Genomic DNA, 72,089 nt, shown 5'->3' on the forward strand with positions numbered 1-72,089 from the left:
CCTCCCTTCTGGGAGTTGAACCAGAGTCCAGATTCTATTTTATTGAAGAGCATTGAGTTCATCATGGATATTAACAGACCATTTTTCGGACTAAAATGCTTCGTGCACAATCGCTGGAATTATTTCATCATAATTACTGATGATGGTTTTAGGCTTGAATACACCAGCTTTGCTACGTGTGCACATCGGGTGAGTATTAGTTATTGTATTTGATCGCAACAGCATGATTGGTTCAACTAACAACTGTTCAGGCACCTGAGATTCATGGCTTGTTACTTCATTAGAGACAGAAACTATGGGAGTAGGCACAGATGCTTAAGATGGAGAAGTACACTGGTTCTCGGTAGGCGGTTCGTTCGAGCCAGTGAGCATAGGGAAGTTTTGAGGGTGACTAGAGGTCGGTGTACCCATAGAGGGAGCATCCACACATACAAGGGCTCTAGGCATATGCACACATAAGTGTTATGGCTGCACCACTATATCCAATGGAGGCGACTGCTTTCTAGCTGGACCACGCGTACGCTGTAAGTCTGCAAAAAGAAACACTGGTTCATCAAATTTTACATGGCAAGATATGTAGACTCGTCCATTTGATGCAAGGTATTGGTAGCCCTTGTGCTGCGGGATGTAACTTAGGAAGACATATGAGTTTGTGCTTTTGAAATGCTCGTAAGTGGGGATAACACATGCATCCAAACACTTTCATGAAATTGTAGTCAGGTTGCATGTGGAATAATTTTTCAAAAGTTGCAACACCTCGTAACACACGCGTTGGAAGACGATTAATAAGATAAACAGCTGTGATAATAGCATATGACCAGAATTTCAAAGGCAAAGTGGCCTGAGCTAGTAGAACAAGGGCAAACTCGATCAGGTGTCGATGTTTTCGCTCCACAACGCCTTTCTGCTTAGAGGTATGGGAACATGTCACACGATGAATAATTATTTCTTTAGCCAGTACAATATATAGTGGTCTATACTCACCACCCCAGTCACTTTGAATGGCTTTAACAGACAGATTAAATTATGTAGCAACCATGTTTTTAAACATTTAGAATGCAGTTATGAGCTGGGACTTGTCCTTGAGCAAGTACAACCAAGAGTGTCGAGTGCAAGCATCCACAAGGTAACATAGTACCTGAACCCTTTCGAGGGCATAGGTGTAGGACCCCATAAGTCAGAAAAAATAAGTTAAAATGGTTTAGAATACTCAGTCATCGAGTGTTCAAAAGGCAGTTTGTGACTTTTCCCAACACAACAAGCTGTGAAAATTTTATTGGCATTATTTGAAATGTTTACATGCAATTGATTACAAATAGTTTTCAAAGTTTGAAAAGAGGGATGTCCCAAGCGTCTGGGCCAAAGGTCAAATGCTTCTGAGGTTGTAACCAAACTAGCACTGGCCTGACCTTCAAATTGGCTCCTGTCATCAGCCAGCTCAAATGAGTAAAGACCTTCATTCTGCTTCCCTCGAAGAAGAACATTACAAGTAACTTCATCCCCGAACACAGCAATAATTTGCATAAAATTCAAGGAAGACACGGTTGTCCCTAGCAAGCTTGGACACTGAAAGCATGTTTTTAGTTATCTCAGGCATATGTAAGATGTTAGTTAGTAGTAGTGCTTGAGATCAAGAGGATACCAAAGTATTACCAACAGATTTTATAGGAATGGAAGCACCATTGCCAACAAAGAGATTACATGATCCCCTATAATCAGAGGGTTGTGCAATATTGGTAGTATCCGGTGTTACATGGTGCGTAGCACCAGAATCCACTACCCAGTGCTCACGAGAAGAGGAGACAACATTGGCTTGAGGAAGTTCAGTAGCTCTTCCTTCACCATTGTAGTCATATTGTGTGTTTTCTACAAAATTGATGTCACTAGGACTAGTTTTACGCCAATGTGTATCACTGCCATCACCAAGAAAGTCACGATCGAATTGGTACCAGCACTGCTAAAAAAAGTGACCAACCTTACCACATAGCTGACACTGCATTCGAGGATGACCTCGACCATGTCCTCCTGAGCGACCATCAGCATATGATTTTCGATTTAATTCCTGATTGGATCTCGAGTCAGAGGCAGCATGATTCACAGCCTGTGCCATATTAGCACTCATTGGAAGGCTATCTGCTGAAAACACAAAGCCAACAAGCTGATTTTCAGCATCGATCAACATACTTCTCACAATGTCTAGCGTAGGCTTTTCACGCATGGTGGTTATTACCACCATAAAGGACTGATATTCACAAGGCAACTCTTTGAGGACACTTACAATCTGCTCGACTGGGGCAACAGGACTCCCACACGATTCAAGTGCATCACAAACTTATTTAACAAGGGTAAGGTAAACTCGCATATTGTCATCTCCTTTCTTGAGGGATTGCAATTTGTATAGCATGTTCATCGCTGTTGTGGTAGAGCGATTAGAAAAGAACTAAGTCACCTTATTCCATACAGCAGCCGCTGTCTCGACGCCAATGAATTGAGGTAGTAGTTGTGGACTGATTGTGGACAGTATCCAGGACGCGAGAGCACTTTCCTGGACCATGAAGTCCTCAAAGGCTTCATTTGCAATAACCTCAACATTCTGATCAACAACCGTCTCTGGTGGTGCTGGTATCAAACCATTCAGCAATCTTTCTAAGCGATGACTTCGAATTGTAAGCAGCACTTGCTATTTCCACACCAAGAAGTTAATCTCATCCAATACAACGTTCACTTTCTTGTTAGTGAACACTACCGACCGCATCAGCGAGCCCCCTCCAAAAGTGGAGGAGATATTCGGGCTGTCAAGAGCCATCACCACACCCGAAGCTTAGAAGCCAAGATCTTCAGTGAAAGATACCATATTGGAATGCTACTATGAACTGTAAATTGCAGTTTGTTTTATTGAACTCTGTCTTTTTTTTTCAATGTTTACAAGGCTTTGCTTTATATACACTTGCACAGCTTGCATGCATTCAGCATTAACTGTTGTAACAACTTAGCCGTTATAGTAACAACTATACAACAGCTGCAACAACTTCACAACTGCCTGTTAACAACCAGCCAACCTTGGTGCACATAACGCCTACATCTAACACAGCTTGCTCATTAGTAAACTTTTGTATAGACATCAATCATTTGTGGTGTCTGCAGATCAGTAACATCCAACGACAATGACTTGTTTACTGACAGCAAGGGAGTGTAGGGACACTTTTTTCTGGTGAGCCTCGTCTGCATAATGCGATGCGTCCCATTTTCTGTTGTTTCATTTTTTTTTTTTGGGCGATCGATTCATTGGTGGGGTGACGAAGAAGAAGAAGGCACACAACACATGATTTTTTTTAATTTTAATTATCACGTAACATTTTTGTTAAGGGGTTTATGATAGTTAACGATTGAGAGACATAAACTGAACGGACCAATAACGTAAGAGATTAAACATACTTAATTTTGAACTGATGAGCAAAATCAATCAGACTAAAAACAAAAAGGAAATATTCGTATAGTTTATCATTATTTTATTTAAAAATCACATAAAAGTATGAAATAAGAAACATAATTATAATAATATCTCTATTAATATTTTTAAAAAAAGAATTTTTTCAATATTCCTTAACTAAGTTAGCATCAGGTTAACACCAACTAATTAAATTTAAAAAATAAACATTAATAGAGATAAATGTTGATAATAATAGCCATAAGTGTTAAATATAATTATAGAATATATTGTATTTTTTTATTGAAAAATTAATGCAAATATTAAAAAATAGTAAAAATCTCGAACATAATCTGTAAAATTTACATAAAAGAAAAAATAATTAAATTTTAACATACTTAACCATATAAAGTGATAAGCTTTAGATATTGAAGTAGCCAACGAAAACAAATTATCAAAATATAAAAGGGAATTTGAGTAGGAGCCAATCCGGAAAAGTAGAAGAAATTAAAGGGACATTCGTGTAAAATGGAAAGAAGAAAAAGACTAACAGCACTTCATTTCATCCCATCTATAAACCCTGCAAACAAAAAATGGAGAAAAAAATAGAAAAGGGAAAAGGTCCAACTCGAAAGTCAATCGCCGGAAACGCCGTCGTTTGTAACGTCAACGTTTTCGCCAATCGGTCTGAACATTTGCTAGCAAATGCATAAAAAACCATGGTGCGAGGCTTCAGCTTTTCTGTAATAGTTGTCATCTCGACCATCGTTTTTATTTACCATTCTACGGTCGTTATTTTCATTGATCACTGGCTTGGTCTAATGGCCTCTCCTGGCTTGGTCTAATGGCCTATCCTGGCATCATGAACGCCGTTGCTTTTACCGTTGTTGCTTTCATGTATGTGTTGAATTACGCCTTTGCCATCTTCGCGGATCCGGATCGGGTTCCTTCTTTTTTCATGCCCGACATTGAAGATCCCGAACTTCCTATCCACGAGACCAAACGCAAGGTACGCTAAAAATCAGACAAAATGCTTGATTTTGTCTGCCGAGGATGCTTCTGTTTCCTGTCTAATTACCACAAAGGATTGATTTTGGTATTTTGGTTACATTTTGGATGGAGTTTTACATTTTTAATAAAAAAATACCAATTTCTCCAATGTGGGTTTGTTAGAAATGAAGAGATTCATGTTGGGGGTTTTGGCATTCTCATGATTATTGCATGCAAATTAGCGAATTTTTAGAGGTGGAGCAGATTAGCAAATTTTGCATGAGGTAAAAAAGGAGGATCTTTGGTGGTCTGATCATTTGGTGAAATTTTTGGAATTCTGGAAGAATGTGATGTGTATTTACCAAAATGGCTGGCATGTATTGTGTAAAAAGATGCCAAATAAGGAGAGGAGCTAAATGCATTGTCGAAAGGCATTTGAATCTGTGATGAGTAGTATACAGAAAATTGAGTGGAAACAATTAGTCCAGGTAACGCGTTAGTAGATTTGGGTAAACCTGAATGAGTTTTAAATGGTCTAAGGAAACCATTTATGAGTTTTGGGCTAAGATATAATTGTTTTGATTTAGGCTTGAGCCCAATAAGACTTAAAAGGGTATTTTTAAAGTGTGCATCAAATAAGAAGGACTAGGAGTGCAATTTTCCCCTGAGAGATTTCAAAGGTTGATTTCCCTTAATTGTTTGATAAAGTCATGGCATAGAGCATTCACCAAATTGGGAAGAAATCCTTCCATCTCTTTTTCTTCACTATCCTTTGTCTTCTTCCTCATTTCTTCTTCTTTTCTCTTTGGTTGTGAGAAATTTAAAAGTGGGAACTTTGTTGGGTTACTCTCCTAATCCGAAATTAAGAATATAAGATTGGTAATCATCTCCTCTAGAGCTTCAAAATGAGCTCTTAACCTTGAAGTTTGGCCATGGTGGCCAAGGTTGGGTTTAAGGAGGGTTTTAAGTTCTAGAGCTTAGGAAGAACTATAGAATGTTTCTAAACCTTAAAAACCTTACTTCTAATGTTCTAAGCCTTTGAGAGAGTTAATAACTCCCTTACATTTGCTTATTCTAGTGAGAGAAGTGGGTGAAAGTTATATGGCCAAGGCAAAGGAAATGAGACTCTTGGTTGAGCTTGAGGTCATTTTTGTAGCTCTTAGGTAAAAGGTAACATATTTCTAACTTCTCTTTATTGCTTGTAGTTCAAAATATAGAGTTTTGATGCATGTTGTGTGCTTGAGCCTTTGTATGCATTTGGGTGGGGGATTTAAGCATGAAAATGGGATTTTTTGTTGTTAAAGCTTAAAGTGATGACCTTTCATGTTCCTTGCATACTAAATAGGCCTTAAACACTAAATGGGGATGTTTGGGGTACCTTAGGAGTGATTTGGAAGTGTTTTCATGAGTGGAAACAGAGGTTCTGGGTCGAGAGTATCGGTACTGTTCTTCGTGGGAGTCTGAAAAATTTTAATAAGAGTGAGAGGGTATCGATACTTACTAGGGAGTATCAATATTGTTCGTGCGATATCTTTACCACGGGGATTAGTATGGATGCTCAGGGTTTTAAATCGATTTTAGTATGCAATTTTGGTACTGATACTCAAGGGAGTATCGATACCAATGGGGGTAGTATCGATACTCCTAATAAGGAGTATACAGAAAATTGAGTGGAAACAATTAGTCCATGTAATGCCCCGATACTCGGGTTAGTAGATTTGGGTAAACCCGAATAAGTTTTAAATGGTATAAGGAAACCATTTATGAGTTTTGGGCTAAGGTATAATTGTTTTGATTTGGGCTTTAGCCCAATAAGACTTAAAAGGGTATTTTTAAAGTGTGCATCAAATAAGGAGGATTAGGAGTACAATTTTCCCCTGAGATATTTCAAAGGTTGATTTCCCTTAATTGTTTGATAAAGTCGAGGCCGAGAGCATTCTACAAATTGGGAAAAATCCTTCCATCTCTTTTTCTTCGCCATCATTTGTCTTCTTCTTCCTTTCTTCTTCTTTTCTCTTTGATTGTGAGAAATTTAAAGGTGGGAACTTTGTTGGGTTACACTCCTAGTCCAAAATTGTAATGCCCCAAAAATTGTATAAGGGATTTTATTGAAAAGATTTTAAATTTGGGGATTTAATTGAATAAATGCTAAAATATGAGAAAATGATTGGGAATAGTGTTTTGAACTAAATTGTATAAAAAGATGAATAAAGAGGGCACTTTGGTCTTTTAGGAGGAAAATTAAAATATATCTTTATTAGGGATTTAAAAAGGGGAAAAAGAGGAAAGTTGATATATCTCTCTTTTCTCTTCTTCCCCGTGGACAAGCTCTTCGTATAGGAAAGGTGAGATTTCAATTTGATAGTTTATCCTTTTATTTTTTGTTAGTTATTGAAGCTTTGAGCATGATAGAAGATTAAGGAAGGATTAGATGGGATTAAAACTATGAGATAAGGGAAATATTAGAGATTTCAGAAAATGTTTTTTAAATGATATGTTGATATATATGAGTGATTATTGTTGTTTATTGGTAGAATTGACTTGTCAAAGAGGTAAATGAGAGATTAGAAGCATTGGATAGGATTAAGAACACATTAGGAAAAGTGTTGTGATTCTTAGAATTTAATGTTCTTGGATGATGTTAGATGTTTTGAGAAACAAAATGAAGGAAAATTAGTTTGGATAATTAAAGAAGAGTTCAATAGGATTGTAGGGTGTAAGCATGACGAAATTTGACCCCATTAGAGTGATATTTGAACTAAAAACTGGAAATTCTGGGTACGAGTATCAGTACTGATAGAATAGTACCGATACTATAGGCAAAAATTTGATAGTATCGATATTGATTCAATCGGTATTGATACTGAAAGGGAACTATCGATACTGAAGGGAAGGTATCGATACCATTTCAAAACAGAATACAAAAATGGTATCGATACCATAGCATAGTATCGGTACCATAGTATAGTAGTATCGATATCATGGTAGGGGTATCAATACTATGGAGTTATAAATGTTAAAAATAGGTTGATATTGTTATAGAAAGTTAATGATATGTCCTTTTGAGTATTGTTTAAGTATAATGGTTAGGAAATATACTAATATTGGGTATGATACATGTTTTAATGGATACTCTCAATAAAAATAAGGAATAATGACTAAAGATAAAAATGGAGAAAGAAAAGTATAAAGAAAGATAGGTACGCTAAGCGTACTAAAAATAAATAAGATAATTGTGAATGGAATAAGGTTTAACAGAGGAGGATTATAGGATCCTTTAAGAATATACGTTTTAGTATGAACTAAATAAATATGATATACATATCTATACATAAAGATTTCTTTACAGTATTATATCTCACTAAGTAAATACTTAATGTGTGTTGCTTACACGTGTAGGTAAAAGAAGAGACAAATCAAATAAGGAGTGCAGTAGTAGCAATGGATATCATCAATTAAGGTTGACCCTCATCAGTAACGGTTGGACAATCATGTTTATTTTGAACAGTTGTTGGCATGTAATCGAATTAAAAGAAAAATGCTCTGGAATATATGTAATGTGGAATTTTGGTATTATAGTTCAATGACTGTTTTATAATTGTACTTAAATGTTTTAATTTAAAAAAATTGAAACAAATTTTTAAGGGTTTTTAAAAGACAAAATGTTTTATAAGTGATGTGACATATGTATTTCGTGAACGGAAAGGTATACGGGATATGGGTGTTACAGAAATTAAGAATATAAGATTGGTAATCATCTCCTCTAGAGCTTCAAAATGAGCTCTTAACCTTGAAGTTTAGCCATGGTGGCCAAGAATTGGTTTAAGGAGGGTTCTAAGTTCTAGAGCATAGGAAGAACTCTAGAACGTTTCTAAACCTTAAAAACCTTACTTCTAATGTTCTAAGCCTTTGAGAGTGTTAATAACTCCCTTACATTTGCTTATTCTAGTGACAAAAGTGGGTGAAAGTTCTAAGGCCAAGGCAAAGGAAATGAGAATCTTGGTTGAGCTTGAGGTCATTTTTGTAGCTCTTAGGTGAAAGGTAACATATTTATAACTTCTCTCTATTGCTTGTAGTTCAAAATATAATTTTTTTTATGCATGTTGTGTTCTTGAGCCTTTGTATGCACTTGGCTGGGAGATTTAAGCATGAAAAATGGGATTTGTTGTTGTTAAAGCTTAAGGTGACGACCTTTCATGTTCCTTGCATACTAAATAGCATTAAACACTAAATGGGGATGTTTTAGGTACCTTAGGAGTGATTTGGGAGTGTTTTAACGAGTGGAAACAGAGGTTTTGGGTCGAGAGTATCGGTAATGTTCTTCGTGAGAATCTGAAAATTTGAATAAGAATGAGAGGGTATCGATACTTACCAGGGAGTATCGATGTTATTCATACGATATCGATACCACGAGGATTAGTATCGATACTCGGGGTTCTAAATCGATTTCAGTATGCAATTTTGGTACTGATAATCAAGGGAGTATCGATACCAATAGGGGTAGTATTGATACTCCTAATAAGGGTATCGATATTGGGACATTTTCCAAAACATCGAATGCAATTTTGGTATCGATACCTGAGAGAGTATTCATACCTAAGGGAGTGAATATCGATACTCTCAGGTGAGTATCGATCCTCCTAGGTGAAACCTTAGACAAATTTGGTGGGTGATTCGAGAGAGATGATTTGGGGTTCTTTAAAAGGGTTTACTCTTCCATAAGAATAAAAGTGAAACCTGAATAATTGTGTGATAACATAAGGTTTTAATGAGTTAAGATTTTATAAGACTTGTGCATTTGTTTGATGCTCTAGAACCGACGAGGACACCCGAGTTACATAATGAAGCTAGATGAATGAGTAAATATTATCTAGATATATCCAATCTAGTTCTTAGGCACTTAAAATACTAGTTGGATGTTGTGCCGATTCTATGTGACCCAGACACGTCCCGAGTACTCTAGAGGAGTAGAATATTCAGGCAAGTGTTGATGCTTCGTGGCCCGGACTTGACCCAAGTGTTAAGGAGACACTGATGCTATGTGACCTAGGTCTTCCTTAAGAGTTGTCATAAGTAAGGAGGGGTGTGAGTTCCGTCATGCTAAGTGACCCCGAACTACACCATGATACTTACTGTTTGTTTGAGTGTTGCATTTGCTCTTGATTATACTATATTATGCTTATATGTTGGATGCATGTAGTATAGTCTGGTTATTTATGTGGTACTGAGCTTGTGAGCTCAGCGTATGGAATTTGTTTCCATGCGCAGGTCCTTAGGTGCTAGATCGAGGAGCATGTTACCGATTCAGAGCTTTCCAAACTCGACCTTTTCAGAGTACGTCTCAAGTATTTAGTGGGCATGTACTATCATAGACCCTTATTTGTAATTGAATCGTAAACTCTGTATTTTGATTACTAATATATTTTGGAGACTTATGTATGGAGTTCCCCGTATTTCAAATGCTTATGTTTTGTATTTACATGGTATTCGGATTTTCTAGATAATATTTGATGAAACGTTTTCAAAAAACTGGTTAGCCACTTATATAGTTTCGTGTGACATCATAATTCAATGATCTTCGGATTGAATTGGATTAGAGTGTTACAGTCCATTAGTGTGCGAAAGAAAGCATTTTGAAACTAGGCCCTTTTGCTGCCCTGTATTCAGGAATCAGGAGTTTGATTGATACTCTGCACGGTAGAATGCCCTTATCATTGCAGCAACATTCAGAGAATGTCGCTTCGGCATGTTTGTACGTTCAGCCTTAGTCATGTTGAATTCTGTTGTGTTATTTCATTATTAATTATACCATAGACTGTTATTTTGGCGCTACACGATTTGTGTTATGGTAAGGCTCCAGCTGTCATTGATTTCTATCCTAGCTACCAGTACTTTTATTGCTACCATCCAGAGAATGTTTGTTTTCCGTAGGTTATAATTGTCAAATGGATAACTGAAATGCATACGTTGACGTAATTGTGCGTCATGTTTGATCTCACATAATAATATTGACTTTACTTGGAACCAGAACAATTGAAAAAAATTTGGTTTCCCTGTTTGCTTGAGTCTTGTTTTTTTTTCAAAGATCGATTGCCATTTTTATGCTTGTTAAGGATTTGTTCGAAACTTATAAGTCAAAATAATCTCAATGGGACAAAATTCACATGTAAGTGGCGTTAAATCCTCTTAAGTTGGGTTGACTCCTCTAGAAAGTATGCTTCAACCATTGAAATATTGAGAATAAACGTGGTCAATGAAATTTCATTGCATTTGGGAGGTTAATAGACCTATGTTTTAATTGCATGGCTTTATTTTGTTCATCTATTTCTAGATTGTGACCTTTGTTCAGAATGTTTTGTAGGGAAGGGATTTGAGATTTTGTCAAAAGTATTCTTGTTTTAAGCCTCCTCGTGCACATCACTGTCGTGTTTGCAAAAGATGCATTTTGAGAATGGTATGTTCAATCTATTTTAATATTCGTTCATTTCTCAAATGCCCTCAATAATAATGCTCTTAAAGTGCTCCTCTTGATTACAAGGATCACCATTGCATTTGGATAAATAATTTTGTCGGCCATGCCAACTACGATGTTTTCTTCGTCTTCGTTGTATGTGCCGTGATTGCTTGCATCTATTCTCTGGTATGTCATATCAAAATAACATTTATTTCTCCTTTGATCTTGAAATTGTCTTTTCTGATTTATGAAAGCTCTTTCTTATGCTTCTAATACGTACTTATCGCCTTGTACTAAGTACCTCTTCTTCCTTTGGATTGATATGTGTCATGGTCCTTTTCTCATTTATCTCTTCTCTTCTCTTCTCTTAAATATCAGGTTTTACTCGTGGCGAGCTTAACTAATGATTCCCATAATGATAAGCAGCAAAGTGCGGATTCCTTCAGAATCACATACGTAATGTGAATGATTACCTACCCTTTAGTGCTAGAGTTTACGATATCTATGATAAGCTTATAACTTACCATTTTCAGGCTATTTCTGAACTGTTGCTAGTCCCCTTAAGTATAGCTTTAAGCGTTCTCCTGGGTAGGCATATCTACCTTATTTTGCAAAATAAGACCACAATTGATGTAATTAGGATTATTTTTCATTGTATTATGCTTATCTACTTTACTTTTGCATTGAGAACAATCCTTTTACTTATTTCCTTGAATTTTATTTTTAAATTTGGTGGTGCCTTTGAAAATCTAACCACGGTAATAACCAGTAATGAATCTTCTCCTCTCCCTTTTACATGCTGATGGACGTAAGATGTTGCATTGATGGATTTTAGAAGACTTGGATATTAGGATTTTTGCCTTGATATAGAGACTTCTTTGCTGTTAGCTTTAGATTATAGCTTCTGGGTGTTTGAAATACACTCCGTCTTATTTTCTTGTAAGTGTAGACACTAAGTTTTGTCCCGTTATTATTATTCTTATTCTTATTATTATTAAATAATAATAATTACAAATAAACATTACAGGCCCAATAGCAGACCCAAAAGCCCATTTACAAAACAAAACCCAGATCAGCCCAACATACCAACCCGATCCAGAACCCGAGTTGACCCGAGACCTGATCCGGCCCAGACGACTCAGAAGGCCCAAATGGCTAGGGTTTCTAAACCCTATCTCCAATATCACCAACTCTATCAGTAGTTGGATCTGGAGAGATCCAACGATCAAAGATGATCCAGCAGAAACCGTAGGGTTTCACCAACCCTAGGGTTATTTCGCCCGCCGCCTCTAGATGTTCCAACCAGTCGCTGCCACGACGCCGCTACCTCAACCGAAGCCTCCAGAAGATTCAAGGAAGGCGCACACATCGCAACCCCTTGGTGAGTCACCACCATAGCTTCGGTGACTCACTGAGGCTTCCCCTATTACTCGGTCCAAGGCGAGCATTGTGGTGGCCTATAAAAGGCCATCGATCTTGCAAGAAGAAAAAAAACAACAGCCATTTCGAACAAGAAAAAAAACCAAACCAACGGCAATCAAAAGATATACGAGCAACCAACACAGCAATCAACAACAAAGAACATACGCAAAAAGAAAGGAAGAAACTCACCGTATTGTAGTCAGAACATCGTCGAAGAGTAAAAAACCAAAGGTAAACTTGTAGATCTATACCGATTTACTGATATTTAGGCTAAAAAAGGCTCAGATTTTGGTTTAGAAAAATAAGGGCTTCGATTTGGGGTAATTTGTAAATTTCGGCCATCATGAACAAATTTAAGCATCATACTCGAAAGACTTACTTCAATCTCGAGTGAGATAAAATTTATGTTTCAAGTGAAACTGTCTCAAGCGAGACAAATCTTTGCTTTGAGAATAATTATCTCGAGTGAGATAATTTTTCTATTTCAAGTGAAACCTATCTCAAGCGAGACAAATCTTTTCTTTGAGAATTATTATCTCGAGTGAGATAATTTTTCTGTTTCAAGTGAAACCTGTCTTAAGCGAAACAAATCTTTTCTTTGAGAAAAAATTATCTCGAGTAAGATAATTTTTCTATTTCAAGTGAAACCTATCTCAAGTGAGACAAATCTTTCTTCGAAAATGTTTAATCTGAATATGACTGCTCCTTCTCATTGAGGAAGTCTTTTTTGACTTTTAATCTCATTATTTCCTGAAATATCTAAAATTGTATCTAAATGCAACTATCCTAAACGTCCTCATGAGAATATAAAATATCCTTTAGAAAGACAAGATTTCAAGAGAAATTTTAAGGGTACCCTCATGAGAGGAAAAATTCAAATTTTTATTGCATAAGATTATGGATGTTTGATGCAATGATGCAAAATCATGTATGTATATGTGTATGTGTATGTGTATGCTGATGCATGTTTTCTCGACTAACGACAGTGAAGAGGTGCTCAAGCAATCTTGGTTCTCTTCCTGATCTGTTCGCCTTCATTCTTCTTCCACACCAAGGTGTACCATTGCATTTCTTTGCAAAAATCTACTTTTTTTTTTTTTTTGCTCCCTAACATTCAAGTTCTTTTCTCCAATTTTGTTCTTGATAAAACTGGCTTTCTTTGCCTAGACTTGTGTAGAAATCCAATAAAACTTTTATTTTTGAAAAGATAATTTATTATCTTTGAAGAATGTAGATGTAAATATTCCAAATTCAGCAGAGATTAATTAGAAAAACAGCATCTGTTCTAATTTGACTCTTAAACCACATCACAATGAGGATTTATCCTAATTCCTTTCATGTCTCCACATCTAATTAGATCTTGAACAAAGTCATTCAAACCATATCATGGCAAGATGTTTAAAAACAACCTATCGTTTAACGTTAGTTGGCTCCACTAGTTTCTTGTTGTTAAAATTTCAGCGCCTCTTTGTGGAAAGAAATTTTCATTGTTTCTTACTTCAAACCTTAGGGTCGAAGAAAACAAACTTCATCTTGGTTTAATAAATAGAAACCATATGATTGCAACATTGGTTCAGCACCATAACCACTGGTTCATAAAACATTTGACAACACATTCATTCTTTCTTGTGGCTTTTTCCTAGATTTCTCAATGATTGAACTCTTTGCATAGTGTTCGGAGCTTTTGTAGGATGTTATAAGGACACTTAAGAACAAAGCTCAGTGGGAATACAAGTGGGACGCTTTGGCTTGCCAGCATTAAATCACCATAATAATGCAATTTTTTGTCTCATAGGAAATATTTGCTCAAATCAATGATCTTTCTATAAGATGATATAGGCCTTCAACATGCCCCAATATTTGTTGATACGAACGTTCAAAATGTGTTCAACATTACTTCTTGCTAATGTGAGCCTTTAAAATGCCTCAACATGAGCTTTCAAAATGCCCTACATGGATCATTTCTGTCTGAAATGAGCCTTCAAAATGCCCCAAACTTTCATATTAATGTGATCTTTCAAAATGCCCCACATGGATCATTTCTAGTTAAAATGGGCTTTCAACATGACCCTTTAGAACAAGGTAATCCTTCTTGATGAGTTGTTGATAATGTCACAAGAGAGCGTTACAAGTTTAATTCTCTAGACTTTCTAGCTTCTTAGACCACTTGCTTTCAAGAATGTGAAATGCTTCATCATTTTGGCCTCGTTTATTCTTTTTCTCAAATATAGGTAGAATAGGCATCAACTTACTTCAAGAACCTTCCTCATTTGAGATTGTCTTGTTTGAAAATGTTTTTCCTCCTTTCTTTATCAAAGAATGAAAGAATTTTGTAAGGTATTGCTTAATTTAGGTTCACAATAGAATCAAATCATAAGCATAAATTAAAAAAATATCAAAAGAATCAACAACTCTTTAATGTTCTAGAGTTATAACTCTTTGACAAGTATCAAAATTTGGGTTGGTTTCAGGATAGCTTTCCTATTTTCTATGGTTACATTTATTTAAGATGTCAATCTTCTCTCGCTCTTTGTGAACTTTGACACATGCCTCACTTTCATGACTTGGTATTTTAACCGGATGCAGACAAAATGACGCAACTAGCATAGCCAATTACTTAGACTTCCTAGAATACCTCTATTTTAGTTCTCTGGAATCTTCCATTTAGACTCCTCTAACCAAAGCAGTAGGAAAATATTGGTCTAAAAACGAAATTTCTGAGTGCTTGTGTGAGGTTAACTATAATAGGTGTTTATTAACTCCCTTATTCCATTTTTACAGCAACTTCTTTGCCATTTTGGCTATCTGAATTCAGCTTTATTGCAATGTTTTTAACTTATCCATAAATTCAGGGTGATTAACCAATTATTTTAGAGGGACAACTCAATCTTGGGTATACAGCTCCAACTTCTTAAGCTTGTTAAGAAGAAACTGTTATAGTCTACGTGTTTTGGTGGAAGTCATAAAATCTCTTCGTTGGAGTTCAATTCTCAAGCAACTGACTTAAACTAGATTTACCTATTTGTGAAGATTACGTTCATCATCGAACGTCATCAATAGAAAAGTAGTCTAGTCGGTTTTGTAATGTAATAAACAAACAATGCCCCATGTTTAACGTTCCTATATATAAATACCAAGTCTTTTGTCTAATTACTTTCAATAGGAGAAGGCTATCTCATATTTGTAAGAGGAGGATATTTGAGTGTATTTCTTTTGATGTAAGGTCAAGGGTTTTTGTTTTACCAGTTTTTAATCTTGATACTTTGTCAAATATTACAACTCTAATAATTTAAAGATTTTTTAATATAATTGGTATTCAAAGAACTACAAGATTGTAAAATAGATTCAATGCCCATAACCTTAAAAGAAAATCACATTTATTTATTACAAAAAGGAAAAGAAAGGAACAAAAACAAGTTCAAACAAGAAACTGAAAATAGAATGTACTACAGTAGTAGATAACAACTTCTACTTGTTTACTTAGCTTGCCCTATCATTCCTCGAATGTCCATGCCCCTGATTCAATTAAATTATGAACCTTACGCTTCAATGCCGCACAATTCTCAGTAGTATGCCTCGAGCTTCCCATGTGGTAGCTACATATTGCATTAACATCACACCCTTCAGGAAATGTGGGTTCTTTTGGTTTAAACTGAACTGGAGTCACAAGATTCTGCTGAACTAGTAATGGGAGCAATTCTTCATATGTTATTGAAATTTCACCGATAGGAGCCTTCTCTATGGTCATTCTATAAGGTTTGGTCCCATGATTAGCTGAATAAGACCTCACTGTATTGATCTCAGCTTCTTTCTCGATGTCAGTATTGTCAGCCTCTTATCCTGTCATTCTTAATAGCTATTTCGATCATTTCTCCACAAATGACGATGTCAGAGAAATTCTAAGTGGCAGCCCCTATCATGTGATTAATATAAGGAGATTTTAATGTATTGATGAACAAAGTAGTGAACCCCCTTTCAGTCATTGGTGGATGCACTTGAGAAGCAACGTCCCTCCATCGTTGTGAATATTGTCGAAAGCTCTCGTTGCACTTCATATTCATTTTTTGCAGCATTGTTCGATCAGGGGCCATATCAGCCATGTGCTTGTATTGACCCAAAAAGGCTTGAGCTAAGTCTTTCCAATAACGGATTTGAGTACGTTTTAGCTGATTATACCATTTGGAAGCAGATCCAGATAAACTATCTTGAAAATAGTGGATCAACAACTCCTCATTCTCCACAAAGTCAATCATGCGACGACAGTACATGGTGATATGATATGAAGGGCATGTGGTCCCATTATACTTCTCGACTGGAACCTTGAACTTTGTTGGGAGAACCAGGTCTGGGACCAGACTTAGCTCTTTGGTGTCAAACCCATAAAATGACTCAGCCATCTCTCTAGATTTTATCACCTTATTATCAGTACAAAATTCATCTGGCTTCAACCAAGAAGCAGTAGGATAGTTAGTGGTGAACGAAACTCCAGCTTGATATTATGGGTTCTTAACAGTGAAGTAGACAAGTGGTTGGATTTTGTGATGCACAGAGGTGTTCCTCGGAATGTGAACAGGTGTAACACCTAGAGGATATGTGGGGTTTTCAACAAGGTTATTTCCAACGGTCAAATGTTTCCCAAACATTTCTTCTATCTTATTCAGTAGATCGAGCTGAGATTTTGTGATATCGTTTTCAATTTGTGCCAACTTTCTCCTCACTTCTTCTTGCATCTCTTTCTGCTCTTTCTCCATTTTGGCTAGCCTATCCTCAGTTTCTTTAGAAATTTTCTTGTGTCGTGTGGATGCTAAGCATTCTTGCTACAACTAAGAACCAATATCACTTTGGTCGAAATTCTTATTTTAATGAATGAATGTTTTAATGCATTATTTGGGGATGTATTGAGCAATACAAATGTAATGCAAAATGAAAATTAATAGAAAAATTAACTAATAATAATTAATAATCATAAAAATCCTAGCTTCATGCAATCTAATTCCATACTTTTTTGGAAAATAAAGTAATATTATGTAAAAAAAATTAAAAAAAGTCAACAAACTTTCCCTTGTGTGCTAACCTTACGAAATTCTTTTTTAGGTTAGGTTATAAGGTAAAAAGGGTCATCGAATTGTCTTTGTTGATGCCCTATTGGGCTACCAAACCCTTAATCTTGGTCCATTATAGACTTTCAGATTGAGTTCAAATCGAATGAACACACTTCCTTATGTCCATTCGGAGGTGAAAACCATACGAGGAACATAAGGTGTGAGCTCAAGGAATGGTCCCCTATCCCCTACAGAGGTGAAAACCACATGAGGGAGTAGTTTCTCATTCAAACTAAATAGGATAGAGTGGGATTTTAGCTCATGTCATGATAATGTAGTGCACAATGTGTGAGGAAAAGAAAAAAGAAAAATCAATGTACAACACATAAATTTATTCTTTAACTCTAAGGACACATAATTAAATCTGAAAACATTAACAAACAAGTTAGTACAACTATTTAATTGTTAATAAATTCACAAAAATAATGGTTATTCAAGGGAAAATTAAATTAACCAACTTATAATTTATTATAAAGACAACTAATAAGTAAACTAGTGGCTTGACTCTCTAAAACAATTTGTCCTCAGCGGAGTCACCAAGCTGTCGAGACCATTTTTTTCCCGTTGAAAACAAGTGTTGTTATTTTCTAAATCTCGTCTCAAAAAAGTAAGTGTTTTTCTTCTTGCATAAGATAAAACACAAATTGAGAAGTCGCCACCAATCAATTCTCGAGGTGTGATGCGTCACCAAAACCGCTTGGTTATTTTAATAAAATTTATAAAAATGTTATTAAAACAACAAAAAAGGGGTCTCCTTACCATAAAATGAGTTTGGGAGTCGGTTACGTGTGGGGAAGGATTAGCACCCCCACAACACCCAAAATTGGTATCTTTGTTCATTAATTAATGTCTTTACAATAAATTTACAAATCGAATTTAATTCAATTTTATGATCCCTCTAAAATCATTAAGGGTACTATTTTATACCAATAGTCATTTAAAATATATTCCTAATCAGTTAAGGAAATATTTTATGAATTATTTTATTTTCCAAATACATGTAATAACTATAATGATTAAAATATTAAAATATTAAAATTCTAGGTTACTATTAATACACACTTAATATATGAAATATTATAATAGTAAATAACCCAAAAAATATTATTTAAAATTAAAACATTAAAGATTAGGGATTAAATTATAAAATATAAAAATTAATGGCCATAATTAGAAACATCATAAAATTTAAGTAGTAACAGTGTAATTTACCCTAATTACTATTCAAATTAAAATATAATTTACTAAAATTATAAGGACTAAAATAGATATTTTACCTTAAAATATATAAATATAATGTTAAGGACTAAAAAGAAATAAAATAAAAGGTGAATGCTGAATTAAAATGCACAGAAAATCAATTCAGTGACTAAAATGGAATTTTACAAAATGTCAGGTACTGCGGACATAATTTACCCATTAATGAAATTACGCAGATACCCCTCCCCAAAACGACATCGTTTGGAGAGGGATATTTATACCTAAATTTGGCCTTTAAGGGCCTTAATTCTTCTCATTTTTTTTCCTTCTCTTTTTTTTCCTTCTCTCTCTTGAGACTCTCTAAACTCCCTCAATGGAGGGAGAGTCGGTCACCGGCCGACCGCCGACAGCCACCGCCTACCCCAAATCGAAGCCTTTATTTTTCTAAACCGAAATCTGAGCCTTTTTTAGCCTAAAGATCAGTAAATCGATCTAGATCTACAAGTTTACCTTCAGTTTTTCGACTCTCCGACGATGTTCTGACGATAATACGGTGAGTTTCTTCCTTTCTTTTCTGCTTCTGTTCTTTGTTGTTGATTGCTGTGTTGGTTGCTCGTATATCTTTTGCTTGTTGTTGGTTTGGTTTTTTTTCTTGTTCAAAATGGTTGTTGGTTTTTTTCTTCTTGCAGGATCGATGGCCTTTTATAGGCCACCACAATGCTCGCCTTTGATCGGGTAATAGGGGAAGCCTCGATGAGTCACCGAAGCTATGGTGGTGACTCACCGAGGGGTTGCAACGTGTGCGGCCTTCCTTGAGTCTTCTGGAGGCTTCGGTTGAGGCGGCGGTGTCGTGGAAGCGACTGGTTTGACCATCTGGAGGCGATGACCGAAATAACCCTAGGGTTGGTGAAACCCTAGGGTTTCTGTTGGATCATCTGTGATCGTTGGATCTCTCCAGATCCAACGGCTGATAGAGTTGGCGGTGCTGGAGATAGGGTTTAGAAAAACTAGCCATTTGGGCCTTCAGAGTCGTTTGGGCCGGATCAGGTCTCGGGTCAACTCGGGTTCTGGATCGGTTTGGTATGTTGGGTTGATCCGGGTTTAGTTTTGTAAATAGGCTTCTGGGTCTGTTGTTGGGCCTGTAATGTTTATTTATAATTATTATTTAATAATAATAATAATAATAATAACTGGACAAAAACGTAGTGTCTACAGTAAGAATTCTCAATATTCCAATTATTAACCTGCCTACTATGGTGATCTGGTTATCTAGGCCGGCTGAGGCAGACCAACACTAGATTGAACTTCATTAACTTGGTTCAGTTTTTGCCTTGTTTTATTCTCAATATTTATAGAAGGTTGGAACATCGTTATAGCTCGTATTTCACTGTTTCCATCTGTTTGTTCTAGGTATTGGGGCAAGTATCTTCTGCTGGATATGTCCCTTATCCATAGAAAATATGTGCTTCATCAACCTCAAAATGAAGTTTCGATTTCCTTTTTTTCTACATTGCCTTGGCAATAACAAAAAAAAATTATGCTTGAAGGATCGATAAATGCTTACCTTTTGAAACTCCATGGAAAAGAAGAAGAAAAAACGGAATTAGGAAAAGTCAATCACTTTTCGTTGCAAGTAAGTCTTGAAACCGTCGCTACGAGCGATAATCATTGAGGATGTGAAAAGGTACCTTCTAACTTGTCAATTAACCAGACAAAGCACACTCAAAATAGAAATAGGGTTGGTGGGGTGTTACTTTTTTTTCACCTCTCAACTCTTACGCCGTTTTAAGCATATGGTTTGTAGGTGGTTTACTGGTAGGTTTTGTAATTTGACACATGCATGTCCATATAGAGGGCATCATTGTGCAAAATCAAGACAGAAAAAGTGTATCAATCATGTAAGTTTCTGTAATATCAAATTTAACTCTAAAACACAACTAAAAGTTTCTGTAAGTTGTTTGTTTTTTTTCCTTTTAGCTCGATACAATCACTCTTCTTCTTCCTCCTCTTTTATCTCTTTGTCTCATCCCCAATTGTAGCTCAGTGCAAAGAGGTTTATTTATTTAATGTCTTTATCTCATAATTAGCTATATTATTTAAAATTGAGTGTGTTGAGGAAGTTGTTACTATTGCTAGTTTGTATCTTCATATGTGTCTATCATAGTTACAAGAAATTGGAACGAACTTTGATCAAAATGAAGCTAATTATGTATTTGATTTTTGTTTTTGTTTTTTTTCGTTGTTTAATCATTATAAATTGGCTTAATTAAAAATTAAGCGCTCAAACTATACCACTTTTCCCAAATAGGTGTCCAAACTTTTTTTTTGAATCTTTCAGGTATCTAACGTTACAAACGTTACCACTTTAGGCATCTGGGACATAACAATCGTTGAATTTCACGGTTAAGTGATGTGTGTCACGTTCTATTAACTTTAAATTTTTTATTTAAAATAAAATTAAAATTATATATTTTTAAAAAACCCTAAAATTTTGAAGAACTTTAAAAATTTTCAAAACTTTGAAAACTCCAATTTCAATCCTTAAACCCACATTGGCCATTATCGTTTGACGTCGATTGGACCCCCACTAGAATTTGTACCCTACAACAGGCCAAACTCGACCACAAACATTGCGTCTTCGATGAAGAAAACGACAAAATCATGACCCGAAATTGCTCTCTGACGAATTCAAATCCTCAAATTTACGACACTCAGGTGATCCAACGATGTGCACGACTGTAAAAGAGACGGCGACTGACTAGGGAGATGGTATGGTCTGCATCGGCAATGTGGCTGACAAGGGAGGTTAGGGTTAGGGATTTTTAGGATTTAGGTTTTTCTTTTTTGTAATTTAGAAAAATAGGGTTTTTTATAAATATAATAATTTTTTATTTTTTTTTAAAATTAAAATTACTAGAGCGTGACACATGTCACTTAACAGACTTTTTCAAGAGTCGTTACATCTCGGGCTCTTAAAATGGTAACGTTTATAATCTTAGGCACCTGAATGATTCAAAAAAAAGTTTGGGCACCTATTTAAAAAAGCAGTATAGCTTGGGCACTTATTTTATAATTAAGCCTTATATATTTGAGGGAGAAAGGTTACCACTTTCCAAGGTTTGAATTGTGGTCATCCGTATATACTTATAGTGTCTTGCCAATTTATTTTAAAATGTGGAAAATTGTGATAAAACTTGACCCAATCAAGCAATTCTTTTAAATTTTATCATATCTGTTGAAATTGTTGTTCGAATTTTTTTTTCTTGCAAATTGAGTACATTTTGACAATTTTATGAGTCGTTTTGAGTTCGATACTATTGGAAATCCCTTAAAATCGAAGTAAAAGTAGATTCGGGAGTTAGTTTTGTGGGAGTTAGTTTAAAGTATTCACATGATCTTCAAAATCTGAATTCTTTCAAAAATTGTGTTGTCTATATTTTTAAATATTATAAATTGAAAATTAGCGAACTTTACTCGATCTGAGAAGAAAATTCGAGGAAAAAATATCTAGTTATTTTTATTCGTTCTGTAAACGAATAGAACGAACACGAATGAAGGTATTTTCATGTTCATTCGTTTAATTTTAATCGAACAAACAACGGAAACAAACTACTAAACGAACAAATTTATTGTTTTTGTTCATTCATTAAAGAATGTAGTTTGCTCGTGTTCGTTCATGGTCGTTCGTTAAAATGATAAGCGAAAACAAATGAACGAACGTAAACAAACACAAACAAACGGAAAAAAACGAATATAAACGAAAGAACTCAAAGTTAATTGTGTTTATATTTAAGAAGAGTTTTTTTTTCTTTCCAAATAATTTTAGGGTTTATATATTCTTTAATTGATTTGGGTATTTTATATGGTTTTAAAAATACTTCAATTTTAAAATATTAATGATTTTATGGTTAAAATTTATTAGGTATTAATATTTTAAACAAGTTTGAGGATTGGACTTAATATAAATGAATGAACTTAAACGAAGATAAAATAAACGAACATAAATGAACAGATTATCGAACGTAAATGAACGAACAAATCCTTTGATTGTATTCGTTCATTTAATTAAACGAACATAAAATCTTGTCCATGTTCATTCATTTAATAAATAAACGAACTTAAACGAATTTCTCACCGAAAGGTTCGTTGAACGTTCGGTTCATTTACATGCCTAATTTTTATCCAGGTTAGGTATGTAGAATCCGATAATTTTGAACACTCTTAATTAGCATCGTAATTTTCGTGCCAGTACCATATATTATCATGTCAGCATTGTGAAATTGATATGTCGGTACTGTAAGAGTCAACATTGTTTTTCGTTAATTAAAAGATTGAGGTGATGTTTGTTTTTGCAGAGATAAAAGGTCTGCAGTTTGCAGACCACATCTGCAAGCATCTGCAGCAGAAGAGGTGGACCAAAAGTCTACAGTCTACAAGAAGAAGATTGTTTGTTTTTTAACGTCTGCAGACTGCTAAAATAAACTGAAATATAAATAAACTGATTTTTTAAACTTAAAAGAGTTTTGCAATACTGAAATTTAAATAATTTTAGTTTTATAATACTGAAATTTAAATAATCCATACAACTACAATAATAATTTTTTTTAAATAAATCAATTCATATTTTAAAATAAATCAATCCATGTTTTAAAATAAATCAATCCATATTTTAAAATAAATCAATCCATATTTTAAAATAAATCAATCCATATTTTAAAATAAATCAATTCATATTTTAAAATAAATCAATCAATATTTTAAAATAAATCAATCCATATTTTAAAATAAATCAATCCATATTTTAAAATAAATCAATCCATATTTTAAAATAAAATTTTAAAATAGATTTAAATAATTTTAATTTATTTGAAGAGGTTTAAAGACCTTTGAAGACATAAAACTATGTCTGCACCAAGAAGACCTCGCGCAGACGTTAGAAGAGTTTCTGTCTTCTTCTAAAAAACAAACAGTCTGCGAAGCCCAATGTCTGCGCGTGGTCTACGCGGCGCAGACATAAGAGCTTTGCATACCTTACACAGTAAAAACAAACACCACATAAATTAATTTAAGATCACGTTAGTCCCCCCCCCAAAAAAAAAAGTTTAAGAATCTTTGATATTATGAAGTGACAGTGGTTAAATGAAGTATTATTTTCCCTATAAGTCCTGAGTTCAAGCAATTACGTTTACGAGTGTGTGTACGTTATCAATAATAAAAAGATATTAGAATATTTACTACATTTTAATCATCTAATACTATTAAAAAATACCGATAAAAAATATTTTTATATCTTATTAACTGTAATTTCTTTTAATATTTAAGTACCAAACAATCTAATTATATATAAAATTGACCAATCTAAGGTAGATTTAAAAGCCCAAATTTTGACCCATTAGGTTTCTAACCTACAGTTCAAATTTCTAGTGGACCCCAACAAAGAGTTGGCCTCCTACCACAAACGAAAACAAAAACCTGAAATGCAACTCACACATGAAATGACAAAATAAACCTTGAAAAACAGACGAGCGACGCAATCAACAGGTCTAAAAACGGTAAATCGAGTCATAAAAGCAGGCAGTTCAAAATTCAAAGATCCCGGAACTATGCTAAAACACAAAATCTCACATTTCCTTCGTGTTATCGTCCCTTCAACCTCCAAAACAAAAGGAAACTCATCCTTTAAGGGTTAACTAACTAATCTCATTTGGTTCATGTGAGCATTTTTCATACTTTCACAATTATTTTCTCTAGAATTGGTCGCTCTCTCTACCGTTATTCTCGCTCCAATTTCCAAGCAGTTGTTGTGGAATTCGGGTTAATTTCTATCAATAATAACAAATTCACCTTGAAAACTATTATCTAGGTGACTAGTGTGAAAACGATTGTACTAAAAATCACCCCAAGGTAGATTTCCAGGAAAGAGGAGGGGTCAAAATAGTCCCTCTTAAAACCCACTTTCCTTAGACAGAACTACCAAGACAAGTAATTTTAATAAGACAATAATTAACAACAACTATACCCGACAATAGCTATTAAATAGACATAAAAGAGAACACCAAAATTTAACGAGGTTAGGCCAAAATTATACATACCTCCTCGAACACTACTAAAATAAAATTTCACTAAAAGAGGAAATCTTACAAAGAGAGAGAAAGAGTACAAATAACCTTTAATATAGAAGAAGACTTATATTTGTAAGATGCTAAACTAATGAGGATGAGGGCTCTATTTATAACAAAAGAATTTCCCCTCCTCCTTATACACAACCAATGTGGGATTTTGCCAAAAAACCAACAAATCTCCACCTTGGCAAATTCCACACACATCTCTCAAAAATCCAATCTTCAGTAGTTTCTGCAAATTCATCTTTCAATTTGTAACAACATTGACCAAGTCTAAACAATGTTTAAACTTGACTGCAGTTACCACTTTTGTCAACATATCAGCAGGATTCTTAGTGGTCCGAATCTTCTGGATTATGACTCCACCTTCTTCTAGAATCTCTCGTACAAAGTGATATCGAACATCGATGTGTTTCGTCCTTGCATGGTAAACCTGGTTCTTTGCTAAATGAATAGCACTCTGACTATCACAATGAAATTTGATGTGCTTCTGTTCCATTCCTAATTCACCAAACAACCCATGAAGCCAAATTGCCTCCTTCACAGCCTCTGTAACTGCTATATACTCTGCCTCTGTAGTAGACAAAGCCACTATTGACTGTAAGGTGGACTTCCAACTGACTGGTGCCTTTGCAAATGTAAAAACATAACCAGTAGTTGATCGACTTTTGTCCAAATCACCTACATAGTCTGAATCACAATACCCAACTACACATTGACCATCTTGTTTGTCCTGTTGAAAGACCAAACCAACATCTAAGGTGTTCAGAATATACCGCAGAATCCATTTCACAGCTTGCCAATGCTCATTTTCAGAATCATGCATATACCTGCTCATAACCCCAATTGCCTGTGAAATATCGGGTCTTGTACACACCATTGCATACATCAAGCTACCAACAGCACTTGCATATGGAACCTTTGACATGTATTCCCATTCTGCATCATCCTTAGGTGACATGGATGCACCGAGCTTAAAATGAGGAGCAAGAGGTGTACTAACTGGTTTTGACTTCTTATTCATGCCCAAAACGTTTTAGTACCTTCCTCAGATATTCTTTCTGAGACAAACAAAGCCTCCCCAATTTCTTATCCCTTGATATCTCTATGCCTAGAATCTTCTTCGTTCCACCAAGATCCTTCATCTCAAACTCCCTGTTCAATTGAGTCTTTAGTTTCGCAATTTCTGTCTGACTCCTAGAAGCTATCAGCATATCATCAACATAAAGAAGAAGATATATATAGGATCCGTCTTGTAGCATGCATAAATACACACAATGATCATATTTGCTTCTTGTGTACTTCTGCCCTATCATAAACTTGTCAAATCGCTTGTACCACTGCCTTGGAGATTGCTTTAATCCGTACAACGATTTTTCTAATTTGCACATCATCTCTTCTTTTTCAGCAACTTTGAATCCATCTGGCTGAGTCATGTAGATTTCCTCATCCAAGTCTCCATGTAAAAATGCAGTTTTTACAACCATCTAAACTAGTTCCAAATTCAACTGTGCTACCAAAGCCAACAAAATTCTGATGGAGGAATGTTTTACAACTGGAGAAAATACTTCATTATAATCAACTCCATCCGTTTGAGCGTAGCCTTTAGCCACCAATCTTGCTTTGTAGCGGATGTTATTCTTGTCAGGAAATCCATCTTTCTTTGCATATACCCACTTACACCCAATTGCCTTCTTTCCCTTCGGAAGACTAGCTATTTTCCACATCTGATTCTTTTTTGAAGGGATTGCATTTCTTTATTCATGGCGATCCTCCACTTTTTATGTTCTGAACTTTGGACCGCTTCATTAAAAATGGCAGGAATGTCATCAATTACAATTGGTGATGCAAAAGAGACCATATCAACATAACGAGCAGGTTGTCTAATGGTCCTCTTTCTCTTTCTGATTGCAATTGATTCATGTTGTTGTGGAGGTTCTTGGGTCTGAACCTCTTCTTCATCTGACTCTTCTTCTACCATAGGAGAGTCAACATCAGTTTCTTTACTGGCTGGGTCAATTTTGCTTCCTTCAAACTCCACCTGTTTGGGAGTTCCATCTGTCTGCTCCAATTTTTCTGAAGTCGCCTTTTTCAACATGGTACATTCATCAAAGGTAACATCCCTACTAAAGATTATTTTCTTTGTTTCTGGACACCAAAGACGATAACCTTTCACACCAGAGGTGATCCCCAAAAAGATCACCTTCTTTGCTCTTGGATCCAACTTTGACTCCTTAACATGGTAGTATGCAGTGGAACCAAACATATGTAAGGAATCATAATCTGTAGCAGGTTCTCCAAACCATTTCTCTAATGGTGTTTTACCACCAATAGCAGTCGATGGTAAGCGGTTGACAAGGTGACAAGCATAGACCAAAGCCTTAGCCCAAAATTCTTTGCCTAACTCAACATTAGACAACATACACTGAACCTTCTCCACTGATATCCGGTTCATACGCTCTGCCACCCCATTCTGTTGTGGTGTAGATCTGACAGTGAAATGCCTAACAATACCTTATTCTTCACATACTTTTAGAAATAGATCATTTTTGTACTCTCCACAATTATCTGTACGGAGACGTTTGATTTTTCTGCATGTTTGAGTCTCTACCATCTTTTTTCATTTAAGGAAAAAATCCTAGCACCTCATCCTTTGTCTTCATTGTATACACCCAAACTCTCTGGGAAAAATCATCAACAAATGTGACATAATAGTGTGTTCCTCCCAATGAAGTTGTCTTGGAAGACCCCCATACATCTGAATATACATAATCTAAAATACCTTTAGTATCATGGATTGTTGTTCCAAATTTCACCCTCGTCTTTTTCCCTTTGATGCAATGCTCACAAAAAGCTAATTTGCAAGCTCGAGCACCCTTCAATAATCCTTGATCTATCAGCAATTTCAAGGATTTTTCACCAACATGCCCCAAGCGCATATGCCATAACCTGGTTGCTTCTGACTCCTGTTCATCAGTAGAAGCTGCCACTGCTGTTGTCCCAACAATTGTACTACCTAGAAAGTAATACACATTGTTTCTTTTTCGGATTCCCTTCATTATCACCAGTGCACCAGAGATAATCCTCATAACCCATCTTTTGCCCTCACTTCTAAACCTTTTGACTCTAAGGTTCCCATAGAGATGAGATTTCTCATTAAATCTGGTACATAATGAACATCTGTTAAGGTTCTGATTGATCCATCCTGATTCCTCAAGCGAATTGAATCAATCCCAAGTGTGTCAAGAGGGGAATTATTTGTTGTGTAGACAATTCCACCTTTTAGTTCTTTAAAATCAAAGAATCATTCTCTATTGGGGGTCATATGGTGGCTACAAGCTGAATAACAACCATGAACTAGAACAACTGGTTGATGGCGTAGCAGCGAATGCGAAATCTGAATCTGTATCATCATACTCGACCACATTTGATTCTGAGACAACATTTCCCCTTTCAGGTTTGCCTTTATTCTTTAGCTTGGGACATTCTTTCTTCCAATGCCCTTTTTCTCGACAAAAGACACATTCATCTTTGCTCAATCTCGACTTTGACTTCGATTTCCCTCTTCTTCCTTTATTCTGACTCTTCGAACGGCCTCTAACAACAAGAGCTTCTGCTTCGACACTTGTATTTTTCTTGTTTGTCTTTCTTTCTCAATTCATAACTATACAAGGCAGCAGTTACTTCACTGAGAGACACATCAACCTTCCCATGAAGTAGAGTAGTTTCAAGATACTCAAACTCATCAGGAAGTGATCCCATCAACATCAGAGTCAGATCTTCGTCTTCAAAAGTCACGTCCATATTCATCAGACACCAACTGATTAAAGCTAGTAATGTGATCATTCATAGTGGTACCTGGTACATAGTTGAAGCGGAACAATATCTTTTTCATGTAGAACTTGTTCTGATCGCTTTTCTTCAAAAATTTCTCCTCTGGTGCCTTCCACAATTTACTTGCAGAAGTTTTCTTAGAAAATGCATACTTCTGCTCTCTAGAAAGACACGATCGAATAGTACCACATGTCAATCTATTGATCATCTTCCATTCTTTCTCCTCAACATCATCTGGTTTCTCTCCTTCAATAGCAATGTATAGACCCTGCTGAAATAGGGCATCTAGAACATCACTTTGCCATATGCCAAAATGACCAGTGCCATAAAAAATCTCTACTGCAAATTTAACATTTGTCACAGCATTTCTTGCGGATGTTTTTGTGTCGTCTGCCATTTCTGCTACAAATTATATTTAATAGCTGCCAATGCGGAATGTCAATTACCCCAAGAAAATTTTTTCTGATGTGGAAGATCAACCTAAGCTGCAACCACAGAGCTTACTAAAATAAACCAAGAGTGCTGATATCAATTGTTGTGGAATTCGGGTTAATTTCTACCAATAATAACAAATTCACCTTGAAAACTATTATCTAGGTGACTAGCGTGAAAACGATTATACTAAAAATCACCCCAAGATAGATTCCCAGGAAAGAGGAGGGGTCACAATGGTCCCTCTTAAAACCCACTTTCCTTAGACAGAACTACCAAGACAAATAATTTTAATAGGACAATAATTAACAACAACTATACCCGACAATAACTATTAAATAGACATAAAAGAGAACACCAAAATTTAACGAGGTTAGGCCAAAATTATACCTACCTCCTCGAACATTACTAAAATAATATTTTACTAATAGAAGAAATATTACAAAGAGAGAGAAATAATACAAATAACCTTTAATATAAAAGAAGACTTATATTCGTGGGATACTAAACTAAAGAGGAAAAAAGTTCTATTTATAATAAAAGAATTTCCCACCTACTCATACACAATATTTATTCCCTTCTCATTTTTTTTTTTAAATTTGTAATGCTCTCCTTTATTCGTTTTATAATGATATGAATGTTCTGATATTTTATAACGAATAGAATGGCGTGTCGAGGAAGCTTTTATCTAATGAAAAGAATGTCCCAAGCATTCCGCGCGTTGATCAAGGGTTAGGGTTTGTAAAGGGTTTCTTGGCACCAGCTGGAGCTGGGAAGCAGTTTATTTCCAATTCACGATTGTCGAATTTGGATTCGATTCTCGCAAACCCTAGGATTAGGCGGGTTTTCTGCAGTGAAGGACCTAAGAAAAGAAGTGAGTGAATTGGTGATCGTCACTGTTTTTTTCTTTCTTTCTTTTTGATACTTATTATATAAATTGTTACACCTTTTTTATTTCCTTTTTAATTGAATTGTTGTAGATTATGAAAATAACTTTCCCAAGAGCAAGAAAGCTATTCCTAAGGCTAATAAACGTAAATCCGGATCCGGATCCAAAGGTACTTCTTTTATCATTTTTTTTAAAAATATGGTTAAGGATAGATAATACTAATTTCGGTGATAATTTAGAACTTTCATAGTAGGGAAAGTATTATCATCTGATTTAGTTAAAATGTTGAAACTAGTGAAAGATGTCAACTTATTTATAGATTTTTTTTAAATTCATGTTACTATTATTTTTTTTCTTATGTTTGTGACATCACATTGAGGAGATGTTGTCTAAATTGAAGGTTTCTTGGTTAATGTGTGTGCTAACTAATTTGAGCTTATATTTATGTGATTTTCCAGGGTAGTCAAATGCTGGTGAACCTGGGAATTTCCCAAACATTCAAACATTGGTGCAGATGTTTGTGCTAAGCATTTTCACCCTTTTATTGCTGGTTCGGATTATGTTCTCATTAATGTCAGCTCTTGAGGAGCTGATGCAGGTTAGCTGGTTTTTCCCCCTTATTTTTCAGAACTGGTTAAACTGGTTCTTAAACTGGTTCTTAAACAATCTATTGCTTGTTACAAGGCACCATCTTGATGATAATGTTTTCACGGTGTTACTAAACATGAAGTTAGATGAGTTAGTATATTAAAGGATATAGTTTATTGGCTCTATGAATTTGTCTTTCTCCCACTAGTGAAACTGATAATCTTCATGATTCTTGTTCCTGTTGGCCTTAGCGTAACTTTTTGAGCTTAGCCTCCCTTTGTATACCTACATATCACTTATGTTCAAGAATGTAATTATAATCCCATTCAGAAAACTAAGTTCAATTAACCAAAGTTGGTGAAACAAGAACAGGGAACAGTGTTGAAATTGATGCCTTTTGTGTGTGGGTTATACTGGGAAAACATGGAACCACTACGAGGTGGAAAAAATTATATGCCTGATGCTAGGTTTAAGCTTCTATCTGATTTTGCATCCCCGAGAAAAAACAGATTTTATTTTGTTTTCTATGTGGTTTAAACTGATTTAATTTCTAGTTCTCTCTCTCTTTTCACTTTTCTTTACGATGTTTGGTGTGTTTTTCAGATTAGTTTCCAAGAGTTCAAAACCAAACTATTGGAACCTGGCTTGGCGGAAAAAATTGTTGTTTCAAATAAATCAGTTGCAAAAGTGTATGTGAGGAGCTCACCATGCTATGCAAATCAAACAACTGATGATGCTATAGAAACTCCAACAAATGGTGGCCCTTCCCGTACAAAGACAAGTCAATACAAGTACAACTTCAACATAGGGAGTGTTGAATCTTTCGAAGAGAAGCTAGAGGAAGCCCAAGAAGCTTTGGGGATAGACCCTCATAATCATGTTCCTGTAATCTATGTAGATGAAGTGAACTGGTTCCAAGAGTTGATGCACTTTGTACTCACACTCTTAATCTTATGTTGCTTATGGTTTATCGGGATAATAATGCTGCAAATTAGATTCGGAGATGGTGGTCCTGATGGCCAAGGTGGTCGTGGAATATTCAATATTGGCAAGGCTCAGATTACCAAAATGGACAAGAATGCAAAAGACAAGGTAAATCATCTTCAGAAGTTTTCTTTGGAACTTTATATCGTTGTTGTCATACTCGTACGAAATGTGTTATACGGTCAACATTGTGATAATTCCCGCAATGATTTACTTGCTATCTCAGGTCTTTTTTAAAGATGTTGCTGGTTGTGATGAGGCAAAGCAAGAAATTATGGAGTTTGTGCACTTCTTAAAGAACTCAAAAAAATATGAGGAATTAGGAGCTAAAATTCCCAAAGGTGCTCTTCTTGTTGGTCCTCCTGGCACAGGGAAGACACTACTTGCAAAGGCAACTGCTGGTGAATCTGGTGTGCCTTTCCTTTCTATGTCTGGATCAGATTTTATGGAAATGATTGTCGGAGTTGGGCCATCAAGAGTGAGAAGCTTGTTTCAGGAGGCAAGGCAATGTGCTCCTAGTATTGTATTTATTGATGAGATTGATGCAATAGGTAGAGAAAGGGGTCGTGGAGGCTTTTCTGGTGGCAATGATGAGCGGGAAAGTACTCTTAATCAGTTGCTTGTAGAAATGGATGGATTTGGAACGACCTCTGGAGTTGTTGTGCTTGCTGGAACAAATAGGCCCGACATTTTAGACAGAGCCCTATTAAGACCTGGACGGTTTGACCGTCAAATTACAATTGACAAACCCGACATCAAGGGTCGTGACCAAATCTTCCAAATATACTTGAAGAAACTAAAACTTGATAATGAGCCATCATATTACTCTCAGCCACTTGCTGCCCTAACCCCTGGTTTTGCTGGAGCTGACATTGCAAATGTCTGCAATGAAGCAGCATTGATTGCTGCAAGGAATGAAAGTGCAGCGATAACCATGGAACATTTTGAGGCTGCTATAGACAGAGTAATAGGTGGTTTAGAAAAGAAGAACAAGGTATGTTCTTCCTCGTCATCTGCCTCCTTTGTTTACTAATGCACAGCGTTATATAATTGAAATTCTATTCAATCAATGTGGTTGATTATGATAATAGAGATGTAATTGAGCATGTAGATGACTGATTTGAATTTAAATGTCAAAATCTGTTTTTTCAGATATAAGATTAATTTTTTTATTACTTATTCTCTGTTTGGTCTCCATTCTCCAGTTTAAGTAGTGTCAAAGAACTATGACCCATCTGTTTCTCTGTTCTGACTAGTTCTAGCTTCTTGTAAGCCGTGAAGCTTTATCTCATGTTGCATTTTTTTTCTATTAATGCAGGTTATAAGCAAGTTGGAAAGGCGAACTGTTGCTTACCATGAATCCGGCCGTTCTGTTGCTGGCAGGGTTTCAAATCACAGTCGCGGTCGCGTTTTCAGTTATTTCGGATTTACCGTGATTGCGGCCGTTGCGGGCGCTATTGCGGTTGTCGCGGACGCTATTGCGGCCGTCGTGGTTAACTCGGACGGCGGCGAAACCGCTATATCGCGGCCAAAATCGCGGTCGCGGACCGTTTTTTGAAACCCTGGTTGCTGGTTGGTTCTTGGAGCATGCAGATCCATTGCTTAAAGTATCAATTGTTCCTCGTGGTAACGCAGCACTGGGATTTGCTCAGTATGCTCCTAATGAAAATCTTCTGATGACTAAAGAGCAGCTGTTTGATGTGACTTGCATGACGCTAGGTGGGCGGGCTGCTGAACAGGTGAAATTTCAGAGCACATTCTCATGCTTTTCTTCTATCTAAATATATTTCTGAACTAGAAAACATAGACTTCTTTAGAACATAGACATCGGAATTCAGAAAACATCTTATTCTTGTTGCACCTTCTCATGGTACTGCTGTACTGGGATTTGCTCAGTATGTTCCTCAGTGCTTGAACATTTAGTTCCTTGGTAGATCTGTTTAAGGTCCAGGCTGACTCATCCAAGCCTGAAGGCCGAACCACCCCAGAAAATGGTTTTGGTTAAAAAAGGCCTGATTAAAGTGTGTGTTGGGCTCGTGCTTCAATATTCAAAACCCATTTTTAAGTTTGTAATTTGCTAATTTTCTTTTCTTTTATATATTATGTAATTTATATTATATAAAAATTAATATATAAAAATAATATATTTTTTAGACATCAAATAATAATATGGGCTTGGTTTGAACTTGACTTGCCCTGGCTCGTGAACACTTTCTATTCCTAGGTTGAAACAGAAGCCTCTAGTATCATGTAAACTTGTCGATTGGGTGGGTTGAGCTAGTTTTGTATCAGATCAATTGGATTCTTTGGGTCATTTCAATTTCAGGTTATTTTGGGTTCATGTTGTTCAGGTTTGCTTGCTAGTCAAGTTATTTAGGTTTGACACTCAGGTTTGATATGCTTGTATTTGAAGCACGTGTATTGGACAACATTTCTCATGCATGTATGTACATCATGTTTTTGGGTTCTGTTTTGATATCCTGATTGGACCAAGCGTCTGATATGCTTGTATATCAATTTCAGGTGAAATCCTAGATGGTATTTATGCCTCACAACTGCTCTTCTTTATTTAGGTAGAAAGAGTAAAGCCAACATGTATGGGGTGTAATATTTTGCACTTTTCAGTGGCATTGATATTTCTGTGTTGCATGTTAGATTTTTTAACCATGACATGCGTCTTTTATGGGGAATAGGTTTTGTTGGGGAAGATATCAACTGGAGCTCAAAATGACTTGGAGAAAGTAACGAAGATGACGTATGCGCAGATAGCAGTATATGGTTTCAGTGACAAGGTTGGTCTTCTTTCTTTACCTCGACGGGATGATGCATTTGAGATGACCAAGCCATATAGCAACAAGACTGGTGCAATTATCGACGGCGAAGTTAGAGAGTGGGTGGGTAAGGCGTATGAGCGAACGGTGCAGCTGATAGAGGAGCACAAGGAGCATGTTGCTCAGATTGCGGAATTGCTTCTAGAGAAAGAGATACTTCACCAAGAGGACTTGGTCCGGATACTCGGGGAACGACCATATAAGTCCGGCTGAGCCAACTTATATTTATGGTTCAACACCCTTGGAACCTGAGGTAGTACGAGTACCTGCATAGTTCTTGAACATATATTTATGATTCTCTAAAATACAAGTTTTCTTTTTGCTTACTTCCCTTATTCAAACTGAACCCTCAAGGTGTTAATGAAAGTGATGAATTTTCTCGGCCTAACCTAACCTGCTGATTCTTTATTTTGAAATGCTCATTGAAATCAAAGTGCTAAAAACTGTTTGCTGTTTAGAATAACAATTTAGAGTTTAGGAATACAAGGTGAGTAGCATATAAATTTCCTCCGTTGCATCTTTGCTGCTGTTTGTCCAAGTTCATTCCAAACTGTTGGTTTTGGTTTTCTAGATCTGTTAGTGCAACAAACCAGCTGCTGAGATCAATTTTGACTTGCTTTCTATTTAGTTTTTCAGTGTCTCCTACCAAAGGTTGTTTTATAATGACAGGGTTTAAAATTATCCAAATGTTGACCCGTTGATCTGAATAAAAATAAGGCTTAATATAAAAAAAGTGTCCTAATTGTATATTTTTTTTCCAATTTAGGTGTTTAAACTATTTTTTGGTCAATCTAAATGCCTAATATTTTTAATGTTATATTTTAGGTGTTTTGACCGTTTCCACTTAAATAAAATGTTATATTTATATAATTTTGAAATTTTTATTTTTTTAAAGATATATATATGTAAAATAAACTCCTACCTCGCGTCGCACTGTAGTGGCCAACCAAATGGCCAGATGTTCAATTGTCAGAGTCATTAAAAGGTTGGTTGTTACGGTCGATCAAAGGGACATAAGGGATTTAAATGTTTAAGATTTTAGTGATTTAAGAATTTAAGGGATTGAGATGATGGTTGGTCATTGGGTGGGCGGTGATGACTGAAGTGGTTGTTTGTCAATGGAGGTGACTAGGAGTGGAGGTAGCGATGATTAGTGTTTGAGGTTTGAAATTAAAATTTTTAATTTTGAGGGGGTTTTTTTAGATTTAAGAAAATTTGAATTTTTTTAAACAAACAATTTTAAAGTTTTTATTTTAAATAAAAATTTCAAAATTTTATGAATGTGACACATGTCATTTACTGGTGAAATTTAACTAAAATGACAGTTCAGACATCTAAAAGTGTAACGTTAGAAATGTTAGGCACATGAATTGAATGAAAAATAGTTTAGGCACCTAAATGAGAAACGATATAGTTTGTGCACTAATTTTTATGTTAAGCCTAAGAATACTTGGGTATTTTTATCATTTGGTTCTCAAGTCACATTTTACCTTGCTAATTTTTATGGGTTCATGGATCAAGTCTCCGACCACATTATCAATCTTAGCGGGTACCTGATGAATGGTGAATTTTACTAAAATAATTCATACATCAATAGTAAAAGTAATGTCATAAAATACGTATATCAAAATATAGACACATGTCATCAAAATAAAGACAATTTGGAAGATGGAAATATTACAACAAAAGTACAATAAGTGTTGTGTCAATCCTCTAAGTGTAAAGTTTGGGATGTATATCCAAAAGTACTTGAAAAATAAAAAAGTTTGGGGAGTAAGCTAGGGAGCTCAATATGTTTAAGTAAGTGAAAAATAAAACATATAGATAAGTTTCAAAATTAGTTTATTAATATAATGTAAAAGTGACAATGAGGTTTTATTTAAAACATATATCTACCTTTTAACTGTACACATATATGTAGTTTCCCAGATTTACATACATAAGACTTATCCTATGCTCATTGAACGTTGGAGCCAACCCAATGGGATACTTTAGGTCTATAAAGAATTATCCTAGTCGAAGCGTAGAAGTCAACCTAAGGGGATATCAAAATATCAAAGTATATTTCTTTCCCTTTTTGTTAAATCAAAAAGTTAGAAACCAAATAAGATGTACATATAGGCTATGAAGATCATATTTGCTAAATAAGGTTAGTCAACATTGAAAATATCCTTAAATAATAAACATGACCGTAATAAAGAAATAAATGTCTTAAATATTAAAAAATTCAAATATTCATAAAATCCATAACAATCATCAAAATGACATAAATATCCAAGTAAATGCAAAGGAAAAAATAACCAAATCCACTTGGAAGTAATGTTGTTGACGATGTCAACAAGTTCACAAAAATAATTTCAGTAAAGTTTATCTTCTTATTATTGTGGAAGCAGTGAAGCCACCAAATACTAACATTATGTACAGAGGAATATTTACCTTCAGATGGTCAAAATCACCGAGAGATAATCATGTATAAAAATAAGATAAAGATACTGACATTTTGTCGACTTCTAATGTGGTGTCAACATGGTCTCTCTCATTGTCTATCCCTATAAGGTCAAGGCCCTTAGCTATAGAAGAAGCAACTATAGTGATGTATATATCATCCCATGAGATACGAGCGAATTCTTTCGATATGGGTTCTAGCTTCGTTTTGGACACACATCGTATTATAATAGAAAATATCGATCACCTAGTGGTAGACAACTAATTTGACTTTGAAAATGTTTCTTATTTTCAAGATTTAATAAGAGTAATGTATTTTGAATTTGAGGACAAATATGGCTGGAAAGGTAGGCATACACTCGCTCCTAAGGGGATAAGACTCGAAGCCTTCGGAGTAGCGCTCATACAGATTTTAGCGACTCGATTCATTAAAACAAGAGTTTTGAATAATTAGCTTATTTGGGTCTGGATTTGGGTTAGAAATAGGATTGAGAAGAGAATTTGGAGGCGGATTGGCTCACAAATGTTATAATCTTACTAATAGGCACACAATAGAAAACAATTTCCTAAAATTTCTTTCAATGCTCATTCGATACTAATTCCATGTCACAACATAATTGTTGACCATAACACTTCAAATTGACTATTCATGTCCCTTTGTATCCAAATTTCACATAACAATTTCACTTAAGTTCCCAACTTTTCCATATTTGTGATTTAAGCCTCAACTTTTATCAATTTCCCAAAATAATCCAATTTCACATTTTAACATCAATTTCAACACTCAAACATTAATTTCCAGCATAGTAAATCAAGTATTGCACATTTACACGTTAACCCACAACTTTTCCATAATTAACGAATAGATCCCCCAACTTTCCAAAAATTACAAAATGGTCTACAAATTTTTCTAAGGCTTGTAGAATACTTCCTCAATCATTTCAAGCCCCTACATAATTTAAAAAAAATCTCAACCTCCTTAGCCTAGGCCGAATACTTTGAAAATTCAAGCATAGGTTTTTCACGATTTTATACAATTTTGATTCGATTCGAGCATGAAATCAACCTCTATTCAACCTTATAAAATCTCTACAATCAAATCCCTAATCAAATTTCATCATAACATAAACTTCACTAAATTAGGGTCTAGGTTGAAACATCATGGAAGCATTTTTAGGAAGTTTTGATCATCATACAAGCTTGGAAACGATTCTATGATCTAAAAAACATCAAAATTCATCATCAATTATGTAAACCCTAATATAAACATAAACCCTAGAATTTGGGATCTTTGAACACAAGCAAGTTAGCATGCAATAATAGTACCAAATGATAGAGTTTTTTGAATAGAATAATTTTCTATTTCACGGTTCTATCCAAAATCCAAAGGAAATTTCTCAAAATGAAATATAAATTTCTCTTACCTTAAGAAATGAATGCCATGAACTGGAGCTGAAATTGGCTTGGTCTCATAAAATTTCTCCTTATTTTCATGTTAATTTATCATGTATTTAAACTTAAATGAATATAAAATTCTTTTAATGAGAAATGTCCTTTTTAACATTAATGAAACTTGATATTTACCTTCATATCAAGCCACATAACCCTTATAATCTTTATAAAGTCAAATATAAACAAATTATTTTACCCTTTACAACTTCGCCCATGCCATTTTCCAAAAATTTCAATTTTTTCATTTTCATCCAACACTCCAAATCGAACATGGAAATAAAATTCTCAATCCAATGCTCCATTTTATTTTCCATCATTTTAACATGTGGAAATAATATTTCTAAGCTTAATTTAATTCCCTTCAAATTTACTTAAAATTTTTATTTGATCCGATTTACCAAATTTTTACCAGACTTTAACACTTTCTAGTTTTTAACAAAATTTCATACTTTGCCCTAAACTTTCAAAATTTATATTTTGGTCACTAATCAAAATTTTGGGGTATTACAATTCTTCCCCTCTTAAGAAAATTCATCCTCAAATTTTCAATACGCACATAAGGTAGGCAGATGAATATATTGCTTTTTAAATATTGTTATCTTTTCCGATTAACTTTTTTAACCTTTGATTTCTATAATGATCTTTAATAAGTACCAATTTCATAAGTTAAATTTTTGACTGAATCTTAATATCCTATGATATGACAACATGAGAAACATCTTATCGATACTTTAAGAAACACTTATTACCACTTTAATAGAATATTTTTTTCCTTTTTTAATCCGGATAAGACTTTTGTTGATCGACATCTATCATGAGATTATCTTAAATAATTTTTTTACCATTTACAAATTCCATTGTAACTCATTCTTATTCCCATTAAGGGATAGAAATCAATTACAATAATTCAGAAGGCACTTGATGCTCTACTTTAACTCACTGACATTTCATCCATTTAGAAACAAGCTCAATGATAACTCTTTTCATGCATGCTTCTAATATCAACTCTTTCCTCAATAATATAAGCATCCATCAGACTTAACCTTAAAGTCTTTGGTTTCACCTTTTTCTGCTTGTTCTATCTTTGATAAGCACATTCAATCTTTTCTTTAAAGATGCTTTATTCGATCTAGCAACATAGACTTTAACTTTAATTCTACAATCAAAGCACCATCTTTCCCTAAAGATAATCACATATTCAAAATTCTCATAACATAAATTTCTTTTGATATTTATCATATCAGTCACCACAATGGTCTTTCATGGTGGTAGTCGATACACACATCATTAATGTTTCATGAATTCAATCCATTTCCTTTATTTTCACTCCTCCAAGTTAACATATGCTTTTAACTTTTGAGATCTGTATAGATATAGTGTCACTCATCATAAAGATAGTGGTGTTATATTAATGACGTAAACACAACTGTTACCAACTTTAGATCATCAGTCGAAAAATTTCTTTCATGATTCTTTCGTTGCTTCAAAAAATAAGCCCTAACTTTTCTTCTTGCACGAGCACATATTCTAAACCATTATGAGACACATTACTATAAATCACATAATCGTTTCTAGATTCTTATGACACTGGCCTTGTAGCTTATGTCAGTATTTTTTAACATTTTGAAGTTTTCTTGTCACTTATCATTCCAAATGAATAACATGTCTTTCCCCAGTAGCTTGGTCAGAGGGAAAACTATCATTATAAATCTCTTCATGAACCTTCATTAATAATCAACAAGTCCCAAGAAACTTTGAAATTTGAAAACATTCCTTGGACTTTATCAGGCTCATGCTTTCTTGAGATATATTCTTATCCTTTCAGCTGAGATCACATGGCCAAGGAATACAACCTTGGACAACCAACATTTACACTTTGTCAACTTAGAATACAACTCTTCTTCCAAATAGTTAGAAGACCTATACAAATATATGCATCGTGTTCTTCTTGATCTTACAATAGATCAAAATATCATAAATAAACACTACCATCAATTAAACCAAGTATAACTGAAATACTTAGTTTATCAAATCTTTAAATGTCACATGAACATTTATTAAACCAAAAAAAAACTACCGCAATATGTAGTGTTCATATTGAATTCTGAAAAATTATGAAAAATTGTCTTAGGAAGATCTTATTCCTTATCTTTAACTGATAACATCCAGTTAGGAGATCAACCTTGGAAAACTCTAATACACCTTTTTACTGATCGAAAGATTATCAATCCTCAAAGAGGATACTTGTTCTTCACCGCTATCTTATTTGACTGATGATAATCCATGCATTATTGCATAGACTCATCTTTCTTTTTCGCAATAACACTGGTGCGTCCCAGATGACACGTTTAGTCTTGTAAATTCCAATTCTTAACAGTTCTTCTAACCATGCCTTTAATTCTCTGAGCTCATTCGGAGCCATTCGATACGAGCTATAGAAATGAACGCAATATCTAGTAGCATCTTTATTCTAATTTCTACATCCCAATCTGGAAGTAATCCAAGTACCTTTTGTGGATATGTATTTGGATACTTTCAAACAGTTGGAATATCATTCAACTTAACTAAGAAATTTTGAGTATCCACCTCCTTTACTAAGAAGACTTGGTAATCTTACAGCAATAACTTCGTAGCAATTACTGCTAAAATCACATTATGAAACATATTACTCTTTTTCCCTACCATTAATATCTCAAAATTATTTGAGTTCTTTAAAATTCAATCGCTCTAAGCGGTAATTCATTGCAATATTGCAAATTCTTAACCTTTATTATAAACACAACTTATTCGTAAATTCTATTCTCAATGATAAATTACTACTCTGTCACTTGAAGTCATTTTTCATATACTTTCTCATTTCAATAATCTTACTCCAGTTACTACAATCTTGAAACTCTTTAAGTCCATATAAACAACTATTCTTATTTGAACTCATTTTAAATCCTTTCAAACAATAACATAATCATATGCTTCACTAAAAACTTAGCTTTCTTTAAACTTTTAGCAAATGATTTACTTCCCTATAAACATCCCATAATCATCAATAAATTCAATAATATTCGGGTCCTCTTAAATCTCAATATCTCTTGTATAGTTTATAACATTTCTAATTGATTCCTCTAATTCAGTTACCTATTAAACACTGAGTCATTTCTTCAACAGAATGGAGGAAAATCCCTGATAGCTTCAACTCTACTAGGGTGAAATATTAAAGTTTTCTCGGATCCGTTTGGATCAGTTTTAGTCTCGATTCTCTTTCTAGCATTATCTACGTTCTTTCCCTGATTCTTAATTTCCAACATCTAACACATACACTTCCATGTTACGTTAGTAAGGAGCAGCATTATCAATAAAATCATAAAACCATACCAGTCAGTAATTTTGACATCCTAGTGGCATGCACATATTTCTAACATAACATAGGCTCGTTTTAGGCTAAGAATCGAATAAACCTGCTACCCTGATACCAATAAATGTAACACTCATAGCCTTTATATGTCTTGAAATACTAACTAAAGATGTTACATCAACTTAACAGACATTTGCTGAACGTATATGCTTAAAAATTTGTTCTTTCTAAACATTTCCTATTTCAACTTTAAAACTTTTTGCTTAATCATATAAAAATCATTAAATAATATTTAATCATTGTAAAATAATATGATTTAAAGCAACGAATTAGGCAATTTGGTACTGTTCATAAACTATGCAAAATTGTCTAAACACTGCTTGATTTTGAAACCATTTATAATTTTAGTATTATATGTAAACTATTTAATCATAACTATGAACATAAATAAACTACCTAAGATAAAATGTCCTAGTTTACTATTCCAGACCTTTTTAAAATAAATTCAATAAAGTAACCCAACAAATAAAATGTACATGCCACTAATGAGTCAAAGATAGAATATCTTATTGATACTGTCGGTAGGTTTGATTTCCAAAAGATGCTCGGAAAACTCCTCACTTCACTTTCTTGTTCTTTGTTTGAACCTACGAATGAGAATCATCACGTGCTAACTAAAACTTAGTGAGGAAACAATATAACTAAAATGATATAAAATATATATTTCGTAAAGTATTATATTATGAAACTATAATTTAAATAAAAACATTAAAACTTTCAAACCGACCTGTTCAGTTTGATTTCCCCTTGAAACCTGAAAATTATCCTCTCATGATTTCATCAAAATAATCATGTAATTCAATATCAAATGTCATAAAAAATTCATTTTACTACTATTCTTACATGTTTTAGAACTTGTCATTTCATTCTCATATTCTTTTTTTATATTCTGTCATAACTTTCACATTTATCTGTATAGCCCAATGTATATGTAAGAGAATACAAGGTACATGAGTAGAACTGTAACACCCATTCCTTGTATATGTCCTCGTACACGATTCATAGATGTCACATGACTTTTAAAACATTATTGCACTTGAAAACCAATAAAATATTTTTTTATAAAACGATTTAATAATATAATATTTAAAATGTATGTTCATTAACTACTAATATATAAATAGCATTTTGAAACCCATTACATAGTAGCTTAAGTTCAAATATAATATAGGACTACAAACCAAATACCATATGTCATATCAGAGCATCATATAATATCTAAATACATGCTGACTAGTAATATCAAAATAAACATCTAGAGATGGCATACTATTATTGATGAGGAAATCCTTGACAGATGATATCAGTTGCACTCCTTAATCCATCGTACATTATTATCTACACATGAAAATCATCACACGCTAAGTATTCACTTAGTGAGGCATAATATAATAAAATGAGGTATATTAAAACATAAGTATTTCATAAAAGATCAAAATATGAGTTTACTCGTATAAAATATATTAACGCATAAAATTGACTTGATAGGCCAATTTTCCAACAAATAACCTGTGAAATAGTATTTCGTATGCTTAGCATACTTATTAATCAGTATATTCCAAAATATCCTTTCACCGCCCAATGTATGACAAATGAGAATGTAAGGTACACAATAAGCACCTAAGTGCTGCGATAACGTATAGGTATTGTGCTACACAAGAACACTATACTAACAATTTTCGGAGTAGTAATCTCGTACGACTATCATCCTTGCACACAAAGTGCCATAGTACACAAAGTACTACTCCAAGTACACAAAGTAGTGGTACAAAAATGTAATAATGCATTAAACAAAATCGATAGATATCCATCACACACCAGGTATGCCAATTATATACATATTACTACAGTACATAAAGTACTACTACAATACCACCTTATTTATGGTATTACTATTGCACATATGACTCTCCATGTACATATAATATGCTTTAAAATCCAAATCATATGTTAAACTTTTATTCCAAACCATCAATAAATAATAATTTGTGTGAAACACTTCCATTTGTTTTAGCGCAGTTCATACCCTAAAATCATTCGTAAAATCATTTTCATAAACTTTATGAAAATATTTCAAAATGTGTTAAAGCATATTTAAATAAAAATACTCGAGGTTGACTCATCATAAGTCGTCCCCATATAATATAAGTACATAATAAATGCACTCACCTGGAATGCCTCACTATTATGCCTTACTGTCAATATCTGATTACTCTTGAACTTTTTCCTTGCCTTTCGCTTTGCTTGTATCACGGTTTTGATCACGATCTATACAAGCATCCATACAAGGACATACAAATATAAAAGACATGTTAGTATTCTTACTAATATTTTATACATGATAATAATACCCAAAAATATTATTATTTTTTGAATTCTTCTAAAATTCATCTTAAATTTTCCTTTTTACTCATAATGGGCCTTTCTCATTATTTCCTTCAATTCAAGGCCCAACTAAGCCCAATGAATTTTCAGCATTAAATTTCCAACCCAATATCTCAACAATACCACAACTACCACTTAAGCCACTAACTTTCTCAATATTTACCATTTAGTACTTAAACTTTGCCAAATTTCCAAAATGGTTGAATTTCACATTCTAACTTCAATTTCGGCCCTCAAACAGTAATTTTCATCAATGTACATCAATTATTAAGTAATTACACATTCAACCCATAACTTTTCAAAATTATTGAATATTTCCCTTAACTTTTGAAAAATTACAAAATGATCAAAAAAGTTTTCTAAGGCTTGTAGAACCTTCCAAATATCATTTCTAAGCCATGGGAATTTTTCTACAATTTTCCCAACTTATTTCCTCAAGGTCGAACCATATATGTGTTAGGGATTCAATGTTTTCACTTGATTCAAGCATGAAACCAACATCTATTCAACATTGCAAAATATCTATAATTAAACCCCTAACTTAATTTCATCAAATCAAAATCTTTCCCCAAATATAGGGTTAGGTTGAAACCAACATAAGCATGTATGGACATGTATAAGTGATTTTAATCGACGATCAAGCTTGTAAATGATTCTACAACCTTAATAACATCTAAATATTTCATCAAATAATGAAACCCTAATATGAACATAAACCCTAGAATTTGGGATCTTTGAACACAAACCAAATTAGCATGTGATAATGGTACCAAATGATAACATTTTTTTAATAGATCAATTTTCTAGTTCACAGCTCGATCCAAAATCCAAAGGAAATTACTCAAAATTGAAAAATAAAATTTTCCTTACCTAGGTATGGGGGAGCACGAAATGAAGCTTAAAAATAGCTTGGTTTCATTAAATATCTCCTTAATTTCATGTTAATTTACCTTATATGTAAGCTTAAATAAATATAATATCATTTAATGAGAAATATCCAATTTGCTCTTAATGAAACATGATATTTACCTTAATACCAAGCCACATGACCCTTATAATCTTTATAAATTCAAATATGAACCAATAAATTAACCCATTCCTACTTTGCCCATGCAATCTTTCTAAAATTTCAATCTTGCCATTTTTCATCTAACTGTCCAAAATAAACATGGCAATAATTTCTCAAATCCAAAGATTCATATTATTTTCCATCATTTTAACATGTGGAAATAACATTTTAAAGCTTGATTTAATAACCTTCAATTTGTCCCAAAATTTTTATTCGATCCGATTTACCGAATTTTTAACAGACTTTAGCACTTTATAGCTTTTAACATAAATTTAGGATCTAAAATATGTTTGCTATAAAACCCCACACTTAAGGGTGAACTTTTTATTTACGGGTTAAACTACCTAAATTTTTGAAAATTACCTTTTTGGTCTATAAACTTTTCTAACTTTAAACTTTGGCTACCAAATTTTAAAAATTTATGTTTTGGTCACTAACCAAAATTTGGGGTATTACAAGAAAATAAGGAGTGCACTAGGCACTCCAGTGTCAATCATAACTGATACTGAAACATATGATGCACTTCAGTGCAATCATAACATGAACACCAACGGTGCATATAACTGGAAACTGATAACTGATAACTGATAAGTACTCAACTTAATGGCATGCTAGATGTACCTACGACTCTCAATGAAACATACAATGGGCTTTTAGATTTACCTTATTCGTTTCACAATTAATATTTCAACTCAATTTTCCAATCATTCTCATAAAAAATCATAATTTGGGTAGTTCGTACCCTAACATTCATATGAAATATATAAACATTATGGAAATAATTCTTACTTAAGATAGAAAGCATACTTTAAATATTATGAGGTTGACTTATCATAAGTCGTCCTCAATCAAAATAACTAAATAAATAAATAAATTGCATTTACTTTGACATTTTATTAATAACTCAAAATATAAGCCTCACTAGGCTTTAGAATTAATCTTTTGATTTCAAATGCTTCTACTACCCAATTTACCAAAATTTCATATTCAGGTAGTTTGCACTACCTTCAAAGAAATATTATCATGTATTAATCTACAAACTTAAAATTATTCTGTTAGTACCAATGAAAGTTAGACACGAATATGAATCTAACCATATAAGGAATTTCTTCTAGTTCAATTTGTACGATTAATAGAAAATTTTCAAAGTTGACTGACAAAGTTGTTTTGAGTAGCATCTGTTTCCCTACTTTCTAGCCTATCTTCGATTAAAAATTCATATATTTCTGTATACACCTCAAAATCAATAGCCGTTTGTTCTAAAAAATAGAGTAATATACAAATCCAATGGTAAAATTCATCCTCTAAATATTTATGATGAATTTCTAAGCCTATTGTTCGAATCACAATTACTAAACAACTTTACCTAATTAACATCCTTAACTCAATTCCATAATTCTATAAGCTTATTAAATGAACCTAGAGGCTACAATCACAATTAACATAACATTAGGAGTCACTTATTACTGTATTAACTCTGCCAATGGCTCATCGCAAGCCAATATTTGTGTGATGACATGAATGCAAATTACATGCACTCAGCTAGTGTCCTTAGCTTGCAAACTTCCAATAAAATTTGACTCTTCATCCTTAAGTTTTTTGTTATCTTTAATATTGCTTGATCTTGATTTCAAGAACAAAATCTAAATGAGCATCATTACAAACATATTCAAATTCAAACCATATGTTAGAATCTTACTAATATAGGCACACAATAGAAAATAATTTCCTAAAAATTCTTTCGATGGTCATTTGATGCTAATTCCATGTCACAACATAATTGTTTACCATAACATTTCAAATTGACTATTCAAGTCCCTTTTTATCCAAATTTCACATAGCATTTTCACTTAAGCTCCCAACTTTTTCATATTTGTGATTTAAGCCTCAACTTTTATCAACTTCCCAAAATAATCCAATTTCACATTCTGACATCAATTTCAAAACTCAAACATTAATTTTCAGCATAATACATCAACTATTTCATATTTACATGCTAAACCATATTTTTCATAATTTACAAATAGGTCCCCCAACTTTCTAAAAATTACAAAATGGTCTCCAAATTTTTCTAAGACTTGTAGAATACTTCCTACATCATTTACAGACCCCGCATAATTTTCCAAAATTTTTCTCACCATCCTTAGCCTAGGCCGAATACTTTACAAATTCAAGCCTAGGTTTTTCATGATTTTACTCGATTTTGATCCGATTCGAGCATGGAATTAACCTCTATTAAACCTTATAAAATCTCTACAATCAAAGCCCTACTCAAATTTCATCATAACATAAACTTCCCTAAATTAAGGTTTAGGCTGAAACATCATGGAAGCATTGTTAGGAAGTTTTGATCATCATACAAGCTCTAAAACGATTCTACAACCTCAAAAACATCAAAATTCACCGTCAATTCTGTAAACCCTAATATAAACATAAACCCTAGAATTTGATATATTTGAACACAAGTAAGATTAGCATGCAATAATGGTACCAAATGATAGTATTTTTCGAATAAAATAATTTTCTATTTCACGACTCGATCCAAAATCCAAATGAAATTGCACAAAAATGAAAAATAAATTTGTCTTACCTTAGGACATGAAGGCCACGAAATGAAGCTGAAATTGGCTTGGTCTCATAAAATTTCTCCTTAATTTCATGTTAATTTATCATATATTTAAGCTTAAATAAATATAAAATTCATTTAATGAGAAATGTCCATTTTACCATTAATAAAACTTGATATTTACCTTCATACCAAGCCACATAACCCTTATCATCTTTAGAAAGTCAAATATAAACAAATTATTTTGCCCTTTACAACTTTGCCCATGCCGTTTTCTAAAAATTTCAATCTTGTCATTGTCATCAACGGTCCAAATTGAACATGGGAATAAATTCTCAAATCCAATGCTCCATATTATTTTACATCATTTTAACATGTGGTAATATTATTTCTAAGCTTAATTTAATGTCCTTCAAATTTACACAATTTCTATTCGATCTGATTTACCGAATTTTAACACTTTCTAGTTTTTAACAAAATTTCCGGATCAAGAATCTATTTTCTATAAAACCACCTTTCAAGAGTAAACTATCCATTTATGGATTAAAAATTATATTGAGAAAATTATCACTTAGGTCCCTAAATGTTTCCCAATTTTATACTTTAGCCACTAAACTTTCAAAATTTACATTTTTGCCACTAACCAAATTTTGGGGTATTACGACCAGATTCAAGGGACCTTATTCATTCTCGAGTTATTTTCATGTTTGAAAATGTTTTCTTCACTTTTTTATCTTCCAAATGTGAAAAAAATTCGGTGAAGAATTTTTTAAAAATGGTGTCACTTCCTTAAGGCTCACAATTGAAACAAATTATAAAATAAGAGTTCATTGAATATCATATAAGTCAACTAATTTTTTAATCCTTCAAAAATCATAGTCTTTAGACAAGTGTCAAGATTAATACAATTTTTTAGGTTTAGGCATATTTGGAAAGGTAGGGTGTTTCAGTTTGGCTTCTTTAATCAAAATCTAGAATTCTTGATTCTCCAGTGTTCATTGATTTGAAGTAATCATTACGCTCATCTTCTGGAAATGTTCACTGGTTACTTCCATTCATGATTATTTTCAGGTGGTATAACGAAGTTTAAGGCCATCTACTATGCAACATCTGGATAATCTTTATATTCGAGCTGTCTTTTCAGGTTTTCAACTTGAATTCTCCTTTAGTTTCAAGACATCATTTGGAATTTATGTTTTGAACCCTCTTTTTTATTTTTTCTATAATGAATTAAAGATTTTACAAAACCATTTTTTACGAATAAAAGATTAACCCTGAGATGCAGAATGAAATCTAAAGATAATCACTTCCACTTAGAAATCCATGTACGGTTAGAAGGGACTTTTAAGGAACTTAACATAGGTCAGGGCTCATGGTTATGAAATAAAGGGATAAATAGGTTCAAACCAATGATCAATTCGTTCTGATGTCTTCAATCTTGTCTTGCCTGATTTGAATATACTTACAATCTTTCTTTCATTTTCTTTCCTTTTTTAGATCCCTCTAGACTGCTCATTTTTGGTTTTTCACCTTAGATTTCATCTCCATTTTCCATACCTTTGGTATTTCTCGATCTTCTTGTTTAACTTGGATCTTTGAGCTAGTTGTACTCGACCAACATTGTGGTTTGAGGGTCATTGAGTCATTTTATTTGGAGTAACTCTTCACTTGTACTTCTTGTCCTCTTTATTGTTGACTCTTAAACTTCACTTTGATTTGAATACATTGTTTGTTCTCTTTATTTGAAGACTTCCTCACTTCCATTTGAATGTCATTTATTTCTTATACTTGAATTGGTGTTCTCAACTTGATTTGATATTTGAGCACTTTGTATTTGGTTCACCTTGCGATACGTTTTTATTTCATTTCATTTTACAAAGTCTTGTCCTAGAAACAAAACCTAGATTGATGGTATTCACTCATGCGAGCATATTTTCTTCACCTTGCCCCTTGGGTGGATGATGATCCTTGGTTAGGGTTGAATCAGAAGAAAAATATTATAGGCTCAAGTAGGGACACAAGGAATATATATTTTCTCATTTTTTGAATGGATAATAAAAAAAGGTCATTCATCATTTCATACATAGAATTCCTTGTAAAAGAGGTATCCCCAAGGGGATGAATATTGAAGATTAACTTTTATTCACATGAAAAAGATGTAATTAATGCATGATAAAATTATTTCTATTATTCCTTTTATTTCTTCTTCTTCTTCTTCTTCTTCTTCTCACTCCTGGTATGCCCTAATTATTCAAGATTGTCTTCAAAAAGTTGATCCATGATGCCTCAACTCGTTTATCTTGCAGGAATGGTTCACGTATGGATGGATGTCTTGCACTTAGTGCTTTAAATTTTATTTAGGTTGGGAAAATATTGGTTTTGCGTCTAAGAATGTGAGGGTGTGGCTTTGAAGTCATGTCTTTGGAGAAAGGTAGTGTTTTGAAAAGATTGTCTCTACCCGATAAGGTAAGATTATGAATTTGGTGTCTCAGTAAAGATAAGGGTATAATCATGGGGCCTCAAAGAGAAGTAACTTCAAGATTCAACTTTTTTGGTAGTGGTAACAAATTTTTTAGATAAATAATCAAGTGATTTTTCTATTGGTTTTACATAGGATACGGAAGGTATAATCTTGCAACTTGTCAAAGATCTATAATTATTGAAAAATTAAAAGAATCTTTTATTCACTTTACACTCAAAGAACTAAAAAAGTAAAAGTTGTTTCATTTCTCATCGCCTTAGAAAGTAGCATAAGTTCAATCACTAAAACTTTTTACAAAATATTTAAGTAAATAAAGAAAGAAAGAACGAAAACAAGTTCAAACAAGACAATGCAAGTGCAACAAAGATTCATGGTAGATGGAATGATTTCTTCTTAATTCACATCATAATTCCCCCTAATCATCAAAGGTCCATGCTCCTGAGTCGATTAAATTCTGGAATTTACGCGTCAATACAAATAATCTTCAGTAGCGTGCCATGTGCTTCCTATGTGGAAGCTATAAACGACATTAACATTGTAAACTTTGGGGTATGGGGGTTCTTTTGGTTTAGACTGAACTACAGTCACAAGGTTTTTCTCAATTAAGACTGGGAGCAATTATTCATACTTCATTGAGATCTGACTAATAGGAGTCTCTTCTTTGATCACCCTTTAATATCTGGCCTAGTAGCTAGTTGAATGAGGTCCCACCATATTGATTTCAATATTCTTCTCAATATTGGTTCTCCTAGCGCTCTCTGTTTTGCCATTTCAGATAACCATTTCAATCATCTCCCCAGATGTAACCAGTTCATCAAAGCTCTTCGAGGCATTTCCTATCATATACCTTATGAAATGAGCTCTCAAGGTATTCAAAAATAGCATTATAATCTCATCTTCAGTTGTGGGAGGGTGAACCTACACTGTTACCTCTTTCCACCTCTAAGCATATTGTCGAAAGCTCTCACTAGACTTCTTCTTCATGCCTTGCAATGTAAATTGAGTAGGTCTTGTATGCTTCATGTGCTTGTATTGCTCTAGGAAAGACTTAACTAAATCCTTCTATGTTTAGATGTGAGCCTGACTTAGCTGATTATACCTTCTAAAAGAATATACAATTAAGCTATCTTGAAAGCATTTTATCAACATTTGGTCATTTTCAGTATATTTAGACATCCTTCAACAAAACATCTTGAGATGATCAAGAGGACAACTGGTTCCACTATACTTCTCAAATTCAAGCATATTGAACTTAACTCCTTTGGATATATCTCAGGAAAGTATTTAATTTTTGTAAGCCATTGGATCATTTCTTTCATCTATTTCAAGCATTCTTTTTTTTTTTGTTTTTTCATCTTCAGTCCTTTCATCCAAGAAAGAGGTATTATTGGCATGATCTAAACTTATAGGGGCTTGAGTAGAGGAACTGGCATGATGGATATGTATCTTTGAGCAAGTCAGAGTGGCTACTGGTAAGTAGACATGGTTCTCAATTGTTGAATTAATAATGGGGTTAACACATTTTACTCACATTAATTGAATAAATTTCTCTATCATCTAATTTTGGGACTTCAAGAACCTTTCCATCATGTCATATTGATCCTTGGCACCTGATCTTTTAAATTTTTCTCAAACTCAACTATTTTCTCCTCTATGGTTTTTATCATTCTCAGTGTATGATAAGGTGCCTGTCAAAGAACCCTCCACGAATCATTCTCAAGCTTTCATGGTTAATGTATGAAAAAATGCAAAATACAAATGCAACAAAGGTATTGATTCCATAGATGAATATCATAGAACATGTTTTATTAGAGACACAAGTTTTCATTTTACAAGATAGTCCATTTTTACATACATGCTTTAGCTCAACTGCCAAATCTTGAAGTGGGTCGATGTTTCGGCTTGGATCTTCATCCTTGGAGAATATGCCCCTTAAGTGGTTCAAGATCTCCTAGACCGATGTAGAGATTCCTATTAAAATATTACTTATCCTTGATGATACCCCTGTGGTGCTAAATTAATGTATTAATATTGATAATTAAAGATTGTATAGTTGTAAGCCAGATTATGCAACTACTTCATTGGTTGGATCAAGGGATCTCTTTTTACATAATGGATGTCCTTCTGTCGGTCGAATCTTATGCATGATCTTCAAGAGAGCTTCCTCCTCCTTGTCTTTATGCTTCCATTAGTCAATGGTAATGTCTATATATACAGCTACTTGATTAAAAACTATGTCACTATTTATGAAAATTTTCCAATAATATAGAAATCCGATGATTAATGCCTTTTTAATATGTCATGATGATACGATGCAATAACAAAGATAAAAATATCTAAAAGAATTGATAAAATTACATTGATATATAAATATGAAACCTACCCCATCATGGTATCTACCCAAACATGCTTTTAAGAATCTTACTAAGACATATTTTCTACCCAACATGTTATATATTTAAGAAATTAAATCCTAATTACATTGTATCTAGTTCACATGATTTTTCCATAAAAAAAATCTATCCTACAAGATAAAAGGTGACGAGTCATTCTTTCTTTGTGTACATATTAGGATGATTACAATCAGACAGAGTTTTGGCATAATTTCTGACGGGCAGGAGTTCACTACATGTATTGTTTAGGTTCTAGGAAAATAGGTACTCGAATTGACCTTGTCGATGCCCCCTTGGGCTGGCAGACCCTAAATCCTAATCCATTATAGACTTAAGAACATATAGTTTAATTTGATGGAATACATTCTTTATGTCTAACACAGAGGGCTGCTCATGAAAAAAAAGGTCATGTACTCCTGGAGTGATTCACTAGCCTATACAGAGGGCTACTTACGAAGCCACTAGTAAATCACTCCCACTTAGCATAACAAAGTTCGGGTATATAACTCATGATATGTAAATGCACGTGATATGTGTAAGGAATAACTCACAAACCTTCTACCCAAATTAAACTCAGGACTGATTTATTTTCAGAAAACTTAACATAATATGAAAAACAATAAAATCAAACATCAATACAACTATTTACAAGAAATAAAAAATATGATGCATGATTATAAAAATCGAAATTAAAAGGATCATAACTCAAATATTGGTTCAAATTTGTAAAACTCCAACCAATCAAATAACATATAGTCGACTAAACATGACTCTCTAGTATAGTCCTCAACGGAGTCGCCGAATTGTCGAAACGATCCTTAAGCTCAGGAACGACACTTGAATATATGTGATCGCTTGGAAATGTATATGCTAAGGAAAGAAAATGTGTGCAAGTATACACAATCGAATCAAGTAATAAAGCCTAAGTGAGTTATCTTCTCCTCAGGGATTGGTCGATTCTTTTAAGTTTCACCACAACCAGAACTAGTTGTCACAAGCTAATTCCTGAAGTCTTGTCAAACTAGAAAACTATTCGTAAATTAATAAAGCAAGGAAATATTATAAAATAAGGTTGTAGACAAATTTGGTCGAAGCAAAATAAATATACAAAACTATCGAATTAAAATAGACAAAGCAAAGACAAATGTTGATTAAAATATATTCAAAACAACCTAACATATTCAAACTTTTCACAGAGCACTTATACTAATATTTTGCCATGACAAGTAATTATTTTAAGTTTAGAATGATTTGTTATGATATGCTTAAGCTTCCCGACAGGATTACTGAGTATTGCTTAAGCTTCCCGATAGGATTACTGAGTATTCTTAGATGGTTGTTATAGCAATACTACTCAGAGTCAATTACAACCTTTGGTTTGTCAGATTGTTATTGTAGCAATACCTCTCAGCGTGGACTATAATCATTGTCTATCCTACTCTAACGTCTATCCCTATTAGTCGATTGAAACCCTCTCCTTATCTCTAACATAGGCAGGTTATAACATCACCATCCCGGATCCATTCCATTGTTCACGTATATCTATCTTAATTCTCTCGAATCTCAAAATCAATATCTAGACAAATGGCAATCTCTCGAAGCTCTTACAGTGTCAAGACGTGTTTCACCAAGACCTCAGACAATCTCTCGAAGCTCTTACAGTGTCAAGGCAAAATATTTAAACAATGAACAAAACATACATGAGCAAAATCGTAATTCATCATTTATAAAACATAAAATAATTGTTTCGACAAAACAAAGACTAACTCCAAGTAAATAATTAATGGTGTTGTCAAAAAGTCAACCACAATATCATCGTTTTAATACAACCACAAGCAAAATAATGAAATTAAGAACAAAGGAAGAACGACTCCCAAAATCGGAGGCTATGTCGAGACATCTCTGATCAACACCGCGCCTGCCCTGGCGGCCAGCCTCTCTCGAGGCCTAATCGCCGCTCTGATATACCCTGGCTATGGAGAACACCAAGGACGGTCGGGTTGGAAACGGTAGTGAAACACTATAGTTGCTCACTCATGTTTCGGTTAAAGCTCTTCTTACTTCATTATCTCCTCTTTTTGGTGGCTGTGACTGGGTATTTATAGAGGGAAATCTCCTAGGGTTTCACAGAAGTGAAGTTTCCCTAAATACCCATTATTTTCTTATCCGGACTAAAAAAAGAAAGGCGAGTGACTGTTGTCAGAATCTTGAGGGCTTACTTGCACATGAGGGTAGTTGTACAGCTAACATGTGACATAAGTAATTCATCAAATTCGCTTTAGACTTGCAAGATAAACCTTGCCTTGGCGAGATAAATCTGCCTTCACTATCTTTATCTTCAATATTCCACTGGCCCTTGTGAAATACTTTACCGCGACTGAAATGTTCTTCCTTAGTTAATTTCCTGCACATACACAATCCTTAATAGCCCTTTCTCCTCGGCAGCATCAGTCAAACCAAATAAATTTTATCTAAGCAAAACTTATCCACCACATTCAATTATAACCTAAATGCAGCTAAATGCAACTAAATGCAACTAATATGATGTGAACACTTTGTTTAGATGAGCAATAACTTAAGTAAAAAGAATAGAAATAGAGCTTTTTATGGAGTTATCACACCCCCAAACTTAAGCTATTGCTTGTCCTCAAGCAATGGACAATAGCTAGAAAAAAATTAAGATTGTCATGGCAAAACAGTATTAAGAAAATCATGCATTTTGAAATTTCAGCCCTCAGTAAAAGTTTGGCCTCTACATGTTTGACTATCATGTCAGTTAAGTACCTTGCCTAGTCAGGATTCCTTACTAGCTTGTGTGCATGATTGTAATTAGTCTATGTATTAATGTAATTAGAAAACTTCAAATAAGTGTTTTTATTTTGTCAAGGCCTCAAATTATTTGTCAGGAGTAGTTTCCACTCCTATTTATTCATCAATTTTTTTCAGGGAGTCAGCTCATCACACCTTTCCTTCCACACTCTAGGTGAAAGGGAGCCTACCTTCCACCCCCAAGCTAGTAGGGTAGAGTCATCCTATGACTACTTTCATTCACTCATATGCCTAGGCAACCCTTGATTTTTGTGGAGTTTTCTGGTTATACCATTACATAGAGGTGTGTCCCTTTTATTCTTCAAGTTTTAAATACTAAGGAGTTCGACTTTAACCTTAAAATTCTTCAATGTCTTAGAAAGTAGAGAGTTTTTCCTAAAAATTTACTAATCACCTTAAGTAGAGACGACCTACAATCTTGTTTATAGTTTTTCAAAGAATCAAGTCTCAGGTCGGTTCTCTCCATTCGATAGTCTAAAATAATTCAGGCCTATGCAATTAGACTGTGTTTTCATCAACGGGCATCCCTAATCCATTCCAAACAATAGACTTAACATACTTATATCATGACAACCAAAATTTGTAACCAATTATCATCAATTGCTTTTTAACAAAGTATGAGGCAATACCTCCCCCAAACTTAAGGCAAGCATTGTCCTCAATGCATGAAAAAATGAAACTACATGTAACTAAATGCAAATGCAAATGTAAAAAAATAAAAAAAAATGAAAACTTACTATGGTGGGTTAGCTTGACTGGACGCACGCATTCTATCTCATTTTGGAGGAGTGGGACTCTTAAATCCCGTATCATCTGTTTTAATTTACGAGGGAGATGGGCGAAAGACATGACCCACCATTCGCTTAATGTGTCCACTAGTGCTCAGGGCTCGTGTTGGTGTTTGTTGTTCTTCAGCTTGGGTTGGTTGTGCATGAATTGGTGGAGTCTGGCTTTGATCTAATTCAGGAACTGACATTGTCTGACAGACGGGAGACAGTTATGGTGCTTGCTCGGGTGCGGGTTGATCATGGACTAGAGTGAAATCGTCGTCGGCAAAGAATTTGGGTGGAATCTCCTAAGTGCTTTCAGAGGTAGAGAAGAAGGAGCTAAGGAATTCCTCTGTGCCGTCGTGGCCTTCTTCCTATATAGGCGAGACATGTATAGCCAGTGGAGGAACATATGCGAGGACTTATGGTGGAGCATTTTGTGTCAAGGCATTGAATGTACTACCGCCAATAGTGTGCTTCAGGATAACATCGAGGAATGGCGGTAAGTCTTCATTGGTGATAGGGAGCAGCTCCTTGAAAAAGGCATTGATTTGTGCATCTCTTGCCTTGACATAGCCAAAAACGATCTTCATGTGATTTTTTAAACGCTTGATCTTCTCATGGGTTTCTCACGTATATGTGACCACTGTTGCCATTCTGACCGCAAACAGATTTGGCTCCTCTTTCTAGACCATCATGTGGGACATTATCATCGAAACTCATGAGCACAAACACTTTCTTCTTAGTTATTCCCTCCTTTGTCTTGATGAAGTCCTCGAATGGATCTTTGGGGACCTTTTTCTTCCTGTCCAAAGTAGTTATCAAATTTGGAAATAGGAGATTACCTCGGTTTTTTTTTACGCAGTCATGTATTTGCTCGAAGATAATTTCTTCAACATTGATCGCTCACCCATAAATTATCGAATGTAACAACATAAATCTTTTTACTAGAATGGTTAAGTTGTGGTAGGTCAGCATTAGCTTGCCCTTTAGGAAATGATTCCATAACTTTACCACCGGTTTAAGGGATGGACTATCTACCCACTTTCTTATCGGTACGTTTCCCTCAAATTTATCCCATCCGAAGTAGAGGTCTTCAAGGAATCCACTGTAGGTTTCTTAGTCTGCCTCAGCCACGAACCTTTTGTGTTTATCCTCCACTTTTCCCAACTTAAAATATCGGTTGAGTGTTGATGGGGAAAACCAAATGAGTTTCGCTCTCACATAAACGTGTGTTGGGATGGGTATTCAAGATGGGCATAAAATTCCCAAACCATTTTCGGCGTTACGGCCTTAGGATGCCTAACAAATTTCTCCCATTTGTGCTTTTTAAGCACGTCCATCACTTTTGGTCCGAATTGTTCTTCATTTTCTGATGGAAAAACAAAACCATCCTCCAAGTATACTTGTCATTTTTTGAGGCTCTTGAACTGTGCTTCGACTTTATCCGTCTAGAAATGCTCAAATCCTACTACTGGGGCTAGATTTTTCTTTGATCTTGCCATGGTACTTGTTATTACAGGGGTTTTCGTGGCTGCGAGGAGGGGGAAATATTGAAGGAAAAAAAATTTAAAGGAAGAAACTGTTGGAGCGATGGGGAAGATGGAGTGTAAGTTGGTTTTTCTAGAAATATAATGGGTAGTTTACTCGGGGCAATTTGGTCAAATCAAGAGGGAAAAAGATATGGCATTAATATCACAATAAACAAAAAGAACAAAATAAAGTGAATAGATAGCTAGTGCATAAAATAACTTAATTTATTTATGTACAGAATTCATATTTTCATTGTCGAGGCAACGAAAATTGTTCAGGTAAGTAAAGCAAACTCTTGGGCATCATGTGCTGTTGATCCCGGTTTATCGCACATGACTGGTTCTCCTTTGTATTCCTTTAGTCTTTGAACATTCACCTTGAAAATGGATTCCTCGTCTCGGTTCTTGATTTCTATTGCTCTATTACTATGGACTTGGTGTACAATGAACAGTCCTAACCACCTTGATTTTAACTTGCCTGAAAATAATTTGAGTCGTGAATTATAGAGCAGCACTTGTTGTCCAGAATAAAATTGCTTTTGAAAATTTTTTCTATAAGACATTGAAGAACGCTATGCCGAGCTTTGAATGAAGGAACCCAGTTGCTAATGCAATTAAATTATTTTTACGTTCTAAGGCAATCGATTTGCCTTGGTAATTTACTACATAGACTTTCCAGACAATTGTCACACCACTAATCATGATAACCCGACTTGCTCTCTTATTCAATCTCAGTCTATAGCTTTATTTACTTAGTCATTTATTTTAATTGTTATTTCACTCTTACGATCACCAATTTATTTCTTTTTTATAGTTCAAGAAATTATAATACAAAGTTTCACCAATCCTGTAGAGACAATATATTTTCTATACTATAACTTGTGACGTAGACATTTGCACCAATTGTGAAGCACTCAAATCACGAAACAGTTATGCGTGGGGAAGGGTGAGCTTCCCTACAATGCCAAAAATTGGTATTTTCGATTATATGTAGTCTAAATGGTGGAATTTTACAAATTTGAATTCGAAAATTGAGTTACGATCCTTTTATTTCCACGAGTTTAGAAAAATGAGTGAATCTCTTTTAAAATGTTTGACTTGATGAAAAGGCTCAATTCACTGGATTTTATTTAAAAGGGATGTCCCCTTACTACATAAATTAACAAAAATTGAAACCCAATCATGTTGGGCGTAATTTCGTTAACCCACAACACAAGACAATAATGCCCCTAATTATTTTGGAAAACCTAAAAACGAATACATTATTTATGAATGCAACATTAATAAATGTTATGTATAAGTTATCATGTATAGGATGAATAAGATATCGAATATAACAAATAAATAAAACAAAATAAAGAGGACACATTCAATATTTATATTTATTTAAAATACAAAATTTGGTGGGATATCTTTTCACTCGTGCATCTTTAGAGATCGTATGTGACACCCTATACCCGGCCTAGAAGTTAGAATCAGATACCTGAGCGTACATTAGATTCTGATCTTGTCCGACATAAAAAAAATCCTAAATCATGTGCTCTATACGAAAGCATTTAAAAATTAAAACATATATCATACCATATGTAGCAATGAATAAACAATAATAAACTAACATTTATCAATCTTCATAATATTGGAATATATATATCGTCAACCAAATAGGAGTAAAATAGTCATATCACACAACCAAATAATTTAGTGTCAAAATGCCAAATTAAGATTACCATTATTCATTATTAGTCCTTAATTGATGACATACAAATATCCAGGTTAATTGGACCTCATTTAGAGGCCTAATTGAACATGCTCAATTTAGGGACCAAAATGTAAACTTTTCAAAATATAAAAATAAAACAAAAAAATGAAATTTAAGGTTCCACTATGAAATTATTGTTACTATAAATTCATAGAACAAATTTCAATCAAATTGACTTAAAACAAAGCTTTAATTGCAAAATCATGTTTTTAGACCAAATTGAATACATTTTAAAGTTTAAGGACCATCCAAGGACTTTGGGAACACTTTAGGTTTTTAGACCAAATTGAATACATTTTACCTATTTTTATTGAGAAAATAATGATGGGATCAATCTTTTGCAAAACAATGAGTTTGGGATCGATCATTTGAGAAAGGGATCAATCTCTTGCCTGAAGGGATCGATCCTTTTGAGAAAGGGATTAATACTTTTATGAAAAATGCAGAAAACGCATTCTAATGTACATGAACATGCATCCAATTGGTCATGCAATCGATCCTAGGGTCTATGAACATGCTTGGATACCCTAAAATCCCTTAGAACATGTTGTAATACTTATGTAGCATATTTCATATCATCATTTAACATAACATACAAGTATTTAGCATCCAAAGTCAAATTTGCATATAAAGTCCACTTAAACACAATTTGCCAAACCATTTTGTGTATTATTGATCGTTTTATGTATCATGAAGACCTAACATGTTATGTTCACTTATTGTCACTTGTCTAAATGGTCTGAACATTTGTTAAGGGTATATATCATCTTTCGGTCACTCAAGGCATACTAAAACATATTGTATAACATATAATATAACATCAACATTCATCATTTCATTATTCATTCATGAATCAAAGCATACCATAAGTCATTATAGGTCACTTATGCACCAACAAAGGTCAAAAGAACAAATCAACTTAAAGTTCAATTAAAGATCGCATACTGCCTCAAAAAAAAGCCAATGTTCAAATAACTTTACAAAAGCTCCCTTGCTTTGATCATCTCCAAGTGCCTTTCCCCTCAAGCTCTCGAATCAACAAGATCTAAAAAATATTAAACAACAAATATGAGTTATAAAGCTCAGAGAATGACTAAACATACGAGCATGATGTTCATGCCAAGACTAATGGAAAGCATACCTAAATGCCATGAAACCTTACTTGTTTTTACCTCAATGACATACCATAATTTCATGCTTCAATATTCACTTAATGCATCATAAATGCACAAAAAATCCATATTATAAACTTGTTTGTTCATCATCATATACCTTGTAGCAAATCACATGCACTCATGCACAATTACCTTTTCGGCAGAGTCACATACAACATATACATTATTTCCATTTAAGATCAATGGCCCTTTTGTTCAAAACACAACTCACTCATTGGATAAACGGACTCCATACCCCTTTATTTGTGGGCTCATTTAGATCCAAAACCACATGTCTACGGAGCAAAGCTCAACGCCCTATCTTACCCTATACACTTCTCAGAGCATATCTCAATGCACCACTCTTACCACGTATAACCCTTGTTCACAAACATATATAAACCCATAGAGTACTCTTTCTTAGGCATGCCTTTCATATCCAAAGAATAAATAGTCACCTTCAAATTCATTTTAAAACACAGTCACTTTTGGTTGCATTATCAACCACACATAAGGAAAGAGAAATAACTCCACTAATCCACGCATATTCACACTTATATATACATTTTTAAATACGCTTTTGAAATCTCTATGCATCATCCACAACATGTCATAATTCACATTTCATATCAATTGCACATTTCCAATTTTCATTACACTAAAAATCTTCCAATACACCATAACTCATAGTCACCATGTCATACTATATATACACTAACAATGATCACACGCTTCCATTACATTATAGCTCATATTCAACATGCTTTAACACTCATGGTTGCATAAAACACTTGCTCACAATGCATCGTGATTCATAATTAATACACCATATCTCATAAAACTATCTCAATAACCTTTTTTGAATATATTCTTAATTCATAATCAAAATGCTTTTAAACACATTCTCGTAATGATAATTCGCTTTCAATGTTCCATAAGTCACGTCATATGATACAATGTTCACATTGATCACATACTTTAATCAACACATCAAGAATTCACACAATTAATTATCAAAAACATGTATACCAACTTATAACCTAAAATTCAGAATTCACACATAACTAAACATTCATTCAATATTGAACATGTTCATCATAAGCGAATGGACATCCACTCACCTTGACAGCATAACCATGCGATTCGACCCTAGATGCACCATTTTCTCCCAATCATACACACGTTAGGAACCTTAGAAATCAATGCAAAAAGTCACAAAACATATAAAATAGAGCAAAATATTTTGCTTCTAAAGCATAACGAAATTCAACTGAAAGATAAAAAAATCTTAACGAAACAACTCTTCAAGCCTCCGATCCAATCGACACTACTTTTCCAAAACAAGAAATGACCAAGAACAACTAATATCAGAATCTAAAATCATCTAGAAACCTCTCAATTCACATCAATTAACTCTAATTCTCGGATTTATGAAAAATGTTGAAATCAAGCTTGTTTTGAATAATTCTTTATCCAAATCAAATAAGATTGTAAAAAACATATTTAGTAGGATAATAATATCATCAAAAACACCTTAATCAACCCAATAAAACCTTGAAAAGTGATCAAGAAAAGTAGCACATTAAATACCTACGAAAATCCTTTGAATTCACAAGTTCTCCTTAAAACAACTATTCAATTAAAATCATCAATCACATTTAATAATTAATCATTGAAGCACAAAAAGAACCAAGTAAATAGAATTACCTTGCTAGAAATGAAAGAAAAAAGAAGGTCAACAATGGCAACACCATAAAGATCAAGGAAAATCAGCAAAGAAGAAAATGAGCATAAATAATCTTGATTGAAGAGAGAAAATCAATAAGAAATGAGTAAAAATCAATAACAAAGGGATAGAAAATAAAGAAGAAAAGCTTGAACCATTAGAGAAAACTTGAGAGAGTTTGGGAGAAAATACAAGAGTGTTTGGATGAGAGAAAATGAAAGAAACAATTAATGAAAAATAGAAATGAAAATAAGCAAAGATTAAAATAATGAATCTAGATGAAAAATTGGAAAAAAATATATTAAAGATACTGTTAAACTTGGAGGGAAAACACTAAACATACGTCTTGGTAAAATAAGCTTCTTAGATTTTTGATTTGTGATCTTTTACAATTTAGTTACTGAAACACAATTTCCAATTAATTCAATTTAGTCACCTTGAAAAACCAAATTATAAATTTCCAAAAATACAAATCAATAATTCAATCCATTTAAATCACTTTAGGAAATATTTATCAATTAAAAAGTATCGATATTAGTATTTTTACCAAAAATTCGTAAATAGACCCAACTATCGACCCGAAACTACCAGACCCAATTTTGGAATGTTACATCGCAATCTAGGTTTTTGGATGTTTTCCCACATATCACCCTTTGTTCAAGACTTTATCACAGAATAAGATAATTTATTTTTATTAAAAATAATTTTATTATATAAAAAATAATTACGTATAAAAAGATACTTTTATTTAAAACTAAATTAAATATGTTTATAAAGATTTTCTAAATAATATAAAGTATAGAAAAATGATAAATAATAATAAAACGTCTTTTATTCGAATAACCCTCGAAAGGGTATTCCAAGTTTTTGGAGGTCTTACATAAGTTAGTCGAACAATCGATGATCTTATAAATGATAAACATTAAAAGGCATGTTCATTAAAAACAATACATACATACTAAAAAAAGGTTACCTTTAATAAAATATATGTGCATATAATACTATATATTTAATATCAAAATTTTATAACTACATATAAAAAAACTATTTACAAAATTTATATGTATGTATATGTTTTTTTTTTAAATCAGGGACTAAAATCGTATAATAAAAAAGTACAGGGGCTAAATATACTGATCAGTGGCTAAAGAAAAATAAGGATCAAATCATAATAGAAACAGAAACATCAGGGATTATCTTGCAATAAGTCCACAAAACCAATCAAGCATTAAACTAAACAAAACAATGATCAAAATGAAAGTGTGAGTAAATTAAAGGCTCGAAGCATAAACATATAAATTTCATTTAGTGACTCAAATGTAAACTATACAAAGAATGGGACCCCTTTATCTCCATTTACCCATGCACTACATACAAGCAGCCCTACACCCAAAAACGACGACATTTTATTTATTGTATATAACCCCATTTAGGGTTCAAAAACCCTAACCCCTATTTCATATCTTCAGTCGTTTCTTCTACACAAAGCCCCCTCTCCCTCTTTCTCTTCTTTTTTCCTTCCCTGAGAGAATGTGGAACGAATTCCACAGCCACCTAGAACGGCACCGACGAGAGAGTAAAGCTCCCTAATCACTCTTTTCCTAGCCCTCAACCCAAAAAAACAAGCCTAAAAACGTATGAAGAACAGCCTATAGCCCTAGATCTACGATTTATGAGGGTCACCTTTGAAAGTTGGATACTTTGGCTCTGACGAAATACCTGCGATCTTTCTAGCCGACAAGGGAGGTGTTCTTTCTCTCTCCTTCTTTCTCTTTGTTATCCTTTTTTATGTTGATGGTTGCTATCTTTTTTTCTCTTTATTTTTCTTTCCAGCGAATAGATTTTCTCTCGTAAAAAAATGGCTCCCACATGTTTTCCTCCCCTTTGTGTATTTTTGAGTTTTTCGCTTTTTCCCCCTAATTTTTCTTGTTTTCTTCTAATTTTTTTTCTTTGTTTTCTATTATCCCTGATTTTTTTATGTGTTCCCCCTCTCATTTTTGTGTATGATGAGACCCTCCTTTCAATCTCATGTTTTTTGTTTGCATGCCAAATATGCTGAGTGAAGACCGTTTTGCTCTGATTCATTCGCAGAGGGTAATCATTCTCCCTGTTTGTGGTCCTTGGTAGAGGGGGAATCCTTACTGTGACAAAGGTGATACAAAATGGGGGGAGGGACCACCCTGGAGGTGGTCATTGTCGGTGCACAAGTAGGTCCTTCAAGTGAGGAGAGGGGACCAGATTCACAAGCGCAAGCGTGGGAGCTGAAGAGGCTCCTAGAAGCTTCTGGAATATGTTGGGTACCCTTTGGGAATTAGGGTTTTAACAACCCTAATCTATAACAAATCTGGACCGTTAAATGGACCCAGATCCGATGGTTTCACGCTAGCAGGGCTGAAAGGGTTAGAAAACCCTAACCAAATCTGGACTACCACACACGGGTTTCATCATTATTGGACTTGAAACACTTGTGTCTGCTTGGAGTTGTTGAAACAGGATGTCTCTTTGTATTGAGTCACGATTGTGTAATCTGCAAAATGAAAGCAATACAAAAATATTAGTATTTATTTAATGTTTTAACATACTTAAATATGTATTTAAGTATTAATTAAAAAATAAATAAATAGTGATCTATAAAAAAATAAAATTATATTGATACCAATGATAATTAACAATAATAATATCTAATAATAAACGCATACATATAAAGTCAATTAATATAACATAAAATAAAAAAGGAAATTAAATGTCGGACAAAAATGAGTATATATAGTTGTCCAATTAATAAGAACCTCCATTTCCCCAAGACTGATATTAATGCAGTGTGTAGGTACCACATAGGAAGCTCATGATATACTATTGAGAATTGTGAGCATTGAAGAGTAAGGTTCAAAATTTAATCGATTATGGGGCATAGGCCTTTGATGAATAAGGGGCATTCTGATGCGCACCAAAAAGAGGAAGTCATTGCATATAAAATGAGACTTTGTTGCACTTGCAAGCATATTATCATTTTTGAACTTATTTTATTTCTTTCTTTTTTATGTTTAAAGGCTTGTATGTCGCTTGACATTTTAAATAAAATGTTACCTTCTGAAGTTATGAGTAATAAGTAAATAATCTCGAAATTCTTTAAATATCAATTGAATTAAATGTTTTGTTGAGAATTAAAGTTATAGCCTATTTGGAAAGTGTTAAGATTATACCCTTGTAAAACAAAGACCCTTGATCCTACTCTATATCATACACCTGAACATCATAACCTTCTCTTGCATGGATCAAGATAGCTTTCTCCTCTCATGAATAGACAATCAAATGGCTTGACATTCATGTATGTATAGAAACGAACAATATGGGGCACCTCTTGCATATGATATTGCAATGATAATTAGATTGCACTTTTGTTGAGGACGTTCGGTGATGATTCTAATCTTCGTAAATGGAATGGTTGAGTAGATGAATTTAGTTTAGGTCAATCGCTTGGGGATTAAAATCTAAATATGAAATTTGATAACTTTCAACGACACTCAAACTATAACAGGCTCTTCTTAACACACTTAAGAAATCTTGAATCTAAATGCTTAGAAAGTCGTAAATATGTGGGTGTAATAAAACAGCGCCACTTCGCTGAAAGCAATAAGTTGATAAATTGAAGGTAATTTCAAACAGCTATTGAGGTAAATCTGAGTTTCATAAAGTGGTTATATTCAAACTGTGATATTAATTATGATGCGATGAACTCCCCGAGGAATAGAAAGAAATGAGGTAAAAGGGTTAATGGTGAGTTCAATAAAGACAAAAATGCCTAAAGTTGAGGCAAACAGGGTGGTGACTCCAGTAAACGCGATAATGCCTAAGGTTGAGGTAAAAGGGGTAATGGTGAGTTCAATAAAGGCGATAATGCCTTAGTGAGGATGATTAGTCTAATAAAGGCAGTAATGTCTAAGGCTTATGATATGTTTAGGTGAAAGAGGGACAAAGGGAGTTGAAAAACACTTGTTATAGTCAACTTTACACGAGCACTCAAGAATTTTGTTTTTAGATCGATATTTTTGCACTACCTCTACTAAAGGAGTCTACAAAACTTGAACAAATGGAAGATTTCAGAGAACTGAAATGGAAGTGTTCTAAAAAATCTAGCAATTTAATATGCTAGTTGTTTTATTTTATCTGTATCCAGTTGAAATGCCTAGCCGAAAAGATGGGCATGTATAACGTTCACAAGGGCTGAGAATGGAATGTCATATCGATGGTTGAAACCTTAGAAAATAGGAAGCCAGTCCTTCAATCCTGACACTTATCAAATGGTTATAATTTTAAAAATTTAAAAAGTAGTTGATTCTTTCGATATTCATTAAACTCATGTTTATGATTTGCTTCAATTGTAAGCATAAGAAGAGGTACTATTTCGTTTTTTTAACAAACTTTTCAAAAGAAAAATATTTTCAAGCAAGATAATTTCTCTGGAATGGTGTCTTTGAAAGGTCTCTTAGACTTAGAAGCTCAGAATCAGAAACTGGGGAAAAAGAATTGAATGATAAAGGCCAAAGTGATATGGGCAAAAGGAAAAATTTGTCATGAGATGAAGGCTCAACAAAGAGAATAAAGCAAAGATTCACAAGACAGTAGAGGTTACAACACTAGAATGACATCATGCATATTTAGGCATTTGCACAATATGAGCATGCGTATTCATTCTATTACCAAGTCTTAAATATTTGACAAGATTCAAAAACTTAACAAAGATTTTATTTCACGACTTCGTGAGGAAGAATATGATTTTAATAAAGAATCAGTCCATATTTTCACCATTGAAAGAAGTGTTTCTTAGTAAAGAGTTGAAGACCATCAAATCACTACCTTCGAGTACCTTAAATATATACCATTGAAATATGATAATCTTTTGCAGGTTTTAAACTCTTCAAAGAGAGGATAAATCAATCAACAATTCCAATGGAAAGGTTCCTAATGAGAAGAACTCACCCGATGAGGGAGAAGAAGTTCCTAATGGGAATAACTTTTTCAACGTTAGCTCGTCCAACATATAAGGAGTTGGATCAGAATTATCTCACTTAAGATTATTTCCCTTGAAATAGAATTACATTCGCTCGATTTCATCGCATAAGGCGATAGATCAAAATCATCATTTCGCTTGATTCCATCTCATAAGGAGTTGGATCAACATCATCATTCCGCTAGATTCCATCACATAAGGAGTTGGATCAACATCACCATTTCGCTCGATTCTGTCGCATAAGGAGTTGAATTAACATCATTATTTCGCTCGATTCTGTCGCATAATGAGTTGAATTAACATCATTATTTCGCTTAATTATATCGTATAAGGAGTTGGATGAGCATCACATTTACGATCGAATCTATCACATAAGGACTTGGATCAGCATCATCTTGCTCGAGATAGTTTCCCTCGAAACTCAAACTTCAAAATCATTTTAATCAAGATTTTATCTTACTTGGGATTTTTTTCTTAAAATAGATTTTATCTCACTTGAGATTGTTTTTCTTAAAACAAATATTGTTTTATTCAAGATTTTTTTTCTAAAAAGAAATATTGCATCTCTTTAGGCAATTTCTTTTAAAACATAAACTTGAAGATCGTTTCTCTTAAAACAATATGTTTTCCTCGTGACAATTCTTTAAAATCACTGCCTTTAAAAATTAATTTCAATCACCTTTAATATAAGAATCATTTTTAGCTTTGCTTAAGGCAAAATTGACTTTCAAATCCAAAGATGGATCCATATAAAAATGTTTTTTTTTTATCTTTGCCCTATCATTGTTTACGCAATAATTGGCAAATAGAGACAACTATAGACACATTTTTTTATCCCGGACTTATTTCAGATTTCATCTTTGGTTTCATATTAGATTATCTATTACTGTTATTATTAAACGGTTAAATATATATAAATAATAATATAAATTATAAAACACTTTTTATTTTTCATTACAGCCCAAACCATGGTACAATGACCCAACTACATTACAAGGCAGTCCAAGAAGAGATGGCCCAAGCAAAAATTCAACTAGGCAGAAGCCTAGAGAAGGCCCGATTGCAAACCCAAAGAAGGGAACCATTAGGGTTTCGTAACGCTATCAGTGCCGCCAGCAGCTATCCGTCAGATCAGTGAAAGATCTAAGGGCTCAAATTAGAAACACATATATGGTTTTCAAACCCTAGTGAGAAGCCATCTTTAGTGTCACTACAAGCAAATCTCAGCTGTTGGATCTAGCCATTGATCCAACGGTCTTCGTGATCCCATGAAGATCAAAGGTTCGGATCCATAGAACGTCTGATTAAAGCATGAAATTTGGGACTCCCATGTGCTCAATGTTTTGTCCTCACTCTTCCATTGATTACCACGATAGCCCCAGGGACTACTGGTTCCCTCCACGGATGTTCGGGCGCTCCTTTCAATATCGGGGATGTCTCAGGAAAGGCAGGTTAATATACGGCTAATATACAGCATTACCGGATACATTAAAATGTATTTAATAAATTCGGTTTAGCGGTACCTATTATGTTGACAACTAATAATGTTTTAGGTAGAAAATATGAAAAACTATTAAAAAATTTGGTAACCGGTAAACTTTGGTTATCGGTAAGTATCTATCCTTTTTATAAAAGTGTCCATACGTTTAACATATCAAGTAAATTTTACCGGTTTTGTCATAATGAATCTGGTTTTGTCATATTTTTACTTGTTATATTGTAAATTATCTATCCTTTTTATAAAAGTGTCCATACTTATTTCACTGTGAAAATATATTTATTATTATCTTTAGTTAATATTGTTAAATTTAAAATCTAAATAATATTTTATAAAATATCAAAACAATCAAATAATTTTTTGTGTAAATGAAATTATTAAATTAATATTGTAGGTGGAAAACATGAAACACTATTAAAAAATTTGAAACATAAATTACATAACTTTCAAAAAAGTATATATCATTTTTATAAAAGTGTCCATACTTATTTCACTGTTGAAAACATATTTATTATTATATTTGGTTAATATTGTTAAATTTAAATGCTAAATAATATTTTATAAAATATCAAAACAATCAAATAAAATTTTGTGTAAATTAAATTATTAAATTAATATTGTAGGTGGAAAACATGAAACACTATTAAATAAATTGAAACATAAATTACATAACTTTAAAAGCAGTTTTAAATCCTAAAAAGTGTCGATACTTTTAAAAATATATCGATCCAAAACGATATACCAGGTAAAAATATGATAAAACCGGTAACAAAATGATAAAACCGGTAAATTTAAAAGTGTCGATACGTTATATAAGGATCGACACTTTGTGAATTTAAAAGAGAAGCAGTTATAGCGCCTATAATGTGTCGATACTTTAAAAAAAAATAGCGATCCACAACGATATAACAGGTAAAAATATGATAAAACCGATATCAAAATGATAAAAACGGTAAAATGATACCGGATATATTGAAAGTGTCGATACTTTCGTAAGTACGTGTAATAAATTATCGACACTTTCAAAGAAATAGGTAATTATCCTTTCGAAAGTATCGACACCTGACATAAAAGTATCGACACTTTTGTATTTGTATCGATTAAATATAAATAACATATCCGATGAAAATATAAGCTAAATATCCTCTGAAAATAGATAGAACGGACGAGTTTTTGAAATCGAAGAGTAATTGTTGCTGCATTTCAGAAGGCGTTTCTAAAGCGAAGTTTGTTTGTTTGTTGCTGCAGTCGAATCGAAAAGTATGTTGTCGAAACCCTAATTTTTTATTATTACAGTAATCGCGATAGGGTTTTTATGTGTTGTTTGGGGTTTTGGAGTAAGGAAGCATTTGGGACCGATTGCAGGTAGAAATAGATATTCAAGGAAAAATATGTCGATACTTTTATTAAATATTATAGGTAGAAAATGATATTATAGGTTGTATAAATGTGCCGACACATTTTGGTGTGGCCATTCAAATTCTTTTGAAGAAAACCGTTTTACCACAAGAGTAGTTATCTATATTGTATATTGAAAAGTGTATGTAACAAAATAATTTGATTTGCGTAAACTGATATATGAAGGAAAAATGGAGTCAATGGGTTGGAAAATTGTTGGTGGAGCAGATGACTTTGAAATTGAGGCCGAGACTCGAAAGCAACCAAAGGGTGGATATATGTACTTCTAGTAAGTATCAATGTCTTTTTGTTATTATTGTTGAAATGGTAATTGGATTAAAGTATCGATAAACTTTAAATTGATTACAAATTTTAAATGTTAACAGTATGGCCGAATGCAAAAGGATGAAGGGAGATGGCACACAGAGCGGTTCGGTATGTAAAATGAAATTGACATTGAGTAGTATTAGTATTTAGTGTTAATGTATTGATTAAGAAACGTTTATGTTTAATATTAGGTGAAAAAAGATGTGAGGTCCAAATGGAATTCAATGAGTGATGCTGAAAAGGAACCTTACATCACACAGTCAAGGAATGATAGTAAAGAATACAAAGAACGGAGGAAAGCACATGAAATAAGGTATTCATTAAACTTGTAAATACGTTGATACAAAATATATAAGAACTATAACATTATATATTGTTAAAAAATGTAGGAAGTGTCGACAAGATGCAGCATTAAAAGGGTGAATTTATTAATTAAACACCTTAAGGAGAAGGGTCAGTTGAATGTGCTGGGAGAAATAGGTTTGGATCGTTGATCGGAGTAAGGGATCGACCTATTCGGAGGGAATTGTGTCGATCCTTGATGGCACAATTTGACGTCAGTCAATGTATGGCTAAGTATGGTGATTATTCATTCCCTCTGGGGGTATCGACTGCTGCAGCCGTATTGGGGGTACAAAACAAAGGCAAAAGTGTTATAGAAGTCTGTAGGAGTAAGAACTGGAAAGCACTTGCCCCCAAATATGGTTTGAATCATAAGGTGACATATACTGAAGTTGAAGAGGATATCAAAAGTGGATATTACTTGGGGGATGAGCTGAAGGCCCGAGTTCTATTGTACCTTGTCGGTATATTTCTTTGTCCAACGGGTGATACGTCAACGAACAAGGAATATATGAAGCTCATTTGCGATGAAGGCTTGAAGGGTGAATTCAATTGGGCTGAATATCCATTCGAGATTGATTGAATCAATTATCACCTTTAAAAAGGGCAGCCAGAGATACCTCAAAGGGTGCATAGCAATCTTAGAGGTAAATGAGTTGAATCACTTTTTTGTGTTTTTATATAAAAATTCTAATTTTATTATAAATGCAGGTTGCACTGTTCGATTTTTGGTCGGGCTGTGAGGCAGTGCCGGCTTATGAAAGAACCGGAGTGGCACGCATCCGTGCATGGGGGAAGGAAGAGGTGGTTAGAGTGATGGTGAAGTTGAAGTTGGATAGAGGGAAGAAGCAAGAAATGGTAATAAATGTAATTAAATAATATTAAGAATATAATCAATGTCTTAATATTGTAATTTAATTTTTTGAAGGTTATTGGCAAGGATGTAGAGGAGGCAGTGGAGGCAGAGGAGAAGAAAGGAGGGATGGTTGTATTGGGGGATGAAGGTGAGTGGGACGACGGTGAAGCAAAACAGAGTAACTTCGACATTTTGATGTCTGAATTGGCTGATATCAAAAAAATCCAATTTGAAATCATGCAAAGACAATCAAGAGTCGAAGAGAAACTTGATCAAGTCGTAGAGAAACTCGAGAGGCATAAGGGGGTAGTGGAAGGAAAAATAGATGGAGTGGTGAAAGAAGTAGAGGTGTTGAGGGGTGAAGTGGTGAAAGAAGTTTCGGTGTTAAGGGGTGATATTAAGATGGTGACGGGA

General features: G+C 33.9%; 2 pseudogenes; both read left to right on the top strand.

Annotated features, from left to right (window-relative positions):
* The first annotated feature begins 4,146 nt into the window (after window positions 1–4,146).
* Window positions 4,147–20,151, top strand: LOC120211011 (annotated as a pseudogene).
* Window positions 20,152–21,361: 1,210 nt separating this feature from the next.
* LOC120211012 lies at window positions 21,362–34,549 on the top strand (annotated as a pseudogene).
* The last annotated feature ends 37,540 nt before the right edge of the window (window positions 34,550–72,089 follow it).

Source organism: Hibiscus syriacus, unplaced genomic scaffold (genome assembly GCF_006381635.1).
Source record: "Hibiscus syriacus cultivar Baekdansim isolate YM2019G1 unplaced genomic scaffold, ASM638163v2 tig00109957_pilon, whole genome shotgun sequence".
In the NCBI taxonomy this organism is placed as follows: Eukaryota; Viridiplantae; Streptophyta; class Magnoliopsida; order Malvales; family Malvaceae; genus Hibiscus; species Hibiscus syriacus.